The following is a 72,089-nucleotide window of genomic DNA, read 5'->3' on the forward strand; positions in this document are numbered from 1 at the left end:
GCTATTGGCTTGTCTTTAATTTGAGGCGATTTATACAGCCGATGAAATCAAATTTGAAAGTAGTCTGTAATTGGATTTTTATGGGAGTGTCGACTTGTAGGTACTTTTGGCTAGTCTTCAACATAAGTTGCTCTTAGAGTGGATACAATAGTCTACAATTGAAGATGCTTTTAAAATTGGGGTAGGGGAAGTATTAATAGAAGGTAGTGGGTTAAATAGAGGGAGACCTGCATTGAATATTTGAAATGGACTGTAGTCTTCAAAAAGAAGTTGCTCTTAGATTGGATACATCACTAGTCTACAATTGATGGTGATTTTTGAATTATAATGCAGTATTAAATAGAAGATGGATGGTTAATTAGAGAGAGAACTGCATTGACAATTTGAAAATGACTTATAATTAATTAAAAAATCACCAACCTTGGAATCCAGATGTTCTGCAATATCCGTTGTAAAATCTTCAATTAGATTAAACTGAACATTAAATTTCTCCAAAACTTTTACTGTTGATCTGCGATTGATATGTGGAAAACACCCTCAATGACAGAAAACTCTGTTGAGTTGATACCTTCTAGCGTGGATGAGTTGGAATAAACAATGCTGAATTCAAAGAAGTAACCACTTCCCGACAGATTGGCCCAGCCATGGATTATATCTACAGTGTTGTTGTTGACGAGCTCTGCATCAGATACTCCTGGGCATTTCCATGGATGTGAAGAATGTCCCAGATTTTGCACAATTTCAGCCTGAAAAAATCAAAAAATCATTGAATAATTCCTTTTTTTCGTAGAATATTTGTATCAAACCTATGGTGTATTACCAAAGCTTGATAGCCTACAGTATATTGGAGTTTAGAAAGAATTGTGTTAAAACCTACACTGGTATCCAATATAGAGATGCAAGGCTGAACCTCAAATGGATGGTTCTCCATAGCATCAGCCTTAAACGTATACTCATTGTGCTTTGGAATTGATAGATGATTTCTACTCCTTGGTCACTAGATGCCTCTTCTTCAGCTTGCTTCTCAGAATACCTGTGAACCAATTAGTTATGTTGGTTTGTAATGATATAGGCATTATGGTTATGTTTGTTGCACGCCACACATGAGAATACAATTTAAGACTTTGGACAAGACGATACAAGCCAGTTCTATACTACAGTAACTCTACAGAAAACTCTACTTCAACTCATTACTTCTTAAAATGTGACTTACGTTTCATTGCCTGTACTTGGACCTCCTGTTGTATTTGTTGCTCTCACACCCCTTGTTGGGTCTTCAGCTGGGGGAGAAGGATCGGTCATTGCTAATAACCTCAACTTCAAGACTCTCGTACAAAGTACCGGTTTGTGCTGCATTAACAATTTCTGCTTGAAGGTTAACTAACTCATCATGTTCAAGGGTTGAATTGCCTGTAAAGAAAAAATATTAATTATTGTTTACATATTAAAAGAATAGGTAATTAAATAAAATTCAACTCATTTCTAAACATATGAAACTGAAAAAAGAAGAAATCTGGATAGATTATGTGATACTTTAATATGGTTAAAGAAAGCTATTTACTTATTATATATACCAAACTGGCAAGATTGTTAACAAGATCTTCTTCATAGAAAACATCAACAGGAGCCACACCAAAGTCAACCATTATAACCGGTGTAGTGATGATGTCAATTGGGTCACTACCACGTATAAGTATCCAAAGAGTCTGCCAATCGCGATCAAAATAGTTCTCGCCATAAATGCTGGAGTCAGGAGTTGGCATGAACTGATCGTTTGGATCTTCTGGAACCCATATTTCTCTTTCTATTAATGGCAATGATGTCGAAAGAGTTGACAATTTTAAATATCTTGGACTTACATTTGATTCACTTATGTCATGGAAACAGCATGTTGAACAAGTAGCTTCTAGAGTATCACAACGTATCGGTATTATTCGTAGATTAAGATATTATATTCCAAATTTTGCTTTAAGACTACTTGCTAATGCATAGTATTACCTTGTTTTGATTACTGTAGTAATGTTTGGTCAAATTGTAACTTAGAACTTGTTAATCGTCTTCAAGTACTTCAAAATAGAGTAGCTAGAATCATTCTTTATGCTGATATGTACACCCCTATAACAGAATTGATGTCCTCACTAAAATGGAAGAGTGTCCATGACAGATGGGAAAATGATTTATTAATTATGCTATTTAAATGCCTACAGGGTTTAGCACCATCTTATTTAACAAATCTATTCAAATTTATGGACACTTTTCACACAAAAAATACAAGAAGTCAATCAACAAAAACTCTAAATGTTCCAGCATGGAACAATATTTATGGAAAGAGAATGTTTAACTATAGAGCATCAACCTTATGGAATAATCTTCCTGTACATATCCGTAAAAATTTTCGGTGAATGGACTGGTCTTGTTTCAAGAGTGCAACTTTAATAGGAGGAAAGATTTAGGGAAGAATCACAGTTTACAAAAGCTAAAATTCAACATTAAAGCAGACAACCAACCTTTATGTGGACATTTTTCATCATAAGGAATTTTAAGTCCACGTCTCGGATCTCTATCCCACTCGTATGGAGAATCAGGAATAACATAACCAGGCCGTGATCCTCCTAGAATTCCACCATCTTCATCTCTGATCATTGCTTTCTTAAATGCATCACAATCCATCTCCACGCAATCAGAAAGATTAACTTTACTGTTAAGATTAAATGAAAAGTGTAATGTATTGAACTTGATTAATATTACTTGCTACCAATTATTTAAACTTCCTTCACCTGTTACCATATATATTATGTTAACCCACTTCTATATAACCCTGGCTACTTAATGGTCACTAATGGCTAAAGTAGACCCTCTGCTTAGACCACTAAACATTCCACCTTGACAGATTAATTACCCATTACCGATATTGTTATTATAATATATAGTAAATGTAGAATAAAGAATAAACACTTCAGTGCTAGCTTTCAACTATAACAGAACTTGTCTCTCTCTCACTTATTTGTATTGTAAATCGGTACATTACACTACAGTGGCGACGAGAATGGCCCTTATTGGCAAAATTGAAGAATTTATTGAAGGAAGGGAAGATTGGTCACAGTTTGTTGAGCGTTTAGACTTTAGACTAGAGTCTGAGGAAGAAGAAGAACAACAGACAGAAGAAGAAGACTATATAAGGAAGTGCTTCCAGCATCTTTTATAGAAGACAATAACTACTATGTCCAGTAGTCATTAAGTTGATTAAGTTATGTCTTGATGTTTGATTTTAATTTTAAATGTAAATAGGTTGGGTAATCATCAGGAATAGTCCTGAACAGGGAGATGAGCGCCCCTGCCCACCGATGAGTTTCGGGATCCCTTTGACCCGGAGGGAGAGTACCCGTCAGGGTTACAGGTCCCAGGTTTTTAGTTGTTTTTAAAATTAATTAGTGTTCCATGACCTTCTCATCAAAATTAACGTCTCTCATAAAATTAAGAAAAGTTGTGCTATGTCAACATAATGTCAATGACGGCGAAATGTCCCCAATATTGGGGATAGCTATGAAAACAAATAAGTAAGTAAGTAACTTGTATTTCAAGGCAAAAGAAATTACTACAGAGGAGAAGAAACAAGCAACACTGTTAACAGTTATTGGCCCATCATCTTATAAGCTTTTACGAAATTTGGTTACACCAGACAAACCCAAGGATAAAACATTCGATGAGCTGGTAACAGCTATGAATGGGCATCACAGTCCATGTGCCTAGTGAAATTGTACAGCGATACAAATTCAACTCACGCTTTCGACGTGATAATGAAACAGTGCCTGAATTTATGGCATCGCTTCGATCGATGGCAGAATTCTGTAACTTTGGAGCCTCGCTCAATACAATGTTACGAGATCATCTAGTTTTTGGCGTCCGTAATCACGGAATTTGGTCTTTTGGCAGAAAAAGCACTGACACTGGAAAAAGCTGTTGAAATTGCAACTAGCATCGAAACTGCAACAAGAAATGTAAGAGATCTGGCGCAGCCAACCTCTGCAGCTGCAGTTGAAAATGTAAACAAAATTGCTTACAAAAAGAAGTCAAAATTTACGGAATTGTTCAAAAAATGTCCAAAATTTCCACTTTTTAAACTTCAAGAATTATGCTATAATATTGCCATTTATGCACATATATTATGGTAACATCATCTTATAAAGCCATAGTAACTAGTTGTGTAAAAAAATAAAAAGGTCTAAATTTTGACATTTTTCGAAAAATTCACTGCGGGGACCAAAGGAATTTTTTAGAAAAATTGCCAAATTTTCTTCTTTTTAAAATTCAATAAGTATGCTATAATATTGCAATTTATGCACATATATTGTGTTAACATCATCTTATGGAGACATAAAAACTAGTTAAGTCAAAAAATAAAAGGGTAAGTATTTGGCCATTTTTCGAAAATTTCACTGCTGGGGACCGAAAGAATTTTTCGAAAATTTGCAAATGTTCACTTTTTAATATCCAATAATTATGCTATTATATTGTCATTTATGTATATATATTGTGTTAACATCATCTTATAGAGCCATAGTAACTAGTTATGTAAACAAATAAAAGGGTCGAAATTTTGCCATTTTTCGAAAATTTCAATGCGGGGGAAAAAAGGAATTATTTCGAAAAATGGCAAAAAAATTCGATAATTATGCTATAATATTGCAATTTATGCACATATATTGTGTTAACATAATCTTATGAAGCCATAAAAACTAGTTATGTCAAATACAAATAAGAAGTCGAAACCATGTTTTCGCTGTGGAAAGAATAACCATTTGCCAGACAAATGTTATTTTAAGCAACCTTCGTCAGTTAAGCTACGTACGTACACTGGACAAATAATGGATGTTTTGGGTAAAATTAATGCTGAAGTTACATACCAGAGTACTACTACAATATTACCGTTAACGATTGGGCGAACAGATGGACCTACCCTAATTGGTCGAGACTGGCTTCAGTTTATAAAGTTGGACTGGCAACAAATCAAGGTAATAAACCAATTAGATTTAAGTTCACTGCTTGGTAAATACCAAGAAATATTTAAAGATGAACTAGGTACCCTTAAGGGTACTGAAGCAAAAATGTATGTTGATAAAGAGACAATGCCAAAATTTTGCAAAGCCAGAAATGTTCCGTATGCTTTGCGACAGAAAGTAGATGACTAACTTGATCGCTTACAACGAGAAGGCATTATTGAACCTATACAGTTTTCAGACTGGGCTGCACCAATAGTTCCGGTACTTAAGGCAGATAAATCTACCATTAGGATCTGTGGTGACTACAAAATTACTGTAAATAAAGCAGCCAAAGTTGATCAGTATCCTTTGCCCCGAAGAAAAATTTACTAAATTGGACATATGTCACAAGCGTACCAACAATTACTCTTGGATAAAGATTCTCGAAAATATGTTGTAATCAACACTCAAAAGGGACTTTACAATATACACGGTTGCCGTTTGGAGTCTCTTCAGCACCAGCGATTTTCCAGCATGTCATGGAAGGACTATTACAAGGAGTTAAAGGTGTTACAGTATACCTGGACGATATATTAATTACAGGAAAGAATGACTTTGAGCATTTCGAAACTCTTGAAACCGTCCTAAAGCGACTGGCAGATGCTGGACTTCGTCTAAAAAAGAGTAAGTGTGTTTTTATGGTTAAATCTGTTGGTTATTTGGGACACCTGATCGACAAAGAGGGATTGCATCCCACAAACGCCAAAGTGAGAGCAATTAAAGATGCTCCAGCGCGTCTCAAAACTTGACAGAACTGAGAGCTTATTTGGGATTATTATCTTATTATGAAGTTTTTACCAAACTTATCCAACACACTTAATTGCTCTGTTATATGCCTTACTTCGTAAGGATAAAGCTTTGAACTGGACAAATTTAGAACAATCTACTTTTGATAAATCAAAGGAATTGCTACTTTCCTGCAGAGTACTTGCACATTATGATCCAAAAAAGGAAATAATATTATCGTGTGATGCATCTCAATATGGAATTGGGGCTGTGTTAGCACATCGACAAAGTGACGGTACAGGAAGACCAATCGCATTTGCATCTAGAACACTTGCAGAAGCGGAAAAAAAGTATTCGCAAATTGAGAAAGAAGGTTTGGCATGCGTTTTCGGGGTAACGCGATTTCAGTCTTACATTTATGGTAGACATTTCACATTGGTAACAGACCATAAGCCATTGCTGGGTCTTATTAATGAGGACAGACTTGTGCCCAGCCAAGCATCAGCTAGAATCCAACGTTGGGCACTGAAATTAGGTACATACAAATATACATTAAGATTCAAACTGACAAAGTCCCATGCCAATGCGGATGCCTTAAGCAGATTACCATTGCCAGGAAAACCAGAATCAATTCCACAACCTGCCGAAACTGTTCTATTGATGGAGCCAATGAACCAATCTCCAGTTTCCACAGCAGATATTAAAGGTTGGACGGTTAAAGATCCAACACTTTCTCGAGTTCTTTACTACATTGAAAAGGGTTGGCCCAATACTAATCCAAAAATTGAAAACTTGCAACCATATTGGATGGATCTGACAAAGAGAACTCTCTACACAAGATGGATGTATTTTGTGGGAAAATAGAATTGTTGTTCCACAGCCTGGTAGAAAACAGTTGCTACAAGCACTACATGACGGTCATACTGGAATTGTCAGAATGAAAAGTTTTGCTCGGGATTCGTTATGGTGGCCTAATATGGACAAAGACATATCAAAGCAGTGCGATACATGCCAATCCAATCAAACTTTACCACCTAAAGCACCATTGCACCCATGGAATTGGCCAAATAGACCATGGTCACGATTAAATATCGACTGTGCTGGACCATTTATTGGAAAAATGTTTTTAATACGATGCATACTCAAAATGGCTTGAGGTAATTCCGGTAAATTCCTCAACGACAAATACCACAGTGGATAAGCTCAGGCTTATATTTGCATCGCATGGATTGCCAGATAAAATAGTATCCGACAATGGAACATGTTTCACCAGTGATGAATTTCATACATTCGTAAAGCGAAATGGAATAAGACATTCTTTAACAGCCCCATATCACCCATCATCGAATGGTCTTGCGGAACGTGCTGTACGCACATTTAAAGAAACAATGAAACGTACGAAAGATGGATATATCGAAACAAAAGTCGCAAGATTCTTATGTTGTAATTTGTATGTTCTTGTTATCAGTTTCTTGTTTTTAGGACCCAAGTGGAAATAAGTTTTTAACTTTTCTTGGCATTCCTTGTAATCAAGGCCTGTTTTTTCCGTGCAATTGTTTTTCTATTTTCTATGTATTATATTTTATTGTTTTTTAACCTTGATTACCAAATAAAGTTTAAAAAAAAAACAATTCAAGATTCCTATTTAAATATAGAAATACACCTCATAGCACAACTGGCAAAACACCAGCAGAATTACTGAATGGCCGAAAATTGAAAACGCATTTTGATCTTTTACACCCTTATCAAGCAGATCGTGTTATCACTCAACTTGAAAAACAGAAATTAGCCCATGATCGTCATGCAAAGAACGCACTTTTGCAGAAGGAGAGTAGGTGTATATAAAGAACTTTAGAGGACAAAATCTGAAATGGTTACCCGGAACAATAATATTAAAATCCGGTCGCATCTCATTCAAGACAAAACTAGAAGATGGACGAGTTTGTCGTCGTCATGCCGACCATATCAGGAAGCGTTATAGGCCTGTTCAAACTCAGGATAAACAGCTTACAAACAAAGATGATCCTCCACAATTACCTCCAATGCTCATTAATCCAAATCTGAACAGTGGAAACATCACAATCGACTGTCGAAGCACAGTCTATTACTGCTCAGCGAAGAGTATACCTTACTCGCGATAGAAAACCGCCGGAAAGATATGGACATTTTTAATAACTGAAATATAGAAACTTTTATGGACATTATTACTGGACAATTTAAAATGTTGATCTTATGTTTTACTTTATACAGTGCATTATACCATATACATTTAAAGTGTTATTAAACCATAACTTAGTACAGTGCTGCTTTGATTCAATTATAAATAAATAGCTTAGAATTGTTTATAATAGAAGGGAGGGAATGTAATGTATTGAACTTGATTAATATTACTTGCTACCAATTATTTATACTTCCTTCACCTGTTACCATATATATTATGTTAACCCACTTCTATATAACCCTGGCTACTTAATGGTCACTAATGGCTAAAGTAGACCCCCCTGCTGAGACCACTAAACATTCCACCTTGACAGATTAATTACCCATTACCGATATTGTTATTATATATAGTAGATGTAGAATAAAGAATAAACACTTCAGTGCTAGCTTTCAACTATAACAGAACTTGTCTCTCTCTCACTTATTTGTATTGTAAATCGGTACATTACAAAAAGTATTGTAGGTAAGTGTACTAGGTTGATGAAAATAATGCAACTAGCAAGTAAGGATACACAATGATTTACATTTACGTAACTTGGATAAATGCAAGTGGTCCGTAGATATATAGGATAAATACTATTAGTACTTACCCTAAATTAGGTATATGTATGTAAACCCTGTTCTTGTCTCTGACTGTTACCTTCTTTGTACAGTACCTACAGCGGACATTGGGTGGATACCATCATCATTTGATGGATTGGTCATAGTAGCGTAATGATCTTTCTTACACGCAGTATCAAAATGAGCGAATGTGACATCTATTGATAAGAAAGAGCAAAATACCTTTATTTGTAAATAAATAAGTATGTTGAAATATATTCATTTGGTAAGTTTCACCAAAAATGTATTCCGATATTAAAGACATATTTTATGATAAAACAGTACTAAGGGACAACCTCAACATTACAGTGGTGATAACTTGGATACAATGGCAATTTTATGTTATCCAAATAAGCATTCAGCTTCATGTGTAAACAGTATGAGTATGCGTTTCCTGCAATAGAACTCAACTGGTTTGTCCAAGTAAGGACTAGGTTTGTCCAAGTAAGGACCAGATTATGTCATGCTTTTACATACCTTGCAATCTTGTGTTTCCAGCAATAGCTGGGTAATTATGTATACCATGAAATGGAAAAAATGGAGCACCATTATCACCAGACATGAAATTTGCCCTCACGTATCCAGCATTTCCATTGTCTGGACCACAAGGTGCACACTGTTTTGCACTTTGACCTGCATTCTCCGGTTGATTCTGAAATATTTACATGAAAATGTTAATGGGAAAATGTAATATTTTAATCAGAATTTATAAATTACGTGACTGATTACACAATGGAATGGCATTATCAGTACACGTTAAGAAAAAGAAGGTAGAAGAGTAAGAAAGTCCTTTGACAAATTTCCTTATGAAAGTCAAGTATGCATATATAATATCTATACATTGATTTTATTTGACAGAATGCAAAATATAGTTCCCCAAACTGACAAAATAATAACATTTGAAAAACAGAAATAAAATCTTTTAAAATGAATAATAAAAATGTTCATATTTATTGAAAATGTTTATATCTTTTTTTTGTGTCTTTTTTGGGTTTCCCACTTTTATTTCATCGTCATTAACATTGTTCCATTCATCATGATTTTTACATTTATACATTATCTAATCTAATTCATCATAATTGCTTAATTACAGTATTCAGTTTGTAACATGCTACAAATGTTTATATTCTTACTGAACCTACCTGTAACTCATCGCAATCAAAGAACAGGCTTGTACCAATTATAAACGATGACTACATTCTCACACATACTTATCAACAGCTTCATGACTAAGAGAAGATGGCCCAATGACAAATGGCATCACCCCAATGTTGTTGTCTAAAATCTAAAATGTAAGTTACTATATAAGGAAAAGAGAAGTATTTTGGTATTGCTTACCTGCTCCAACTGTGTGGTGAATTACATTATCCTGAATTGCATCCCGATAGCAGGACTGAAGCCATTATGAAATGTATATTCACGTACAAACGATGGACTTTCTACAGTAACTTCTCCAATATCCAAGAAAGCAACTGAATAATGTGGCTCATAATAATCTGAAACAAATAAATAAGTGTCACTATCGAATGAATAAGTGCCAGACAAAAACCTCAGGGAAAAAAAAGTTACAATTACAGAACTAACACTTTCCAATGTAAGAATGTTCCTTTATAGAAGTATTTTAACACAACCTGTGTTATTATAATGTATTATTCTGGTCCTCAAGCTTTACTGGAAACTGAGGAAATTCGGATTAGGCCCTCCACGGACCCTCGACAGCCAGCAGTGCAGCGCCTACCAGATCAGCACACCGGGAGACAATCCCCTACTTTTTTCAAACAGTGTACCACGTTCTTTAATGTGCACTGTTAAGTACACAGGACCAACGGCTTTACATCTCATCCGAAGAATAAGGCAATGAGAGTAAAGCATCCTGCCTAAGGAACCATGGTGGTCTATTTATAATTATTTTCTCTCAATCTAATAACAATCATTGCCATGATTCAATAAATTGTTTATTAATTAAAAATATAAAAATCATCACCATTAATGACCAGAAATAATGAGTGATAGAGCTGATAATGTTAGTTTTCCCAACGATTATATAATCTTAAGTTTCCAAAGAAGGAAAGAAGGCAAATAAAGAGAATGCTAGAAGTTTGGACTGGCAAACATTTTAACTTAAGGTACCTTCTCTGTGGGTGCTCACATGAAAACTGTCAATGGATGTCAAAGGTTGAAAAAGCAATGCGTTGCTCAATTTCTAAACAATGACCCTGTTGTACACACATTTGACTGGATATTTGTTTAATTAATGTACAGTATGTATATGCATGTATGAACATGCTCGCCTGCATCTTAAATTGAGAGGATCTGTGTGTGTAGCATCCAATAAGAATTTAGTGAAGTTCGAGAAGCTGGGAAGAGCAACCCTGTGTTGATCTGGGCCTCCGTGGATAAATTGAACTTATTATACCTATTCATGGTAACAGTAACGTTTGTTGCTCTTAGAGTGGATACGGTAGTCTACAATTGAAGATGCTTTTAAAATTGGGGTAGGGGGAAGTATTAATAGAAGGTAGTGGGTTAAATAGAGGGAGACCTGCATTGAAAATTTGAAATGGACTGTAGTCTTCAAAAAGAAGTTGCTCTTAGATTGGATACACTAGTCTAGATCTGCGATTGATATGTGGAAAACACCCTCAATGACAGAAAACTCTGTTGAGTTGATACCTTCTAGCGTGGATGAGTTGGAATAAACAATGCTGAATTTAAAGAAGTAACCACTTCCTGACAGATTAATGGCAAGATCAGTGAAGTTGGCCCAGCCATGGATTATATCTACAGTGTTGTTGCTGACGAGCTCTGCATCAGATACTCCTGGGCATTTTCCATGGATGTAAAAATCATTGAATAATTCCTTTTTTTTCGTAGAATATTTGTATCAAACCTATGGTGTATTACCACAGCTTGATAGCCTATATTGGAGTTTAGAAAGAATTGTGTTAAATCTACACTGGTATCCAATATAGAGATGCAAGGTTGAATCTCAAATAGCATCAGCCGTTGTAAACGTATACTCATTGTGCTTGAGAATTGATAGATGATTTCTACTCCTGGGTCACTAGATGCCTCTTCTTCAGCTTGCTTCTCAGAATACCTGTGAACCAATTAGTTATGTTGTTTTGTAATGATATAGGCATTATGGTTATGTTCGTTACAAGCCACACATGAGAATACAATTTAAGACTTTGGACAAGACGATACAAGCCAGTTCTTTACAACAGTAACTCTACAGAAAACTCTACTTCAACTCATTACTTCTTAAATGTGACTTACGTTTTATTGCCTGTACTTGGACCTCCTGTTGTATTTGTTGCTCTCACACCCCTTGTTGGGTCTTCGGCTGGGGGAGAAGGATCGGTCATTGCTAATAACCTCAACTTCAAGACTCTCGTACAAAGTACCGGTTTGTGCTGCATTAACAATTTCTGCTTGAAGGTTAACTAACTCATCATGTTCTAGGGTTGAATTGCCTGTAAGGAAGAAATGTTAATTATTGTTTAGATATTAAAAGAATAGGCAATGAAATAAAATTCAACTCATTTCTAAACATATAAAACTGAAAAAAGAAGAAATCTGGATAGATTATGTGATACTTTAATATGGTTAAAGAAAGCTATTTACTTACTGTATTATATATACCAAACTGGCAAGATTGTTAACAAGATCTTCTTCATAGAAGTCATCAACATCAACAGAAGCCACACCAACGTCAACCATTATAACCGGTGTAGTGATGATGTCAATTGGGTCACTACCACGTATAAGTATCCAAAGAGTCTGCCAATCGCGATCAAAATAGTTCTCGCCATAAATGCTGGAGTCATGAACTGATCGTCTGGTCTATTTGGATCTTCTGGAACCCATATGAACATATCTCCATCCAGCTGCCTGTTATTTGGCATGACATAGTGACCTTGATGGTACACATCTAAGCGTTGAGGATTGGCATACCAGATGCCGACAACTATTTTCTGATCTGGAGCTGTGTTCAGGAAATGAAGTCATAACGTTTGAGGATTCGTTGAACTCTCATAAACATCTCATAAGTCTCTCCAATTGCAACGATAGACATAAATGTGCTGATGCGCTCTTGACATGTGTACCCATGACACCAGCCGTGATCTTGTGGTCCATTGATCAAATCAACATAACCGTTAGACACAATGACGATTGGTGAAGACGTCGTAATTCTTGTGTCAGGATCAAGACTTTCAATAATCAACATAGCGTAATCGTAGTCATAGCATTCAAAAGCCTGCCAAGATTCATGCCATATGCAGTCTTCTGTACCAATGATACCTTAATGAAAAGAGCAGATTAGATAAAAGATTTTACTACCATTGATGTCTGTAACCATCATGTTTGAAATTCTATAATCCTATAATTCTAAGTCCACGTCTCGGATCTCTGTCCCACTCGTATGCAGAATCAGGAATAACATAACCAGGCCGTGATCCTACTAGAATTCCACCATCTTCGTCTCTGATCATTGCATTCTTAAATGCATCACAATCCATCTCCATGCACTCAGAAGGATTAAAGACCCCTTCCCTTCAATTTGTGACGTTTTGTAAAAATAATACATATATATTACTTTAAAAACATTAAACAAGGTCATTCCTTGTCTTAAATGTACGTTTTATGGTAAATTATGATAAAAAGTGAGAAACAATGCACTACCTATGTAGCTCGCGGCGAATGACCTCTCGTGGGCAGTCTTTAGGTCTAGCCTAGCTAGGCTGAGTTTTGTAGGCCTAGCCGGTAAACATCGGTAACGTACGAATATCGTATGCTAGTTATATACCTAGCCTGACGTTGTATAGTTGCTGCATTAATTGTCTTTCTATATTTGCCAGACTCCGTTGATACAAAATGGGGAAAACCTGGTACTTTCGGTGAAAATTTATGAGTCTTCCATTTGTTTTGGCCTCACGATCAATCAAAAAGTGGGTGAATTACAGAAGAAAAACAAAAATATCAATCCGCACGCAATGCATTTTGGGATTTATAGCGGGCCGCTAAAATTACTAGAATCAACTTATTTTTCACATTTTTAACCATTTAAAGACAAAAAAGTTACCATATAATATTTATTTTTACATTAATTGTAGTTTGTGACCTTAAATTAGATCTAAAAAACGTAGGGAAGGGGGTCTTTTTAACTTTACTGTAGTGTTAAGATTAAATTAAAAGTATTGTAGGTACAGAAAGTGTACTAGGTTGATGAAAATAATGCAATTAGCAAGTAAAGATACACAATGATTTACAATAACGTAACTTGGATAAATGCAAGCGGTCCGTAGATATATAGGATAAATACTATTAGTACTTACCCTAAATTAGGTATATGTATGTAAACCCTGTTCTTGTCTCTGACTGCTACCTTCTTTGTACCTATAAGCATTCAGCTTCATGTGTAAACAGTATGAGTATGCGTTTCCTGCAATAGAACTCAAACAATGGCAGTTGTTGGTTTGTCGAAGTAAGGACTAGGTTTGTCCAAGTAAGGACCAGATTATGTCATGCTTTTACATACCTTGCAATCTTGTGCTTCCAGCAATAGCTGGGTAATTATGTATACCATGAAATTGAAAAAATTGAGCACCATTACATGAAAATTTGCCCACACGAATCCAGCATTTCCATTCTCTGGACGAGGTGCACGCTGTTTTGCACTTTGACCTGCATTCTCCGGTTGATTCTGAAATATTTACATGAAAATGTTAATGGAAAAATGTAATATTTTAATCAGAATTTATAAATTACGTAACTGATTACACAATGGAATGGCATTATCAGTACACGTTAAGAAAAAGGAGGTAGAAGAGTAAGAAAGTCCTTTGACAAATTTCCTTTCGAGTGAAAGTCAAGTATGCATATACTGTATAATAAATATACATTGATTTTATTTGACAGAATGCAAAATAGAGTTCCCCAAAATGAAAATATAATAAAAATTGAAATACAGAAAAAAAAAAAACATCTTTTAAAATGAATAATAAAAATGTTCATATTTATTGAAACTGTTTATATCTTTTTTTTTTTTTTTTTTGGTTTCCCACTTTTATTTCATCGTCATTAACATTGTTTCATTCATTATGATTTTTACATATATACAGTATTCGGTTTGTAACATGCTATTTAATGTTAAATCTTACTGAACCTACCTGTAACTCATCGCAATCAAAGAACAGGCTTGTACCAATTATAAACGTCCATTCTCACACATACTTATCAACAGCTTCATGACTAAGAGAAGATGGCTCAATGACAAATGGCATCACCCCGATGTTGTTGTCAGCAAGAACAAGATCAGTCATTTGGAAAAAGACTCCATAATCCCAATTCTTCCAGATGAAGAAATTGGCAATCTGTGTGCAGTCTCTCTGACCATCCCTCGTCATGAACACCGTGCAAAGAAGTATGGCCTTCGTTGTTGCTCCATTGACTTTCAACGTCACAATCTCCCCACTGACATGGTACAGCACCATCTCAGAGCCTACCACAGTGTTGTCTTGTAGGATGACATCTCTGGAGCTCTCAATTTCAATACCTGCTGGCCACGATATATCCTCAGCATTGTAGCGGTCTTGATATGTACCAGGAAAGACAGAACAGCAGATTAATCTAAAATGTAAGTTACTATATAAGGGAAAGAGAAGTATTTTGGCATTGCTTACCTGCTCCAACTGTGTGGTGAATTACATTATCCTGAATTGTTAGTCCTGAAGTACCAAACATCCCGATAGCAGGACTGAAGCCATTATGAAATGTATACAACCGCTGGACCTTCTACAGTAACTTCTCCAATATCCAAGAAAGCAACCTAAGGGAACATTATACTTACCTGTTGATTAAGTTAATTAACAATTGGGATGAAATATTTTACAGTACTTTGTACTTAATTTATTATTAACATTAAAACATATTTTAGTGTAAATTAAAAACAATTTTATTTTATAGTTGTTTATTTATAATTTAATTTAGCATTTACTTAAACTATAGGCTTAATATAATTAAGTTAAGTTATCTTGCCCAGTGGGCTAGTCACAATAAAAACAAAAATCAAGCCCTGCTGAAATGGAAGCCTTATAATTCTTTTTTGCACTTTTTTTTATAAAAAGAAGAATTATCTGCAATTGCGCCATTGGCTGCAACAGTATTTTTAATTAATGATTTATGATTTTTTTCAAATAACTACTGCATATATCACAATATATCACTTTTTAACAATTAGCCAGTAAATCATGGTCTGGTGTTAACATTCTGAATTTTCCACTGATGCAGTGATGCCTGAATTTCACTACACTGCATAAAATATTAGTAAGCCTATTATAAGATTACCTTTTCCTTCAAATAGAATACAGTAAATGTCCATCTGGGTCTTGTCTTCTAATATGTGATGCTTCAAAACACAGTCGTCTTCTGTTGGTCATTTTGAGATTTTTTTCTTCTGAAGAAACAATAACAATTCTACTAATTTTTTAATTAATTATTAATTATTAGGTCGTACAGACAGTGACCAACAACTTTATGTCTTGTCTGAAGAATCACCCAAGAACACAGACAAGTCAGCACAGATCTCGAATTATAAAATATTGCTTATTGAATCGATCAAAAGATGTGTACGGCGTAACAGTTAGCGTTATTTAAATATTCCTTGTTTTTAACTATATAAATATTGACTTTTTGGAACTGAAGTTGATTTATAAAAAGCATATAGGCTTATTTACATCGTATTTGTTACATATAACCCTGAATAGTCTTTGGTTTGGTGTTTAATATAGGACATGCGAATAGATTGTACTGTATTTATTAGGTATTGGTGTTATGCGCGATTTGAACGATTTTCAAAAAAAAAAAATATTTTCCCGTAGAAGTAATTATTAGTTTATTACTAATTCTTATGTTAAGGTAGTATAAGTATAGGATTTGGTAAATCATTTAATACAAATAAATATAAGTAGAACCACCAGAACTATTTCCGCTATACAGCCCTATTTAAAAATGGCCTGGTCTAAATTAACATTCTACCTACTAGGGAACGTAGGTTGGCCGAGGCACTCTGCTTGACTTTCTAGGCCCCCCACACTACAAGTCCTAGGCCTACCCGTTAGGCCAATTTCTCTCGCGTTGTGGTAATAAGGATACGCAGCTAAAGTGAATTTCCTCCGCTACACTGAACCACGAGCTAAGCCTACATATTTACCGATACTCGTCAATTTATTTTTTTATGGCATCAATGCTACACATTTTGCCCATTGATAATACATTTTCTCGTACTAAAAGGTACTTATTAATTTAATTCATTATGTCTATACTTTATTTATTTAGATATTTAGTTTCCGTTTCTTGTTGAATAAACTGCAAATAAATAAAGCTATTGTATTTCTAAAGGTTCCTTTAGCAAAATGGAATCATCTTTCCTATAGTATATAAGAATACAAAAATATTTAGGATCTCGCTATTTATCTGGGCGATGTAGTCTGTGGGGTTAAAGAATACTCGAGCGGAAGAATACAACACATAATAACCATATCTATTACCAGTAAAACAGCGTCCTCTCTTATTATTTCGCGTAGGTTTCAAATAATAACGGGGAAAAAAAGTTAAGTAATATTTAATAGCATAAGTGTGTTCCACTCATAAAAGAGTATTTAATTCCAAAATTGTAATACAGTATATCGAAAAGTTAGATTTTTATTAGTGATAGAAATTTAGTATTATTTGGATAAAATAAAACTGTAAAAACATCATTCAAAAACCATCGTGGAAAAATACTTAACCAACTTCAATTTTGTTCAAATTTGGTACAATAATTCTATATGTATTTATTTATCTTTAGTATAAAAATTGGGTAATTTACTAGAATTTTAGATGATTTGGACATTTTTTATTTTTCAAAATATGATGCCTATGGTTCTACTATACATTTACAACATTTGTTTTTACTAAAAGTGCGCCTAAGTTATTTTAAAAAAAAAACTTGATACTAGTATTTTTCTTTTACATTATAACATTTGTGTAGTAAATTTTTCTTCTCATAAGCTATTATAGTGTAGGCCTACATTTATATTATAGTAGAACCGTTTAATTGGGGACAGCTCTTTTTACTATTTCGCCTTAACGTCTGTTTTTTTAACATTCGCCATTTACATTGCAAATTATAAATGGTATTATTATTTTTTAGTGGATTTAGAATAGCTAGAACATGTGTGATAGTAGTTTTGACTACACTATATCAGGGAAGAGTGAGATTAAAGCAGTCGTGAATTAAAATTTCAATAAAATTTGTCAACAAATATAATTTTACTGTTTCGCCTTAACGTCTGTTTTTTTAACATTCGCCATTTAGGCCTAGGCCTACATCGCATTATAAATGGTATTATAATTTATACTGGATTTGGAATAGCTAGAACAGTGTGTAGTTTAAACTATACTATATCAGGGGAATGAACGTGAATTAAAATGTCCATAACATTTGTCAACAAATATAATTTTGCGATTTCGCCTTAACGTCTGTTTTTTTTTACATTCGCCATTTGCATTATAAATGGTATTATTTTTATAATGGATTTGGAATAGCTAGAACATGTGTGTAGATCTTTTCCAGATGGATTTCTTTCAAACTAAATGAGGGGATCTGCTAGGTTCCCGCCCGGAGAAATAGTTTTTCTTACAAGATTTGAATAATCAACAATATCAACATTCAACAGTGTGGCGTGTTGACCGCAATGAATAACAATACCATCTTCCCCACTACACCTGCACCAACTCATTTGCATAATAACGCACGGCATACCAACTGATCAATATTTGTATAGGAGTAGCAATCAATGGGTTGGTTGGATGGCTGCTGTTGTTCATCATGTAATTCATTGTATCAGTTGTTTTGATTTCTCATGATCAATTATTCACTTAATTCATTTCATTTATTCATGATCAAACACAGTAAAATGTAGTACATGGTTTGGAATAATGTTCGTTTGTTCAAAGTTAATAATTCACACAGAAATTGTGAAATTATTTATTACAATAATGCATATGTATTTAAATAAATAGAGAGAATACACTAGCCAGGCTAGGCATCGGCATCTTTACACATTTCTATTTATTTGTTCCTAATTTTCTGACATAACTTAGGTGTTCTTAAAATTGAGGGCGCCAAACATAAAATTTATTAGATCGGAAAGAGGCGGGAAGCCAAAAAAAATGATGGTGTGCTCCCTTGCCTCTAGCACGGTAAGGCTCTCTCACAGCCTTGGGGGTACCACACATCAGATGCTTTGATGTTATTGCCTCATAATGTGTGGTGGAAAGGGGGACGTTTAAGTCTGTGAACCCCAAACACAGAAGCTCGCATAGCTTTAACTCTTTTCCACCGACCGGCATGGGGTTTGAACCCACGATAATCGTGTTCCACGACGCTCTACCAACTGAGCTATCCGGCCCTCTGGTTAATAGCAAGGTTAAAACTAGATTCGTTTCCTCAAAAGTACGTCATGAATATGCAAATTTATGACGTAACGATTAGAATGACGTAATATGAAGCGCGTATAAGACTATACTATTGTCACCTTTTATTACTCGTGTACATTGTGGCATAACGGGTAGTGCTCTAGTAACTATCGTTTGGATTGTATTCTCTCAGCTCTACTGGCTGGGGTTCGAATCTCTACGGATTTCTTTTTTTTTTAAAATAAATATAAAATGCTTTTCTTTTATTTTGAAAGAGAGATATTTAGAGAGTCAGGTTAATTTAGAATAATATAATGTAAAAGATTAACAACATCAAAATTCAACAGTGTGGCGCGTTGACCGCCGCGAATGACTAACAATTGAATGTCAGAAAAAAAGGAATTATAGTTCTCTTCGTTACGTGTTTAGAAAAGAATTTATATCTCATCGTTGGTGGTATGTCGGCGTTGTTATGCAAATGGATTTGTACAGGTGTAGTGGGAAAGATGGTATTCCAACCGTTTAAAACCAAAATATCGGCTAAATATATTCTTTTTTGCGTTTCAACATAATTATATGTTAATGATTCCAATTACGATACAAACTTTTTTTTTATTTTGTAGGTAAATTGGCAGATATAACCCTTTTTGTCTTTCCCCTTAACGTTTTCATACCACAATCGCTGTGCTAAGGGGAATTTATTATTACCCTTAAGGCCATTTTACACTAAACAGAGGGAAGTAAAATCAACCGATTGACCCCTATCTAAGTTTATTTTCTGTCAATCCTTAAGGCTACAATTTATATAAAACAAAATAATTAAATGGTTAAATTCTGTTTCACCAAATTTATAAATAATTCTAGGTCCTAGAGGCATGTCTTTTAATTTGTTGTCGGTGTCTTCTATTCTAGGCCTAGAAGGCCTAGCCTAGGTCTAAGTGATGCGGCCTTTGCCGCCTGGCTGGGCGTGAGGTGAGTTGGTACCAATTTTAAAAACTAGTTGCATAGGCCTAGTCAGCTAAGCTAAAAGGTTAGGCCTAGCCTATTATAGTCGCCGCATATAGTACTGTATATCGCTATTAATTAGGGCCAAAATTAAATAACTAGCCTAGGGGCCTAGCTAGGCCTATTTAGCTTATCTTTCTTAGGCTAGGCCCTAGCCTAAGCCTAGCTAGGTAGGCCTAGAATAGGCCTAGGCCTAGTAGATATTCGCCCAGGATTCGCGTATGGGTGTTAAACGGATGATCGGGCCCACTTTTGTATGCGCACCAAACAAAAGGAGGCCTCCAAATAGCCATAAATAAACACAGAACTAAATGGCCATTAAACTAGTTTAGTATCTAGTCAAGTATCAGCCGCGCAATGTTTTTATGAATATAGTAAATATTAATTAATTATTAAACAGCCGATAAATACTAATCAATGTGTCTTAATACAAAACAAATTTTACTAATCTAACATCTAGTTTTAATGATTAATTATAATAATTAATCGTATATTTCTTTTCTTATTTCTGCATATCATTATTATACATGATACCCCAAACAACAAGGCTCATCTCATAAACACAATATTTCTTGTTTTTTTAATTGTACTTCTTCATTTCTTATGCACTTGGAGTTTATAACTTGATACAGAAACCATAATCCTGTTATCGATAAAATGAATATTAATTATTAATATTGGTAATGGTAACTAATAATAAATAAACTAATTTCCAACATTTAAAAAACCACAATTTGCAGAATAAAACCAAAACGGAAACAAAACAACTTTATTTATAAAAATCACACATACTTATTGGCACATGTAAAATAAATTTAAAAAAAAAATGTACTGGCATAACTGACGGCCGCAATAACTGGTGGCTGAAATGATCCCAAAAGAGTTATGTTGTCTGGTACTCGTTGTGTTAACATTAATAATGTCTTTTTCCTTTTCATATAGGCCTAGTGTCTGATGTGTTGATGGAGTAAATGTTCTTGGGCAGCTGGTTGCAGTTTTTCTCATTTTCTATTTTTATATTGTTCTTAGTTGATGTCATATTCTAAATATGTAATTTGTATTGTCATGACGTTGAAAATATTTAAATAACAATTGTCCATGTGGTTTTTAACATCTTTAGATTCATCAGAGATTCATCTGATGTTTAAATCCAGTAAAAGTATTGGATTATTTTATTGATGATTTGTTCTACTGTACAATCATGTAAGAATTAGAAATCTGGCTACTCGCTCAAAGCTGCTACAGTAATGTACTGTGTTAGGAATACTATTAATTGAATCTAACATACACTGGATAGTTCCTAATTTCAGTCTGTTACAGTATTAAATTTAAGAATTTTATTAGGGAACATACTACACTAATTGTGCTTCATATTTTCATATTCATACCGGTAATTTTTTAAAAAACATTTGACGTTTTTAACATGTATGAAATCTATCTCCAGCAGGATCAATTACAGGACAATTGTTCTTGTCTTATATGTGATGATTTTTATATATAAATAAATGATCATAATGTAAAGAAAAATAAATTAGAAACATTGACATTCTAGCTGAAATACTTTGAAATATTTAATCACTGAATAACTTAATAAATTACACTTTAATATTGTAAACATTTCCAAATTGATCAGCTTGTATTATACCATGTACCGTCAATTCTAATAGTAACCCACACTCTAATAGTAACCCCCCTTCTAGTAGTAACCCAACTTATAAGTCAATCTATAGTAATAACCCACTACTACTACTAGTAACCCATGGGGGAGGTTATTATTAGAGTCACAAAAACTATTGAAAAAATGACATTAAGACTGGTCGTTTATTATGCAGCAATATTTTGAAAATAAGGAGATAATGCATGTTGATCTCGGGAGGACTGAGTGTTTTTGAGTTTATAAAATAAAGTTCAAAGAAATTTATTTATTCGTACTGTTTTATTATTTTTCTATGATTTGCTGACCGGAAAAGTTGGGGTGGGTTACTATTTTCAGGTGCCTTACTATTTACAGGTGCCTAATTTAAGATTAGTAATAATAACCCACTACTCCAATAGTAATCCCCCTTCCCCCCACTTCTAATAGTAACCCACCCTAAAAAAGAATCAAAAAATAATAACCCAGGGTTACAATTAGAAGATTTACGGAATCAATTAGTTTAAACTAATTAATACATGCTATAGACTATTGTAGCCCAAATATCAAATTACACTTTTAATATTGCAAACATTTCCAAATTGATCAACTTGTAGTATATAACCATGTATCAATTAGTTTAAACTAATTAATCCATGCTATAATCTATAGACTATTGTAGCCCAAATATCGAATTACACTATTATTTATAATAATAACAGCGACCGGGAATCCACAAAATGTTAGGATTCAGCCAAGTAGCCTTTTTTGCAATTAAAATCTCATTACACGGAATCTCTTCGATGTTATAGAACACACTTCTCGTAGGCGTGTTGAATATGCGTGTAATAGCGTGTTGTATAAACGCGCCCTTAGGTGCAACAGCCTGACAAATTGATATGGTAACACTATTAAAAACAAGTATATCAATCAGAACGTTAACATACGTTATGTTATATCTATTTTCAAACCTTTTAAAATAAAAAACTCATCAGCATCATTTTTTCATTCTTAACTTTCATCCTTATAATTATCCAATTTTGAATTGAGAATCCAGGATTTGATGTCAACAATTTCGCTACCTCTTTCTTGCCTGCAAAATGAGAAAAACAAAAATGCAATTATTCTATCATCTCTTACAGATGTATTTGTCCTAAATTTGTCCTATTTTGATGTCACATAACAGCTATCCACTTGGAATCGAGAAATTGAATATTTGCGACCAACAACCGGCCCATATTTTATAATGTAAAATAAATTTAAAAAAAAAATGTACTGGCATAACTGACGGCCGCAATAACTGGTGGCTGAAATGATCCCAAAAGAGTTATGTTGTCTGGTACTCGTTGTGTTGACATTAATAATGTCTTTTTCCTTTTCATATAGGCCTAGTGTCTGATGTGTTGATGGAGTAAATGTTCTTGGGCAGCTGGTTGCAGTTTTTCTCATTTTCTATGGCTATATTGTTCTTAGTTGATGTCATATTCTAAATATGTAATTTGTATTGTCATGACGTTGAAAATATTTAAATAACAATTGTCCATGTGGTTTTTAACATCTTTAGATTCATCAGAGATTCATCTGATGTTCAAATCCAGTAAAAGTATTGGATTATTTTATTGATGATTTGTTCTACTGTACAATCATGTAAGAATTAGAAATCTGGCTACTCGCTCAAAGCTGCTACAGTAATGTACTGTGTTAGGAATACTATTAATTGAATCTAACATACACTGGATAGTTCCTAATTTCAGTCTGTTACAGTATTAAATTTAAGAATTTTATTAGGGAACATACTACACTAATTGTGCTTCATATTTTCATATTCATACCGGTAATTTTTTAAAAAACATTTGACGTTTTTTACATGTATGAAATCTATCTCCAGCAGGATCAATTACAGGACAATTGTTCTTGTCTTATATGTGATGATTTTTATGTATAAATAAATGATCATAATGTAAAGAAAAATAAATTAGAAACATTGACATTCTAGCTGAAATACTTTGAAATATTTAATCACTGAATAACTTAATAAATTACACTTTAATATTGTAAACATTTCCAAATTGATCAGCTTGTATTATACCATGTACCGTCAATTCTAATAGTAACCCACACTCTAATAGTAACCCCCCTTCTAGTAGTAACCCAACTTATAAGTCAATCTATAATAATAACCCACTACTACTACTAGTAACCCATGGGGGAGGTTATTATTAGAGTCACAAAAACTATTGAAAAAATGACATTAAGACTGGTCGTTTATTATGCAGCAATATTTTGAAAATAAGGAGATAATGCATGTTGATCTCGGGAGGACTGAGTGTTTTTGAGTTTATAAAATAAAGTTCAAAGAAATTTATTTATTCGTACTGTTTTATTATTTTTCTATGATTTGCTGACCGGAAAAGTTGGGGTGGGTTACTATTTTCAGGTGCCTTACTATTTACAGGTGCCTAATTTAAGATTAGTAATAATAACCCACTACTCCAATAGGAATCCCCCTTTCCCCCCCCCCCACTTCTAATAGTAACCCACCCTAAAAAACAATCAAAAAATAATAACCCAGGGTTACAATTAGAAGATTTACGGAATCAATTAGTTTAAACTAATTAATACATGCTATAGACTATTGTAGCCCAAATATCAAATTACACTTTTAATATTGCAAACATTTCCAAATTGATCAACTTGTAGTATATAACCATGTATCAATTAGTTTAAACTAATTAATCCATGCTATAATCTATAGACTACTGTAGCCCAAATATCAAATTACACTATTATTTATAATAATAACAGCAACCGGGAATCCACAAAATGTTAGGATTCAGCCAAGTAGCCTTTTTTGCAATTAAAATCTCATTACACGGAATCTCTTCGATGTTATAGAACACACTTCTCGTAGGCGTGTTGAATATGCGTGTAATAGCGTGTTGTATAAACGCGCCCTTAGGTGCAACAGCCTGACAAATTGATATGGTAACACTATTAAAAACAAGTATATCAATCAGAACGTTAACATACGTTATGTTATATCTATTTTCAAACCTTTTAAAATCAAAAACTCATCAGCATCATTTTTTCATTCTTAACTTTCATCCTTATAATTATCCAATTTTGAATTGAGAATCCAGGATTTGATGTCAACAATTTCGCTACCTCTTTCTTGCCTGCAAAATGAGAAAAACAAAAATGCAATTATTCTATCATCTCTTACAGATGTATTTGTCCTAAATTTGTCCTATTTTGATGTCACATAACAGCTATCCACTTGGAATCGAGAAATTGAATATTTGCGACCAACAACCGGCCCATATTTTATAACTACTGTAGTACTGTACTTGTTCAAAAATAACACTATATTGATCTCTTTCCCTTTAATGTTCAACAATATTCCAATTAAAATGCTTAAATACAGAAGTATAGGCCTACAGGTACATATGACAACCTCAGACATCCATCCTATATTAGACTGTGTTCCAGCCCGTAAATTTTGGCACATATGGCGTTTTATACGTATAATATAATACTCAGATTTACGCACTGGGGAAATATGTGAAGAAATCGATTTGCATGCCCGCAAATATCCGATAAGAATGACGTAGGTTATCATACCATATGTGCCAAATTATTTATCTTTACTATTTACGGGCTGGAACCCAGTCTAATCATATATATGCACTGCTCTTTAACCAATTGAATGCTCTTTGGCATGTGAATAACGAACCTTTTTAAATATAAACTTACCTGTGAGATCGTCATGGTTGTATAGGTCATCTCCTATAGTAGTAAACAAAAACAATTTATAACATTAATATTTTATACATTTTCGTTCTTGATACATTGTACATTTGTGTTTTCAAATGTTTTGCTGCTAATATTGTAGTAGACTTACCTGATGTTGTGGCAATTTCTAGTTGTCCATAACTATCAGCATCATCTGCTGATAAACAACAATAAAATGTTAAGAATGTAATGTTTACGAAAATCTAATTTGTGTCTGATAAGTGCCATTTCCGGCATCTACAGTTGCACAACTCTTAAACATTTCTTATGACACAGGGACAGATTGGAATGGAAAATGGGACATGGATTAATTAATTTTAACACTAAAAAAGAACTTCATAGAAAGAGTCAATCTTAATTTCACCTCACCTCAGCACCAGCTGGTATAGATTTTTATTAGTAATGTTTTATAAGCTTACCTGTGATGTTTTCTTCTTCTTTAAAAGTTTCATCTGCTGATCAATAATAAAAGAAAAGTTAACAATTTAATATATTCCTAATATCTATCTGTACATTAAGTACTTTGATTGCACTGATTGCATTGAAGAACTTAAGATCTACCATAAAATTTTTTTCCATGTTTAAAACAACAAATATATGGTCTTGATTTTATGGCACTCTGGAATTGTCTCTTCTATTAGCAAAAGAAGTATTCTCATTTTACATACTTTGTTTATAAACTATATTAAAGCTTACCTGTAAAAGTATTCATTTCTACTTCTAGGCTTCTGGGTTATCTCCTATAGAAAAACACAATAAAATAAGTTTTTCTTATTCTTCTTACCTGTACAAGTGTTGCCACTTGTTAATTTGACAAAATTTGCTGATTTTTCAATTACCTACTGGCAGAACAGGTAAGTAAAAGATATGTACTGTGTGGGTAATAAGCTGTACGGACTATATAAAGGGCAGGAAATATTTTGAGATAATCTAGGTTTTGGCGAGATTCTGGTTTTTAAGGTGTTTATGCTTTGTGAGAGTGAAGTTTGCATTGTACCAGCAACAATGCCTATTTTTTTTTTTAAAAGATGTGCCGTGTTTAAATCGTTTTCACCCGCAACTACAGCAATTGCATTATAATTCTTCAAGGTTGATATGTCCTTGGCTATTGGCTTGTCTTTAATTTGAGGCGATTTATACAGCCGATGAAATCAAATTTGAAAGTAGTCTGTAATTGGATTTTTATGGGAGTGTCGACTTGTAGGTACTTTTGGCTATAGTCTTCAACATAAGTTGCTCTTAGAGTGGATACAATAGTCTACAATTGAAGATGCTTTTAAAATTGGGGTAGGGGAAGTATTAATAGAAGGTAGTGGGTTAAATAGAGGGAGACCTGCATTGAATATTTGAAATGGACTGTAGTCTTCAAAAAGAAGTTGCTCTTAGATTGGATACATCACTAGTCTACAATTGATGGTGATTTTTGAATTATAATGCAGTATTAAATAGAAGATGGATGGTTAATTAGAGAGAGAACTGCATTGACAATTTGAAAATGACTTATAATTAATTAAAAAATCACCAACCTTGGAATCCAGATGTTCTGCAATATCCGTTGTAAAATCTTCAATTAGATTAAACTGAACATTAAATTTCTCCAAAACTTTTACTGTTGATCTGCGATTGATATGTGGAAAACACCCTCAATGACAGAAAACTCTGTTGAGTTGATACCTTCTAGCGTGGATGAGTTGGAATAAACAATGCTGAATTCAAAGAAGTAACCACTTCCCGACAGATTGGCCCAGCCATGGATTATATCTACAGTGTTGTTGTTGACGAGCTCTGCATCAGATACTCCTGGGCATTTTCCATGGATGTGAAGAATGTCCCAGATTTTGCACAATTTCAGCCTGAAAAAATCAAAAAATCATTGAATAATTCCTTTTTTTCGTAGAATATTTGTATCAAACCTATGGTGTATTACCAAAGCTTGATAGCCTACAGTATATTGGAGTTTAGAAAGAATTGTGTTAAAACCTACACTGGTATCCAATATAGAGATGCAAGGCTGAACCTCAAATGGATGGTTCTCCATAGCATCAGCCTTAAACGTATACTCATTGTGCTTTGGAATTGATAGATGATTTCTACTCCTTGGTCACTAGATGCCTCTTCTTCAGCTTGCTTCTCAGAATACCTGTGAACCAATTAGTTATGTTGGTTTGTAATGATATAGGCATTATGGTTATGTTTGTTGCACGCCACACATGAGAATACAATTTAAGACTTTGGACAAGACGATACAAGCCAGTTCTATACTACAGTAACTCTACAGAAAACTCTACTTCAACTCATTACTTCTTAAAATGTGACTTACGTTTCATTGCCTGTACTTGGACCTCCTGTTGTATTTGTTGCTCTCACACCCCTTGTTGGGTCTTCAGCTGGGGGAGAAGGATCGGTCATTGCTAATAACCTCAACTTCAAGACTCTCGTACAAAGTACCGGTTTGTGCTGCATTAACAATTTCTGCTTGAAGGTTAACTAACTCATCATGTTCAAGGGTTGAATTGCCTGTAAGGAAAAAATATTAATTATTGTTTACATATTAAAAGAATAGGTAATTAAATAAAATTCAACTCATTTCTAAACATATGAAACTGAAAAAAGAAGAAATCTGGATAGATTATGTGATACTTTAATATGGTTAAAGAAAGCTATTTACTTATTATATATACCAAACTGGCAAGATTGTTAACAAGATCTTCTTCATAGAAAACATCAACAGGAGCCACACCAAAGTCAACCATTATAACCGGTGTAGTGATGATGTCAATTGGGTCACTACCACGTATAAGTATCCAAAGAGTCTGCCAATCGCGATCAAAATAGTTCTCGCCATAAATGCTGGAGTCAGGAGTTGGCATGAACTGATCGTTTGGATCTTCTGGAACCCATATTTCTCTTTCTATTAATGGCAATGATGTCGAAAGAGTTGACAATTTTAAATATCTTGGACTTACATTTGATTCACTTATGTCATGGAAACAGCATGTTGAACAAGTAGCTTCTAGAGTATCACAACGTATCGGTATTATTCGTAGATTAAGATATTATATTCCAAATTTTGCTTTAAGACTACTTGCTAATGCAATAGTATTACCTTGTTTTGATTACTGTAGTAATGTTTGGTCAAATTGTAACTTAGAACTTGTTAATCGTCTTCAAGTACTTCAAAATAGAGTAGCTAGAATCATTCTTTATGCTGATATGTACACCCCTATAACAGAATTGATGTCCTCACTAAAATGGAAGAGTGTCCATGACAGATGGGAAAATGATTTATTAATTATGCTATTTAAATGCCTACAGGGTTTAGCACCATCTTATTTAACAAATCTATTCAAATTTATGGACACTTTTCACACAAAAAATACAAGAAGTCAATCAACAAAAACTCTAAATGTTCCAGCATGGAACAATATTTATGGAAAGAGAATGTTTAACTATAGAGCATCAACCTTATGGAATAATCTTCCTGTACATATCCGTAAAAATTTTCGGTGAATGGACTGGTCTTGTTTCAAGAGTGCAACTTTAATAGGAGGAAAGATTTAGGGAAGAATCACAGTTTACAAAAGCTAAAATTCAACATTAAAGCAGACAACCAACCTTTATGTGGACATTTTTCATCATAAGGAATTTTAAGTCCACGTCTCGGATCTCTATCCCACTCGTATGGAGAATCAGGAATAACATAACCAGGCCGTGATCCTCCTAGAATTCCACCATCTTCATCTCTGATCATTGCTTTCTTAAATGCATCACAATCCATCTCCACGCAATCAGAAAGATTAACTTTACTGTTGAAAAGTGTAATGTATTGAACTTGATTAATATTACTTGCTACCAATTATTTAAACTTCCTTCACCTGTTACCATATATATTATGTTAACCCACTTCTATATAACCCTGGCTACTTAATGGTCACTAATGGCTAAAGTAGACCCTCTGCTTAGACCACTAAACATTCCACCTTGACAGATTAATTACCCATTACCGATATTGTTATTATAATATATAGTAAATGTAGAATAAAGAATAAACACTTCAGTGCTAGCTTTCAACTATAACAGAACTTGTCTCTCTCTCACTTATTTGTATTGTAAATCGGTACATTACACTACAGTGGCGACGAGAATGGCCCTTATTGGCAAAATTGAAGAATTTATTGAAGGAAGGGAAGATTGGTCACAGTTTGTTGAGCGTTTAGACTTTAGACTAGAGTCTGAGGAAGAAGAAGAACAACAGACAGAAGAAGAAGACTATATAAGGAAGTGCTTCCAGCATCTTTTATAGAAGACAATAACTACTATGTCCAGTAGTCATTAAGTTGATTAAGTTATGTCTTGATGTTTGATTTTAATTTTAAATGTAAATAGGTTGGGTAATCATCAGGAATAGTCCTGAACAGGGAGATGAGCGCCCCTGCCCACCGATGAGTTTCGGGATCCCTTTGACCCGGAGGGAGAGTACCCGTCAGGGTTACAGGTCCCAGGTTTTTAGTTGTTTTTAAAATTAATTAGTGTTCCATGACCTTCTCATCAAAATTAACGTCTCTCATAAAATTAAGAAAAGTTGTGCTATGTCAACATAATGTCAATGACGGCGAAATGTCCCCAATATTGGGGATAGCTATGAAAACAAATAAGTAAGTAAGTAACTTGTATTTCAAGGCAAAAGAAATTACTACAGAGGAGAAGAAACAAGCAACACTGTTAACAGTTATTGGCCCATCATCTTATAAGCTTTTACGAAATTTGGTTACACCAGAAAAACCCAAGGATAAAACATTCGATGAGCTGGTAACAGCTATGAATGGGCATCACAGTCCATGTGCCTAGTGAAATTGTACAGCGATACAAATTCAACTCACGCTTTCGACGTGATAATGAAACAGTGCCTGAATTTATGGCATCGCTTCGATCGATGGCAGAATTCTGTAACTTTGGAGCCTCGCTCAATACAATGTTACGAGATCATCTAGTTTTTGGCGTCCGTAATCACGGAATTTGGTCTTTTGGCAGAAAAAGCACTGACACTGGAAAAAGCTGTTGAAATTGCAACTAGCATCGAAACTGCAACAAGAAATGTAAGAGATCTGGCGCAGCCAACCTCTGCAGCTGCAGTTGAAAATGTAAACAAAATTGCTTACAAAAAGAAGTCAAAATTTACGGAATTGTTCAAAAAATGTCCAAAATTTCCACTTTTTAAACTTCAAGAATTATGCTATAATATTGCCATTTATGCACATATATTATGGTAACATCATCTTATAAAGCCATAGTAACTAGTTGTGTAAAAAAATAAAAAGGTCTAAATTTTGACATTTTTCGAAAAATTCACTGCGGGGGACCAAAGGAATTTTTTAGAAAAATTCCCAAATTTTCTTCTTTTTAAAATTCAATAAGTATGCTATAATATTGCAATTTATGCACATATATTGTGTTAACATCATCTTATGGAGACATAAAAACTAGTTAAGTCAAAAAATAAAAGGGTAAGTATTTGGCCATTTTTCGAAAATTTCACTGCTGGGGAGCGAAAGAATTTTTCGAAAATTTGCAAATGTTCACTTTTTAATATCCAATAATTATGCTATTATATTGTCATTTATGTATATATATTGTGTTAACATCATCTTATAGAGCCATAGTAACTAGTTATGTAAACAAATAAAAGGGTCGAAATTTTGCCATTTTTCGAAAATTTCAATGCGGGGGAAAAAAGGAATTATTTCGAAAAATGGCAAAAAAATTCGATAATTATGCTATAATATTGCAATTTATGCACATATATTGTGTTAACATAATCTTATGAAGCCATAAAAACTAGTTATGTCAAATACAAATAAGAAGTCGAAACCATGTTTTCGCTGTGGAAAGAATAACCATTTGCCAAACAAATGTTATTTTAAGCAACCTTCGTCAGTTAAGCTACGTACGTACACTGGACAAATAATGGATGTTTTGGGTAAAATTAATGCTGAAGTTACATACCAGAGTACTACTACAATATTACCGTTAACGATTGTGCGAACAGATGGACCTACCCTAATTGGTCGAGACTGGCTTCAGTTTATAAAGTTGGACTGGCAACAAATCAAGGTAATAAACCAATTAGATTTAAGTTCACTGCTTGGTAAATACCAAGAAATATTTAAAGATGAACTAGGTACCCTTAAGGGTACTGAAGCAAAAATGTATGTTGATAAAGAGACAATGCCAAAATTTTGCAAAGCCAGAAATGTTCCGTATGCTTTGCGACAGAAAGTAGATGACTAACTTGATCGCTTACAACGAGAAGGCATTATTGAACCTATACAGTTTTCAGACTGGGCTGCACCAATAGTTCCGGTACTTAAGGCAGATAAATCTACCATTAGGATCTGTGGTGACTACAAAATTACTGTAAATAAAGCAGCCAAAGTTGATCAGTATCCTTTGCCCCGAAGAAAAATTTACTAAATTGGACATATGTCACAAGCGTACCAACAATTACTCTTGGATAAAGATTCTCGAAAATATGTTGTAATCAACACTCAAAAGGGACTTTACAATATACACGGTTGCCGTTTGGAGTCTCTTCAGCACCAGCGATTTTCCAGCATGTCATGGAAGGACTATTACAAGGAGTTAAAGGTGTTACAGTATACCTGGACGATATATTAATTACAGGAAAGAATGACTTTGAGCATTTCGAAACTCTTGAAACCGTCCTAAAGCGACTGGCAGATGCTGGACTTCGTCTAAAAAAGAGTAAGTGTGTTTTTATGGTTAAATCTGTTGGTTATTTGGGACACCTGATCGACAAAGAGGGATTGCATCCCACAAACGCCAAAGTGAGAGCAATTAAAGATGCTCCAGCGTCTCAAAACTTGACAGAACTGAGAGCTTATTTGGGATTATTATCTTATTATGAAGTTTTTACCAAACTTATCCAACACACTTAATTGCTCTGTTATATGCCTTACTTCGTAAGGATAAAGCTTTGAACTGGACAAATTTAGAACAATCTACTTTTGATAAATCAAAGGAATTGCTACTTTCCTGCAGAGTACTTGCACATTATGATCCAAAAAAGGAAATAATATTATCGTGTGATGCATCTCAATATGGAATTGGGGCTGTGTTAGCACATCGACAAAGTGACGGTACAGGAAGACCAATCGCATTTGCATCTAGAACACTTGCAGAAGCGGAAAAAAAGTATTCGCAAATTGAGAAAGAAGGTTTGGCATGCGTTTTCGGGGTAACGCGATTTCAGTCTTACATTTATGGTAGACATTTCACATTGGTAACAGACCATAAGCCATGGGTCTTATTAATGAGGACAGACTTGTGCCCAGCCAAGCATCAGCTAGAATCCAACGTTGGGCACTGAAATTAGGTACATACAAATATACATTAAGATTCAAACTGACAAAGTCCCATGCCAATGCGGATGCCTTAAGCAGATTACCATTGCCAGGAAAACCAGAATCAATTCCACAACCTGCCGAAACTGTTCTATTGATGGAGCCAATGAACCAATCTCCAGTTTCCACAGCAGATATTAAAGGTTGGACGGTTAAAGATCCAACACTTTCTCGAGTTCTTTACTACATTGAAAAGGGTTGGCCCAATACTAATCCAAAAATTGAAAACTTGCAACCATATTGGATGGATCTGACAAAGAGAACTCTCTACACAAGATGGATGTATTTTGTGGGAAAATAGAATTGTTGTTCCACAGCCTGGTAGAAAACAGTTGCTACAAGCACTACATGACGGTCATACTGGAATTGTCAGAATGAAAAGTTTTGCTCGGGATTCGTTATGGTGGCCTAATATGGACAAAGACATATCAAAGCAGTGCGATACATGCCAATCCAATCAAACTTTACCACCTAAAGCACCATTGCACCCATGGAATTGGCCAAATAGACCATGGTCACGATTAAATATCGACTGTGCTGGACCATTTATTGGAAAAATGTTTTTAATACGATGCATACTCAAAATGGCTTGAGGTAATTCCGGTAAATTCCTCAACGACAAATACCACAGTGGATAAGCTCAGGCTTATATTTGCATCGCATGGATTGCCAGATAAAATAGTATCCGACAATGGAACATGTTTCACCAGTGATGAATTTCATACATTCGTAAAGCGAAATGGAATAAGACATTCTTTAACAGCCCCATATCACCCATCATCGAATGGTCTTGCGGAACGTGCTGTACGCACATTTAAAGAAACAATGAAACGTACGAAAGATGGATATATCGAAACAAAAGTCGCAAGATTCTTATGTTGTAATTTGTATGTTCTTGTTTATCAGTTTCTTGTTTTTAGGACCCAAGTGGAAATAAGTTTTTAACTTTTCTTGGCATTCCTTGTAATCAAGGCCTGTTTTTTCCGTGCAATTGTTTTTCTATTTTCTATGTATTATATTTTATTGTTTTTTAACCTTGATTACCAAATAAAGTTAAAAAAAAAAACAATTCAAGATTCCTATTTAAATATAGAAATACACCTCATAGCACAACTGGCAAAACACCAGCAGAATTACTGAATGGCCGAAAATTGAAAACGCATTTTGATCTTTTACACCCTTATCAAGCAGATCGTGTTATCACTCAACTTGAAAAACAGAAATTAGCCCATGATCGTCATGCAAAGAACGCACTTTTGCAGAAGGAGAGTAGGTGTATATAAAGAACTTTAGAGGACAAAATCTGAAATGGTTACCCGGAACAATAATATTAAAATCCGGTCGCATCTCATTCAAGACAAAACTAGAAGATGGACGAGTTTGTCGTCGTCATGCCGACCATATCAGGAAGCGTTATAGGCCTGTTCAAACTCAGGATAAACAGCTTACAAACAAAGATGATCCTCCACAATTACCTCCAATGCTCATTAATCCAAATCTGAACAGTGGAAACATCACAATCGACTGTCGAAGCACAGTCTATTACTGCTCAGCGAAGAGTATACCTTACTCGCGATAGAAAACCGCCGGAAAGATATGGACATTTTTAATAACTGAAATATAGAAACTTTTATGGACATTATTACTGGACAATTTAAAATGTTGATTTTATGTTTTACTTTATACAGTGCATTATACCATATACATTTAAAGTGTTATTAAACCATAACTTAGTACAGTGCTGCTTTGATTCAATTATAAATAAATAGCTTAGAATTGTTTATAATAGAAGGGAGGGAATGTAATGTATTGAACTTGATTAATATTACTTGCTACCAATTATTTATACTTCCTTCACCTGTTACCATATATATTATGTTAACCCACTTCTATATAACCCTGGCTACTTAATGGTCACTAATGGCTAAAGTAGACCCCTCTGCTGAGACCACTAAACATTCCACCTTGACAGATTAATTACCCATTACCGATATTGTTATTATATATAGTAGATGTAGAATAAAGAATAAACACTTCAGTGCTAGCTTTCAACTATAACAGAACTTGTCTCTCTCTCACTTATTTGTATTGTAAATCGGTACATTACAAAAAGTATTGTAGGTAAGTGTACTAGGTTGATGAAAATAATGCAACTAGCAAGTAAGGATACACAATGATTTACATTTACGTAACTTGGATAAATGCAAGTGGTCCGTAGATATATAGGATAAATACTATTAGTACTTACCCTAAATTAGGTATATGTATGTAAACCCTGTTCTTGTCTCTGACTGTTACCTTCTTTGTACAGTACCTACAGCGGACATTGGGTGGATACCATCATCATTTGATGGATTGGTCATAGTAGCGTAATGATCTTTCTTACACGCAGTATCAAAATGAGCGAATGTGACATCTATTGATAAGAAAGAGCAAAATACCTTTATTTGTAAATAAATAAGTATGTTGAAATATATTCATTTGGTAAGTTTCACCAAAAATGTATTCCGATATTAAAGACATATTTTATGATAAAACAGTACTAAGGGACAACCTCAACATTACAGTGGTGATAACTTGGATACAATGGCAATTTTATGTTATCCAAATAAGCATTCAGCTTCATGTGTAAACAGTATGAGTATGCGTTTCCTGCAATAGAACTCAACTGGTTTGTCCAAGTAAGGACTAGGTTTGTCCAAGTAAGGACCAGATTATGTCATGCTTTTACATACCTTGCAATCTTGTGTTTCCAGCAATAGCTGGGTAATTATGTATACCATGAAATGGAAAAAATGGAGCACCATTATCACCAGACATGAAATTTGCCCTCACGTATCCAGCATTTCCATTGTCTGGACCACAAGGTGCACACTGTTTTGCACTTTGACCTGCATTCTCCGGTTGATTCTGAAATATTTACATGAAAATGTTAATGGGAAAATGTAATATTTTAATCAGAATTTATAAATTACGTGACTCATGATTACACAATGGAATGGCATTATCAGTACACGTTAAGAAAAAGAAGGTAGAAGAGTAAGAAAGTCCTTTGACAAATTTCCTTATGAAAGTCAAGTATGCATATATAATATCTATACATTGATTTTATTTGACAGAATGCAAAATATAGTTCCCCAAACTGACAAAATAATAACATTTGAAAAACAGAAATAAAATCTTTTAAAATGAATAATAAAAATGTTCATATTTATTGAAAATGTTTATATCTTTTTTTTGTGTCTTTTTTGGGTTTCCCACTTTTATTTCATCGTCATTAACATTGTTCCATTCATTATGATTTTTACATTTATACATTATCTAATCTAATTCATCATAATTGCTTAATTACAGTATTCAGTTTGTAACATGCTACAAATGTTTATATTCTTACTGAACCTACCTGTAACTCATCGTAATCAAAGAACAGGCTTGTACCAATTATAAACGATGACTACATTCTCACACATACTTATCAACAGCTTCATGACTAAGAGAAGATGGCCCAATGACAAATGGCATCACCCCAATGTTGTTGTCTAAAATCTAAAATGTAAGTTACTATATAAGGAAAAGAGAAGTATTTTGGTATTGCTTACCTGCTCCAACTGTGTGGTGAATTACATTATCCTCAATTGCATCCAGATAGCAGGACTGAAGCCATTATGAAATGTATATTCACGTACAAACGATGGACTTTCTACAGTAACTTCTCCAATATCCAAGAAAGCAACTGAATAATGTGGCTCATAATAATCTGAAACAAATAAATAAGTGTCACTATCGAATGAATAAGTGCCAGACAAAAACCTCAGGGAAAAAAAAGTTACAATTACAGAACTAACACTTTCCAATGTAAGAATGTTCCTTTATAGAAGTATTTTAACACAACCTGTGTTATTATAATGTATTATTCTGGTCCTCAAGCTTTACTGGAAACTGAGGAAATTCGGATTAGGCCCTCCACGGACCCTCGACAGCCAGCAGTGCAGCGCCTACCAGATCAGCACACCGGGAGACAATCCCCTACTTTTTTCAAACAGTGTACCACGTTCTTTAATGTGCACTGTTAAGTACACAGGACCAACGGCTTTACATCTCATCCGAAGAATAAGGCAATGAGAGTATTCCTGCCTAAGGAACCATGGTGGTCTATTTATAATTATTTTCTCTCAATCTAATAACAATCATTGCCATGATTCAATAAATTGTTTATTAATTAAAAATATAAAAATCATCACCATTAATGACCAGAAATAATGAGTGATAGAGCTGATAATGTTAGTTTTCCCAACGATTATATAATCTTAAGTTTCCAAAGAAGGAAAGAAGGCAAATAAAGAGAATGCTAGAAGTTTGGACTGGCAAACAGTTTAGTGTACACATAAACAGTAGTTACTGGCACTGTATACTTCAACACAAAGAATAATTATTCTAAATATTTATTTCTTAGGCTTAATACTTACAATAGTTGATTAGATCCACTGCTAGCACTCTTCTTCCTTAGATTCATTCGCATAGTCTGACATTTTAACTTAAGGTACCTTCTCTGTGGGTGCTCAAATGAAAACTGTCAATGGATGTCAAAGGTTGAAAAAGCAATGCGTTGCTCAATTTCTAAACAATGACCCTGTTGTACACACATTTGACTGGATATTTGTTTAATTAATGTACAGTATGTATATGCATGTATGAACATGCTCGCCTGCATCTTAAATTGAGAGGATCTGTGTGTGTAGCATCCAATAAGAATTTAGTGAAGTTCGAGAAGCTGGGAAGAGCAACCCTGTGTTGATCTGGGCCTCCGTGGATAAATTGAACTTATTATACCTATTCATGGTAACAGTAACGTTTGTTGCTCTTAGAGTGGATACGGTAGTCTACAATTGAAGATGCTTTTAAAATTGGGGTAGGGGGAAGTATTAATAGAAGGTAGTGGGTTAAATAGAGGGAGACCTGCATTGAAAATTTGAAATGGACTGTAGTCTTCAAAAAGAAGTTGCTCTTAGATTGGATACACTAGTCTACAATTGATGGTGATTTTAGAATTATAATGCAGTATTAAATAGAAGATGGATGGTTAATTAGAGAGAAAAACTGCATTGACAATTTGAAAATGACTTATAATTAATTAAAAAATCACCAACCTTGGAATCCAGATGTTCTGCAATATCCATTGTAAAATCTTCAATTAGATTAAACTGAACATCAAATTTCTCAACAACTTTTAGTGTTGATCTGCGATTGATATGTGGAAAACACCCTCAATGACAGAAAACTCTGTTGAGTTGATACCTTCTAGCGTGGATGAGTTGGAATAAACAATGCTGAATTTAAAGAAGTAACCACTTCCTGACAGATTAATGGCAAGATCAGTGAAGTTGGCCCAGCCATGGATTATATCTACAGTGTTGTTGCTGACGAGCTCTGCATCAGATACTCCTGGGCATTTTCCATGGATGTAAAAATCATTGAATAATTCCTTTTTTTTCGTAGAATATTTGTATCAAACCTATGGTGTATTACCACAGCTTGATAGCCTATATTGGAGTTTAGAAAGAATTGTGTTAAATCTACACTGGTATCCAATATAGAGATGCAAGGTTGAATCTCAAATAGCATCAGCCGTTGTAAACGTATACTCATTGTGCTTGAGAATTGATAGATGATTTCTACTCCTGGGTCACTAGATGCCTCTTCTTCAGCTTGCTTCTCAGAATACCTGTGAACCAATTAGTTATGTTGTTTTGTAATGATATAGGCATTATGGTTATGTTCGTTACAAGCCACACATGAGAATACAATTTAAGACTTTGGACAAGACGATACAAGCCAGTTCTTTACAACAGTAACTCTACAGAAAACTCTACTTCAACTCATTACTTCTTAAATGTGACTTACGTTTTATTGCCTGTACTTGGACCTCCTGTTGTATTTGTTGCTCTCACACCCCTTGTTGGGTCTTCGGCTGGGGGAGAAGGATCGGTCATTGCTAATAACCTCAACTTCAAGACTCTCGTACAAAGTACCGGTTTGTGCTGCATTAACAATTTCTGCTTGAAGGTTAACTAACTCATCATGTTCTAGGGTTGAATTGCCTATAAGGAAGAAATGTTAATTATTGTTTAGATATTAAAAGAATAGGCAATGAAATAAAATTCAACTCATTTCTAAACATATAAAACTGATTCATGCCATATGCAGTCTTCTGTACCAATGATACCTTAATGAAAAGAGCAGATTAGATAAAAGATTTTACTACCATTGATGTCTGTAACCATCATGTTTGAAATTCTATAATCCTATAATTCTAAGTCCACGTCTCGGATCTCTGTCCCACTCGTATGCAGAATCAGGAATAACATAACCAGGCCGTGATCCTACTAGAATTCCACCATCTTCGTCTCTGATCATTGCATTCTTAAATGCATCACAATCCATCTCCACGCACTCAGAAGGATTAAAGACCCCTTCCCTTCAATTTGTGACGTTTTGTAAAAATAATACATATATATTACTTTAAAAACATTAAACAAGGTCATTCCTTGTCTTAAATGTACGTTTTATGGTAAATTATGATAAAAAGTGAGAAACAATGCACTACCTATGTAGCTCGCGGCGAATGACCTCTCGTGGGCAGTCTTTAGGTCTAGCCTAGCTAGGCTGAGTTTTGTAGGCCTAGCCGGTAAACATCGGTAACGTACGAATATCGTATGCTAGTTATATACCTAGCCTGACGTTGTATAGTTGCTGCATTAATTGTCTTTCTATATTTGCCAGACTCCGTTGATACAAAATGGGGAAAACCTGGTACTTTCGGTGAAAATTTATGAGTCTTCCATTTGTTTTGGCCTCACGATCAATCAAAAAGTGGGTGAATTACAGAAGAAAAACAAAAATATCAATCCGCACGCAATGCATTTTGGGATTTATAGCGGGCCGCTAAAATTACTAGAATCAACTTATTTTTCACATTTTTAACCATTTAAAGACAAAAAAGTTACCATATAATATTTATTTTTACATTAATTGTAGTTTGTGACCTTAAATTAGATCTAAAAAACGTAGGGAAGGGGGTCTTTTTAACTTTACTGTAGTGTTAAGATTAAATGAAAAGTATTGTAGGTACAGAAAGTGTACTAGGTTGATGAAAATAATGCAATTAGCAAGTAAAGATACACAATGATTTACAATAACGTAACTTGGATAAATGCAAGCGGTCCGTAGATATATAGGATAAATACTATTAGTACTTACCCTAAATTAGGTATATGTATGTAAACCCTGTTCTTGTCTCTGACTGCTACCTTCTTTGTACCTATAAGCATTCAGCTTCATGTGTAAACAGTATGAGTATGCGTTTCCTGCAATAGAACTCAAACAATGGTAGTTGTTGGTTTGTCGAAGTAAGGACTAGGTTTGTCCAAGTAAGGACCAGATTATGTCATGCTTTTACATACCTTGCAATCTTGTGCTTCCAGCAATAGCTGGGTAATTATGTATACCATGAAATTGAAAAAATTGAGCACCATTACATGAAATTTGCCCACACGAATCCAGCATTTCCATTCTCTGGACGAGGTGCACGCTGTTTTGCACTTTGACCTGCATTCTCCGGTTGATTCTGAAATATTTACATGAAAATGTTAATGGAAAAATGTAATATTTTAATCAGAATTTATAAATTACGTAACTGATTACACAATGGAATGGCATTATCAGTACACGTTAAGAAAAAGGAGGTAGAAGAGTAAGAAAGTCCTTTGACAAATTTCCTTTCGAGTGAAAGTCAAGTATGCATATACTGTATAATAAATATACATTGATTTTATTTGACAGAATGCAAAATAGAGTTCCCCAAAATGAAAATATAATAAAAATTGAAATACAGAAAAAAAAAAAACATCTTTTAAAATGAATAATAAAAATGTTCATATTTATTGAAACTGTTTATATCTTTTTTTTTTTTTTTTTGGTTTCCCACTTTTATTTCATCGTCATTAACATTGTTTCATTCATTATGATTTTTACATATATACAGTATTCGGTTTGTAACATGCTATTTAATGTTAAATCTTACTGAACCTACCTGTAACTCATCGCAATCAAAGAACAGGCTTGTACCAATTATAAACGTCCATTCTCACACATACTTATCAACAGCTTCATGACTAAGAGAAGATGGCTCAATGACAAATGGCATCACCCCGATGTTGTTGTCAGCAAGAACAAGATCAGTCATTTGGAAAAAGACTCCATAATCCCAATTCTTCCAGATGAAGAAATTGGCAATCTGTGTGCAGTCTCTCTGACCATCCCTCGTCATGAACACCGTGCAAAGAAGTATGGCCTTCGTTGTTGCTCCATTGACTTTCAACGTCACAATCTCCCCACTGACATGGTACAGCACCATCTCAGAGCCTACCACAGTGTTGTCTTGTAGGATGACATCTCTGGAGCTCTCAATTTCAATACCTGCTGGCCACGATATATCCTCAGCATTGTAGCGGTCTTGATATGTACCAGGAAAGACAGAACAGCAGATTAATCTAAAATGTAAGTTACTATATAAGGGAAAGAGAAGTATTTTGGCATTGCTTACCTGCTCCAACTGTGTGGTGAATTACATTATCCTGAATTGTTAGTCCTGAAGTACCAAACATCCCGATAGCAGGACTGAAGCCATTATGAAATGTATACAACCGCTGGACCTTCTACAGTAACTTCTCCAATATCCAAGAAAGCAACCTAAGGGAACATTATACTTACCTGTTGATTAAGTTAATTAACAATTGGGATGAAATATTTTACAGTACTTTGTACTTAATTTATTATTAACATTAAAACATATTTTAGTGTAAATTAAAAATAATTTTATTTTATAGTTGTTTATTTATAATTTAATTTAGCATTTACTTAAACTATAGGCTTAATATAATTAAGTTAAGTTATCTTGCCCAGTGGGCTAGTCACAACAAAAACAAAAATCAAGCCCTGCTGAAATGGAAGCCTTATAATTCTTTTTTGCACTTTTTTTTATAAAAAGAAGAATTATCTGCAATTGCGCCATTGGCTGCAACAGTATTTTTAATTAATGATTTATGATTTTTTTCAAATAACTACTGCATATATCACAATATATCACTTTTTAACAATTAGCCAGTAAATCATGGTCTGGTGTTAACATTCTGAATTTTCCACTGATGCAGTGATGCCTGAATTTCACTACACTGCATAAAATATTAGTAAGCCTATTATAAGATTACCTTTTCCTTCAAATAGAATACAGTAAATGTCCATCTGGGTCTTGTCTTCTAATATGTGATGCTTCAAAACACATATCCAGTCGTCTTCTGTTGGTCATTTTGAGATTTTTTTCTTCTGAAGAAACAATAACAATTCTACTAATTTTTTAATTAATTATTAATTATTAGGTCGTACAGACAGTGACCAACAACTTTATGTCTTGTCTGAAGAATCACCCAAGAACACAGACAAGTCAGCACAGATCTCGAATTATAAAATATTGCTTATTGAATCGATCAAAAGATGTGTACGGCGTAACAGTTAGCGTTATTTAAATATTCCTTGTTTTTAACTATATAAATATTGACTTTTTGGAACTGAAGTTGATTTATAAAAAGCATATAGGCCTATTTACATCGTATTTGTTACATATAACCCTGAATAGTCTTTGGTTTGGTGTTTAATATAGGACATGCGAATAGATTGTACTGTATTTATTAGGTATTGGTATAAAATAGGCTAGGCCAATACTAGGATGATAGGTCCCAGCATGTAGGCTAGCCTGCTGGGCCTAAAAAAAATAAACCTTAAACCAAAATTACATTTCCTAGTTTTTAGAATGAAAGCTGTCAACAGAAAACCTAATTGAATATAGGGTCTTCGGCCTAGGCTAGCTTGATACTAGACTAACGATATAGCCTTTATAGTAATAATACTAGCCTAGCTAGGCCTATAGGCCTAGGCCTAACCCATTCCCATAAAAGAAAGAAGAAGAAAACAGATCTGTCATATAGGCCTAGCTAGCCTAACTAGGCCTAGAGCTATAATAGACTATAGGCCTAGTAGGCCTAGAGCTAATACTAGGCCTAGGCCTATTATTATGATAGGCCTAGGCCTAGGCCTATTCTATTGTTGCAACCACTTTACCTTAAAAAAAACAATTTGTATCCAAAGCTAATTTCATACGAAGACATCCTTCCACATGCCAATAAAAAAACTACTAGCTAGGGGCCTAGGCCTAGCTAAGTATAAAAAGTGTATTGCTATACAATACAATACAACGGATAGGCCAGCTAGGCCTAGGCCTAGGCTAGGCCGAAATCAAACTTCCCCGCAGGAGGTTCGTGCAGGCCCACACTTTTTGAGACTCGTCAACTTATTGTTTAAGAATGCAGATATTTTTTGCCCCGTCGATATAAAATATTTTCCCGTAGAAGTAATTATTAGTTTATTACTAATTCTTATGTTAAGGTAGTATAAGTATAGGATTTGGTAAATCATTTAATACAAATAAATATAAGTAGAACCACCAGAACTATTTCCGCTATACAGCCCTATTTAAAAATGGCCTGGTCTAAATTAACATTCTACCTACTAGGGAACGTAGGTTGGCCGAGGCACTCTGCTTGACTTTCTAGGCCCCCCACACTACAAGTCCTAGGCCTACCCGTTAGGCCAATTTCTCTCGCGTTGTGGTAATAAGGATACGCAGCTAAAGTGAATTTCCTCCGCTACACTGAACCACGAGCTAAGCCTACATATTTACCGATACTCGTCAATTTATTTTTTTATGGCATCAATGCTACACATTTTGCCCATTGATAATACATTTTCTCGTACTAAAAGTACTTATTAATTTAATTCATTATGTCTATACTTTATTTATTTAGATATTTAGTTTCCGTTTCTTGTTGAATAAACTGCAAATAAATAAAGCTATTGTATTTCTAAAGGTTCCTTTAGCAAAATGGAATCATCTTTCCTATAGTATATAAGAATACAAAAATATTTAGGATCTCGCTATTTATCTGGGCGATGTAGTCTGTGGGGTTAAAGAATACTCGAGCGGAAGAATACAACACATAATAACCATATCTATTACCAGTAAAACAGCGTCCTCTCTTATTATTTCGCGTAGGTTTCAAATAATAACGGGGAAAAAAAGTTAAGTAATATTTAATAGCATAAGTGTGTTCCACTCATAAAAGAGTATTTAATTCCAAAATTGTAATACAGTATATCGAAAAGTTAGATTTTTATTAGTGATAGAAATTTAGTATTATTTGGATAAAATAAAACTGTAAAAACATCATTCAAAAACCATCGTGGAAAAATACTTAACCAACTTCAATTTTGTTCAAATTTGGTACAATAATTCTATATGTATTTATTTATCTTTAGTATAAAAATTGGGTAATTTACTAGAATTTTAGATGATTTGGACATTTTTTATTTTTCAAAATATGATGCCTATGGTTCTACTATACATTTACAACATTTGTTTTTACTAAAAGTGCGCCTAAGTTATTTTTAAAAAAAAACTTGATACTAGTATTTTTCTTTTACATTATAACATTTGTGTAGTAAATTTTTCTTCTCATAAGCTATTATAGTGTAGGCCTACATTTATATTATAGTAGAACCGTTTAATTGGGGACAGCTCTTTTTACTATTTCGCCTTAACTGTTTTTTTAACATTCGCCATTTACATTGCAAATTATAAATGGTATTATTATTTTTTAGTGGATTTAGAATAGCTAGAACATGTGTGATAGTAGTTTTGACTACACTATATCAGGGAAGAGTGAGATTAAAGCAGTCGTGAATTAAAATTTCAATAAAATTTGTCAACAAATATAATTTTACTGTTTCGCCTTAACGTCTGTTTTTTTAACATTCGCCATTTAGGCCTAGGCCTACATCGCATTATAAATGGTATTATAATTTATACTGGATTTGGAATAGCTAGAACAGTGTGTAGTTTAAACTATACTATATCAGGGGAATGAACGTGAATTAAAATGTCCATAACATTTGTCAACAAATATAATTTTGCGATTTCGCCTTAACGTCTGTTTTTTTTTACATTCGCCATTTGCATTATAAATGGTATTATTTTTATAATGGATTTGGAATAGCTAGAACATGTGTGTAGATCTTTTCCAGATGGATTTCTTTCAAACTAAATGAGGGGATCTGCTAGGTTCCCGCCCGGAGAAATAGTTTTTCTTACAAGATTTGAATAATCAACAATATCAACATTCAACAGTGTGGCGTGTTGACCGCAATGAATAACAATACCATCTTCCCCACTACACCTGCACCAACTCATTTGCATAATAACGCACGGCATACCAACTGATCAATATTTGTATAGGAGTAGCAATCAATGGGTTGGTTGGATGGCTGCTGTTGTTCATCATGTAATTCATTGTATCAGTTGTTTTGATTTCTCATGATCAATTATTCACTTAATTCATTTCATTTATTCATGATCAAACACAGTAAAATGTAGTACATGGTTTGGAATAATGTTCGTTTGTTCAAAGTTAATAATTCACACAGAAATTGTGAAATTATTTATTACAATAATGCATATGTATTTAAATAAATAGAGAGAATACACTAGCCAGGCTAGGCATCGGCATCTTTACACATTTCTATTTATTTGTTCCTAATTTTCTGACATAACTTAGGTGTTCTTAAAATTGAGGGCGCCAAACATAAAATTTACGAGATCGGAAAGAGGCGGGAAGCCAAAAAAAATGATGGTGTGCTCCCTTGCCTCTAGCACGGTAAGGCTCTCTCACAGCCTTGGGGGTACCACACATCAGATGCTTTGATGTTATTGCCTCATAATGTGTGGTGGAAAGGGGGACGTTTAAGTCTGTGAACCCCAAACACAGAAGCTCGCATAGCTTTAACTCTTTTCCACCGACCGGCATGGGGTTTGAACCCACGATAATCGTGTTCCACGACGCTCTACCAACTGAGCTATCCGGCCCTCTGGTTAATAGCAAGGTTAAAACTAGATTCGTTTCCTCAAAAGTACGTCATGAATATGCAAATTTATGACGTAACGATTAGAATGACGTAATATGAAGCGCGTATAAGACTATACTATTGTCACCTTTTATTACTCGTGTACATTTGTGGCATAACGGGTAGTGCTCTAGTAACTATCGTTTGGATTGTATTCTCTCAGCTCTACTGGCTGGGGTTCGAATCTCTACGGATTTCTTTTTTTTTTAAAATAAATATAAAATGCTTTTCTTTTATTTTGAAAGAGAGATATTTAGAGAGTCAGGTTAATTTAGAATAATATAATGTAAAAGATTAACAACATCAAAATTCAACAGTGTGGCGCGTTGACCGCCGCGAATGACTAACAATTGAATGTCAGAAAAAAAGGAATTATAGTTCTCTTCGTTACGTGTTTAGAAAAGAATTTATATCTCATCGTTGGTGGTATGTCGGCGTTGTTATGCAAATGGATTTGTACAGGTGTAGTGGGAAAGATGGTATTCCAACCGTTTAAAACCAAAATATCGGCTAAATATATTCTTTTTTGCGTTTCAACATAAGGCCAAAAAAAAAAAATTATTGTGTTGGCCACGCCCGACCGACCCTAAACTGCCGAAAATGAAGGTCGGCTTTTTTTTTTTTTTTTTTTTTTTGTTGAGCCAAACGGCAATTTTGAAACCAAATGGTGAAAAAATATTGTCTTATTTGCCAAATTGGCGAACATATTTCACCTCCGCCGGACGTGTAAAAAAGAAGCGTGCAACCAACCGTGAATCAATCACGTGATAACCGGAATACGCGATTATTAATTTTTGGGGGATCCAGGTTTAAATTAAATAAACACTTAGATTACACAGTGGTTGAGACAGGTTTTTAATAGTTATCACATTTTTAAACACCCTCATAATTAATGGACTCTACCAATGTTGATCTGCAGCAAAAGAACAACAGATCGTACATCGCACGAGGTTGTTGATGCGGTGTTTTTTGGTTTTACTGTACAGTACTACGATCCCATTACGGACTTGTTAAATGATTTAAAAGGCATGGATTCGCCAAGCAAGTAGGCCTATATACGTTTAATAAAAATGTACCTAAGATTGTCGTAAGCTCTTTTGTTCAAACTTGTTATTTATATAGCGATAATCCATCCGTTCCGGCATGCACGCAAGGCTTCTAGCCGGACCTCTAGCCTCGATCGATCGATGTCGCTGGTGGGGAATTTCCCCGCGATAAGAAATCGGCGAAATATGGCTCATAAAACGGCCTAAATTTTAATGTTACATCTTTAATGCCAGTGTAATTACGTATGGATAAAACAATATAAAACTCAATATTTTTCATCTAGAATAATATGTTAACTTGCGTAATGTAGCATTAACACGGAAATAGTTTATTTCGATCTTGATTGTTTTTGTTGGCTTTAAAAATGGTAGCTAGGGCTAGCCTAGGCATTTTTGCCTCAAAAAGCTAGGCCTACGTTTATTTAATAAACCTTTTTTAAACTTTTGTTGAAAGAATTATAGCTAGCGTGAGTCTAGGGTGCTATGAAAAGTGTTTAAAAGTCTTTTTGTATCAATTGTGTAAATTGTTTATTATTTTGCCGGCAACACATTTTTGGTCTGGAAAAAAAAAAAAAAAAAAAAAAAAAAAAAACTTTTCCTACCGACCTACCCATTTTTAGGATTTACCCAAAACGTGGCCAACACAATAATTTTTTTTTTTTGGCCTAATTATATGTTAATGATTCCAATTACGATACAAACTTTTTTTTTATTTTGTAGGTAAATTGGCAGATATAACCCTTTTTGTCTTTCCCCTTAACGTTTTCATACCACAATCGCTGTGCTAAGGGGAATTTATTATTACCCTTAAGGCCATTTTACACTAAAAAGAGGGAAGTAAAATCAACCGATTGACCCCTATCTAAGTTTATTTTCTGTCAATCCTTAAGGCTACAATTTATATAAAACAAAATAATTAAATGGTTAAATTCTGTTTCACCAAATTTATAAATAATTCTAGGTCCTAGAGGCATGTCTTTTAATTTGTTGTCGGTGTCTTCTATTCTAGGCCTAGAAGGCCTAGCCTAGGTCTAAGTGATGCGGCCTTTGCCGCCTGGCTGGGCGTGAGGTGAGTTGGTACCAATTTTAAAAACTAGTTGCATAGGCCTAGTCAGCTAAGCTAAAAGGTTAGGCCTAGCCTATTATAGTCGCCGCATATAGTACTGTATATCGCTATTAATTAGGGCCAAAATTAAATAACTAGCCTAGGGGCCTAGCTAGGCCTATTTAGCTTATCTTTCTTAGGCTAGGCCCTAGCCTAAGCCTAGCTAGGTAGGCCTAGAATAGGCCTAGTAGATATTCGCCCAGGATTCGCGTATGGGTGTTAAACGGATGATCGGGCCCACTTTTGTATGCGCACCAAACAAAAGGAGGCCTCCAAATAGCCATAAATAAACACAGAACTAAATGGCCATTAAACTAGTTTAGTATCTAGTCAAGTATCAGCCGCGCAATGTTTTTATGAATATAGTAAATATTAATTAATTATTAAACAGCCGATAAATACTAATCAATGTGTCTTAATACAAAACAAATTTTACTAATCTAACATCTAGTTTTAATGATTAATTATAATAATTAATCGTATATTTCTTTTCTTATTTCTGCATATCATTATTATACATGATACCCCAAACAACAAGGCTCATCTCATAAACACAATATATCTTGTTTTTTTAATTGTACTTCTTCATTTCTTATGCACTTGGAGTTTATAACTTGATACAGAAACCATAATCCTGTTATCGATAAAATGAATATTAATTATTAATATTGGTAATGGTAACTAATAATAAATAAACTAATTTCCAACATTTAAAAAACCACAATTTGCAGAATAAAACCAAAACGGAAACAAAACAACTTTATTTATAAAAATCACACATACTTATTGGCACATGTAAAATAAATTAAAAAAAAAAATGTACTGGCATAACTGACGGCCGCAATAACTGGTGGCTGAAATGATCCCAAAAGAGTTATGTTGTCTGGTACTCGTTGTGTTAACATTAATAATGTCTTTTTCCTTTTCATATAGGCCTAGTGTCTGATGTGTTGATGGAGTAAATGTTCTTGGGCAGCTGGTTGCAGTTTTTCTCATTTTCTATTTTTATATTGTTCTTAGTTGATGTCATATTCTAAATATGTAATTTGTATTGTCATGACGTTGAAAATATTTAAATAACAATTGTCCATGTGGTTTTTAACATCTTTAGATTCATCAGAGATTCATCTGATGTTCAAATCCAGTAAAAGTATTGGATTATTTTATTGATGATTTGTTCTACTGTACAATCATGTAAGAATTAGAAATCTGGCTACTCGCTCAAAGCTGCTACAGTAATGTACTGTGTTAGGAATACTATTAATTGAATCTAACATACACTGGATAGTTCCTAATTTCAGTCTGTTACAGTATTAAATTTAAGAATTTTATTAGGGAACATACTACACTAATTGTGCTTCATATTTTCATATTCATACCGGTAATTTTTTAAAAAACATTTGACGTTTTTTACATGTATGAAATCTATCTCCAGCAGGATCAATTACAGGACAATTGTTCTTGTCTTATATGTGATGATTTTTATGTATAAATAAATGATCATAATGTAAAGAAAAATAAATTAGAAACATTGACATTCTAGCTGAAATACTTTGAAATATTTAATCACTGAATAACTTAATAAATTACACTTTAATATTGTAAACATTTCCAAATTGATCAGCTTGTATTATACCATGTACCGTCAATTCTAATAGTAACCCACACTCTAATAGTAACCCCCCTTCTAGTAGTAACCCAACTTATAAGTCAATCTATAATAATAACCCACTACTACTACTAGTAACCCATGGGGGAGGTTATTATTAGAGTCACAAAAACTATTGAAAAAATGACATTAAGACTGGTCGTTTATTATGCAGCAATATTTTGAAAATAAGGAGATAATGCATGTTGATCTCGGGAGGACTGAGTGTTTTTGAGTTTATAAAATAAAGTTCAAAGAAATTTATTTATTCGTACTGTTTTATTATTTTTCTATGATTTGCTGACCGGAAAAGTTGGGGTGGGTTACTATTTTCAGGTGCCTTACTATTTACAGGTGCCTAATTTAAGATTAGTAATAATAACCCACTACTCCAATAGGAATCCCCCTTCCCCCCCCCCCACTTCTAATAGTAACCCACCCTAAAAAACAATCAAAAAATAATAACCCAGGGTTACAATTAGAAGATTTACGGAATCAATTAGTTTAAACTAATTAATACATGCTATAGACTATTGTAGCCCAAATATCAAATTACACTTTTAATATTGCAAACATTTCCAAATTGATCAACTTGTAGTATATAACCATGTATCAATTAGTTTAAACTAATTAATCCATGCTATAATCTATAGACTACTGTAGCCCAAATATCAAATTACACTATTATTTATAATAATAACAGCAACCGGGAATCCACAAAATGTTAGGATTCAGCCAAGTAGCCTTTTTTGCAATTAAAATCTCATTACACGGAATCTCTTCGATGTTATAGAACACACTTCTCGTAGGCGTGTTGAATATGCGTGTAATAGCGTGTTGTATAAACGCGCCCTTAGGTGCAACAGCCTGACAAATTGATATGGTAACACTATTAAAAACAAGTATATCAATCAGAACGTTAACATACGTTATGTTATATCTATTTTCAAACCTTTTAAAATCAAAAACTCATCAGCATCATTTTTTCATTCTTAACTTTCATCCTTATAATTATCCAATTTTGAATTGAGAATCCAGGATTTGATGTCAACAATTTCGCTACCTCTTTCTTGCCTGCAAAATGAGAAAAACAAAAATGCAATTATTCTATCATCTCTTACAGATGTATTTGTCCTAAATTTGTCCTATTTTGATGTCACATAACAGCTATCCACTTGGAATCGAGAAATTGAATATTTGCGACCAACAACCGGCCCATATTTTATAACTACTGTAGTACTGTACTTGTTCAAAAATAACACTATATTGATCTCTTTCCCTTTAATGTTCAACAATATTCCAATTAAAATGCTTAAATACAGAAGTATAGGCCTACAGGTACATATGACAACCTCAGACATCCATCCTATATTAGACTGTGTTCCAGCCCGTAAATTTTGGCACATATGGCGTTTTATACGTATAATATAATACTCAGATTTACGCACTGGGGAAATATGTGAAGAAATCGATTTGCATGCCCGCAAATATCCGATAAGAATGACGTAGGTTATCATACCATATGTGCCAAATTATTTATCTTTACTATTTACGGGCTGGAACCCAGTCTAATCATATATATGCACTGCTCTTTAACCAATTGAATGCTCTTTGGCATGTGAATAACGAACCTTTTTAAATATAAACTTACCTGTGAGATCGTCATGGTTGTATAGGTCATCTCCTATAGTAGTAAACAAAAACAATTTATAACATTAATATTTTATACATTTTCGTTCTTGATACATTGTACATTTGTGTTTTCAAATGTTTTGCTGCTAATATTGTAGTAGACTTACCTGATGTTGTGGCAATTTCTAGTTGTCCATAACTATCAGCATCATCTGCTGATAAACAACAATAAAATGTTAAGAATGTAATGTTTACGAAAATCTAATTTGTGTCTGATAAGTGCCATTTCCGGCATCTACAGTTGCACAACTCTTAAACATTTCTTATGACACAGGGACAGATTGGAATGGAAAATGGGACATGGATTAATTAATTTTAACACTAAAAAAGAACTTCATAGAAAGAGTCAATCTTAATTTCACCTCACGTCAGCACCAGCTGGTATAGATTTTTATTAGTAATGTTTTATAAGCTTACCTGTGATGTTTTCTTCTTCTTTAAAAGTTTCATCTGCTGATCAATAATAAAAGAAAAGTTAACAATTTAATATATTCCTAATATCTATCTGTACATTAAGTACTTTGATTGCACTGATTGCATTGAAGAACTTAAGATCTACCATAAAATTTTTTTCCATGTTTAAAACAACAAATATATGGTCTTGATTTTATGGCACTCTGGAATTGTCTCTTCTATTAGCAAAAGAAGTATTCTCATTTTACATACTTTGTTTATAAACTATATTAAAGCTTACCTGTAAAAGTATTCATTTCTACTTCTAGGCTTCTGGGTTATCTCCTATAGAAAAACACAATAAAATAAGTTTTTCTTATTCTTCTTACCTGTACAAGTGTTGCCACTTGTTAATTTGACAAAATTTGCTGATTTTTCAATTACCTACTGGCAGAACAGGTAAGTAAAAGATATGTACTGTGTGGGTAATAAGCTGTACGGACTATATAAAGGGCAGGAAATATTTTGAGATAATCTAGGTTTTGGCGAGATTCTGGTTTTTAAGGTGTTTATGCTTTGTGAGAGTGAAGTTTGCATTGTACCAGCAACAATGCCTATTTTTTTTAAAAAAAGATGTGCCGTGTTTAAATCGTTTTCACCCGCAACTACAGCAATTGCATTATAATTCTTCAAGGTTGATATGTCCTTGGCTATTGGCTTGTCTTTAATTTGAGGCGATTTATACAGCCGATGAAATCAAATTTGAAAGTAGTCTGTAATTGGATTTTTATGGGAGTGTCGACTTGTAGGTACTTTTGGCTAGTCTTCAACATAAGTTGCTCTTAGAGTGGATACAATAGTCTACAATTGAAGATGCTTTTAAAATTGGGGTAGGGGAAGTATTAATAGAAGGTAGTGGGTTAAATAGAGGGAGACCTGCATTGAATATTTGAAATGGACTGTAGTCTTCAAAAAGAAGTTGCTCTTAGATTGGATACATCACTAGTCTACAATTGATGGTGATTTTTGAATTATAATGCAGTATTAAATAGAAGATGGATGGTTAATTAGAGAGAGAACTGCATTGACAATTTGAAAATGACTTATAATTAATTAAAAAATCACCAACCTTGGAATCCAGATGTTCTGCAATATCCGTTGTAAAATCTTCAATTAGATTAAACTGAACATTAAATTTCTCCAAAACTTTTACTGTTGATCTGCGATTGATATGTGGAAAACACCCTCAATGACAGAAAACTCTGTTGAGTTGATACCTTCTAGCGTGGATGAGTTGGAATAAACAATGCTGAATTCAAAGAAGTAACCACTTCCCGACAGATTGGCCCAGCCATGGATTATATCTACAGTGTTGTTGTTGACGAGCTCTGCATCAGATACTCCTGGGCATTTCCATGGATGTGAAGAATGTCCCAGATTTTGCACAATTTCAGCCTGAAAAAATCAAAAAATCATTGAATAATTCCTTTTTTTCGTAGAATATTTGTATCAAACCTATGGTGTATTACCAAAGCTTGATAGCCTACAGTATATTGGAGTTTAGAAAGAATTGTGTTAAAACCTACACTGGTATCCAATATAGAGATGCAAGGCTGAACCTCAAATGGATGGTTCTCCATAGCATCAGCCTTAAACGTATACTCATTGTGCTTTGGAATTGATAGATGATTTCTACTCCTTGGTCACTAGATGCCTCTTCTTCAGCTTGCTTCTCAGAATACCTGTGAACCAATTAGTTATGTTGGTTTGTAATGATATAGGCATTATGGTTATGTTTGTTGCACGCCACACATGAGAATACAATTTAAGACTTTGGACAAGACGATACAAGCCAGTTCTATACTACAGTAACTCTACAGAAAACTCTACTTCAACTCATTACTTCTTAAAATGTGACTTACGTTTCATTGCCTGTACTTGGACCTCCTGTTGTATTTGTTGCTCTCACACCCCTTGTTGGGTCTTCAGCTGGGGGAGAAGGATCGGTCATTGCTAATAACCTCAACTTCAAGACTCTCGTACAAAGTACCGGTTTGTGCTGCATTAACAATTTCTGCTTGAAGGTTAACTAACTCATCATGTTCAAGGGTTGAATTGCCTGTAAGGAAAAAATATTAATTATTGTTTACATATTAAAAGAATAGGTAATTAAATAAAATTCAACTCATTTCTAAACATATGAAACTGAAAAAAGAAGAAATCTGGATAGATTATGTGATACTTTAATATGGTTAAAGAAAGCTATTTACTTATTATATATACCAAACTGGCAAGATTGTTAACAAGATCTTCTTCATAGAAAACATCAACAGGAGCCACACCAAAGTCAACCATTATAACCGGTGTAGTGATGATGTCAATTGGGTCACTACCACGTATAAGTATCCAAAGAGTCTGCCAATCGCGATCAAAATAGTTCTCGCCATAAATGCTGGAGTCAGGAGTTGGCATGAACTGATCGTTTGGATCTTCTGGAACCCATATTTCTCTTTCTATTAATGGCAATGATGTCGAAAGAGTTGACAATTTTAAATATCTTGGACTTACATTTGATTCACTTATGTCATGGAAACAGCATGTTGAACAAGTAGCTTCTAGAGTATCACAACGTATCGGTATTATTCGTAGATTAAGATATTATATTCCAAATTTTGCTTTAAGACTACTTGCTAATGCATAGTATTACCTTGTTTTGATTACTGTAGTAATGTTTGGTCAAATTGTAACTTAGAACTTGTTAATCGTCTTCAAGTACTTCAAAATAGAGTAGCTAGAATCATTCTTTATGCTGATATGTACACCCCTATAACAGAATTGATGTCCTCACTAAAATGGAAGAGTGTCCATGACAGATGGGAAAATGATTTATTAATTATGCTATTTAAATGCCTACAGGGTTTAGCACCATCTTATTTAACAAATCTATTCAAATTTATGGACACTTTTCACACAAAAAATACAAGAAGTCAATCAACAAAAACTCTAAATGTTCCAGCATGGAACAATATTTATGGAAAGAGAATGTTTAACTATAGAGCATCAACCTTATGGAATAATCTTCCTGTACATATCCGTAAAAATTTTCGGTGAATGGACTGGTCTTGTTTCAAGAGTGCAACTTTAATAGGAGGAAAGATTTAGGGAAGAATCACAGTTTACAAAAGCTAAAATTCAACATTAAAGCAGACAACCAACCTTTATGTGGACATTTTTCATCATAAGGAATTTTAAGTCCACGTCTCGGATCTCTATCCCACTCGTATGGAGAATCAGGAATAACATAACCAGGCCGTGATCCTCCTAGAATTCCACCATCTTCATCTCTGATCATTGCTTTCTTAAATGCATCACAATCCATCTCCACGCAATCAGAAAGATTAACTTTACTGTTAAGATTAAATGAAAAGTGTAATGTATTGAACTTGATTAATATTACTTGCTACCAATTATTTAAACTTCCTTCACCTGTTACCATATATATTATGTTAACCCACTTCTATATAACCCTGGCTACTTAATGGTCACTAATGGCTAAAGTAGACCCTCTGCTTAGACCACTAAACATTCCACCTTGACAGATTAATTACCCATTACCGATATTGTTATTATAATATATAGTAAATGTAGAATAAAGAATAAACACTTCAGTGCTAGCTTTCAACTATAACAGAACTTGTCTCTCTCTCACTTATTTGTATTGTAAATCGGTACATTACACTACAGTGGCGACGAGAATGGCCCTTATTGGCAAAATTGAAGAATTTATTGAAGGAAGGGAAGATTGGTCACAGTTTGTTGAGCGTTTAGACTTTAGACTAGAGTCTGAGGAAGAAGAAGAAGAACAGACAGAAGAAGAAGACTATATAAGGAAGTGCTTCCAGCATCTTTTATAGAAGACAATAACTACTATGTCCAGTAGTCATTAAGTTGATTAAGTTATGTCTTGATGTTTGATTTTAATTTTAAATGTAAATAGGTTGGGTAATCATCAGGAATAGTCCTGAACAGGGAGATGAGCGCCCCTGCCCACCGATGAGTTTCGGGATCCCTTTGACCCGGAGGGAGAGTACCCGTCAGGGTTACAGGTCCCAGGTTTTTAGTTGTTTTTAAAATTAATTAGTGTTCCATGACCTTCTCATCAAAATTAACGTCTCTCATAAAATTAAGAAAAGTTGTGCTATGTCAACATAATGTCAATGACGGCGAAATGTCCCCAATATTGGGGATAGCTATGAAAACAAATAAGTAAGTAAGTAACTTGTATTTCAAGGCAAAAGAAATTACTACAGAGGAGAAGAAACAAGCAACACTGTTAACAGTTATTGGCCCATCATCTTATAAGCTTTTACGAAATTTGGTTACACCAGACAAACCCAAGGATAAAACATTCGATGAGCTGGTAACAGCTATGAATGGGCATCACAGTCCATGTGCCTAGTGAAATTGTACAGCGATACAAATTCAACTCACGCTTTCGACGTGATAATGAAACAGTGCCTGAATTTATGGCATCGCTTCGATCGATGGCAGAATTCTGTAACTTTGGAGCCTCGCTCAATACAATGTTACGAGATCATCTAGTTTTTGGCGTCCGTAATCACGGAATTTGGTCTTTTGGCAGAAAAAGCACTGACACTGGAAAAAGCTGTTGAAATTGCAACTAGCATCGAAACTGCAACAAGAAATGTAAGAGATCTGGCGCAGCCAACCTCTGCAGCTGCAGTTGAAAATGTAAACAAAATTGCTTACAAAAAGAAGTCAAAATTTACGGAATTGTTCAAAAAATGTCCAAAATTTCCACTTTTTAAACTTCAAGAATTATGCTATAATATTGCCATTTATGCACATATATTATGGTAACATCATCTTATAAAGCCATAGTAACTAGTTGTGTAAAAAAATAAAAAGGTCTAAATTTTGACATTTTTCGAAAAATTCACTGCGGGGACCAAAGGAATTTTTTAGAAAAATTGCCAAATTTTCTTCTTTTTAAAATTCAATAAGTATGCTATAATATTGCAATTTATGCACATATATTGTGTTAACATCATCTTATGGAGACATAAAAACTAGTTAAGTCAAAAAATAAAAGGGTAAGTATTTGGCCATTTTTCGAAAATTTCACTGCTGGGGACCGAAAGAATTTTTCGAAAATTTGCAAATGTTCACTTTTTAATATCCAATAATTATGCTATTATATTGTCATTTATGTATATATATTGTGTTAACATCATCTTATAGAGCCATAGTAACTAGTTATGTAAACAAATAAAAGGGTCGAAATTTTGCCATTTTTCGAAAATTTCAATGCGGGGGAAAAAAGGAATTATTTCGAAAAATGGCAAAAAAATTCGATAATTATGCTATAATATTGCAATTTATGCACATATATTGTGTTAACATAATCTTATGAAGCCATAAAAACTAGTTATGTCAAATACAAATAAGAAGTCGAAACCATGTTTTCGCTGTGGAAAGAATAACCATTTGCCAGACAAATGTTATTTTAAGCAACCTTCGTCAGTTAAGCTACGTACGTACACTGGACAAATAATGGATGTTTTGGGTAAAATTAATGCTGAAGTTACATACCAGAGTACTACTACAATATTACCGTTAACGATTGTGCGAACAGATGGACCTACCCTAATTGGTCGAGACTGGCTTCAGTTTATAAAGTTGGACTGGCAACAAATCAAGGTAATAAACCAATTAGATTTAAGTTCACTGCTTGGTAAATACCAAGAAATATTTAAAGATGAACTAGGTACCCTTAAGGGTACTGAAGCAAAAATGTATGTTGATAAAGAGACAATGCCAAAATTTTGCAAAGCCAGAAATGTTCCGTATGCTTTGCGACAGAAAGTAGATGACTAACTTGATCGCTTACAACGAGAAGGCATTATTGAACCTATACAGTTTTCAGACTGGGCTGCACCAATAGTTCCGGTACTTAAGGCAGATAAATCTACCATTAGGATCTGTGGTGACTACAAAATTACTGTAAATAAAGCAGCCAAAGTTGATCAGTATCCTTTGCCCCGAAGAAAAATTTACTAAATTGGACATATGTCACAAGCGTACCAACAATTACTCTTGGATAAAGATTCTCGAAAATATGTTGTAATCAACACTCAAAAGGGACTTTACAATATACACGGTTGCCGTTTGGAGTCTCTTCAGCACCAGCGATTTTCCAGCATGTCATGGAAGGACTATTACAAGGAGTTAAAGGTGTTACAGTATACCTGGACGATATATTAATTACAGGAAAGAATGACTTTGAGCATTTCGAAACTCTTGAAACCGTCCTAAAGCGACTGGCAGATGCTGGACTTCGTCTAAAAAAGAGTAAGTGTGTTTTTATGGTTAAATCTGTTGGTTATTTGGGACACCTGATCGACAAAGAGGGATTGCATCCCACAAACGCCAAAGTGAGAGCAATTAAAGATGCTCCAGCGCGTCTCAAAACTTGACAGAACTGAGAGCTTATTTGGGATTATTATCTTATTATGAAGTTTTTACCAAACTTATCCAACACACTTAATTGCTCTGTTATATGCCTTACTTCGTAAGGATAAAGCTTTGAACTGGACAAATTTAGAACAATCTACTTTTGATAAATCAAAGGAATTGCTACTTTCCTGCAGAGTACTTGCACATTATGATCCAAAAAAGGAAATAATATTATCGTGTGATGCATCTCAATATGGAATTGGGGCTGTGTTAGCACATCGACAAAGTGACGGTACAGGAAGACCAATCGCATTTGCATCTAGAACACTTGCAGAAGCGGAAAAAAAGTATTCGCAAATTGAGAAAGAAGGTTTGGCATGCGTTTTCGGGGTAACGCGATTTCAGTCTTACATTTATGGTAGACATTTCACATTGGTAACAGACCATAAGCCATTGCTGGGTCTTATTAATGAGGACAGACTTGTGCCCAGCCAAGCATCAGCTAGAATCCAACGTTGGGCACTGAAATTAGGTACATACAAATATACATTAAGATTCAAACTGACAAAGTCCCATGCCAATGCGGATGCCTTAAGCAGATTACCATTGCCAGGAAAACCAGAATCAATTCCACAACCTGCCGAAACTGTTCTATTGATGGAGCCAATGAACCAATCTCCAGTTTCCACAGCAGATATTAAAGGTTGGACGGTTAAAGATCCAACACTTTCTCGAGTTCTTTACTACATTGAAAAGGGTTGGCCCAATACTAATCCAAAAATTGAAAACTTGCAACCATATTGGATGGATCTGACAAAGAGAACTCTCTACACAAGATGGATGTATTTTGTGGGAAAATAGAATTGTTGTTCCACAGCCTGGTAGAAAACAGTTGCTACAAGCACTACATGACGGTCATACTGGAATTGTCAGAATGAAAAGTTTTGCTCGGGATTCGTTATGGTGGCCTAATATGGACAAAGACATATCAAAGCAGTGCGATACATGCCAATCCAATCAAACTTTACCACCTAAAGCACCATTGCACCCATGGAATTGGCCAAATAGACCATGGTCACGATTAAATATCGACTGTGCTGGACCATTTATTGGAAAAATGTTTTTAATACGATGCATACTCAAAATGGCTTGAGGTAATTCCGGTAAATTCCTCAACGACAAATACCACAGTGGATAAGCTCAGGCTTATATTTGCATCGCATGGATTGCCAGATAAAATAGTATCCGACAATGGAACATGTTTCACCAGTGATGAATTTCATACATTCGTAAAGCGAAATGGAATAAGACATTCTTTAACAGCCCCATATCACCCATCATCGAATGGTCTTGCGGAACGTGCTGTACGCACATTTAAAGAAACAATGAAACGTACGAAAGATGGATATATCGAAACAAAAGTCGCAAGATTCTTATGTTGTAATTTGTATGTTCTTGTTATCAGTTTCTTGTTTTTAGGACCCAAGTGGAAATAAGTTTTTAACTTTTCTTGGCATTCCTTGTAATCAAGGCCTGTTTTTTCCGTGCAATTGTTTTTCTATTTTCTATGTATTATATTTTATTGTTTTTTAACCTTGATTACCAAATAAAGTTTTAAAAAAAAACAATTCAAGATTCCTATTTAAATATAGAAATACACCTCATAGCACAACTGGCAAAACACCAGCAGAATTACTGAATGGCCGAAAATTGAAAACGCATTTTGATCTTTTACACCCTTATCAAGCAGATCGTGTTATCACTCAACTTGAAAAACAGAAATTAGCCCATGATCGTCATGCAAAGAACGCACTTTTGCAGAAGGAGAGTAGGTGTATATAAAGAACTTTAGAGGACAAAATCTGAAATGGTTACCCGGAACAATAATATTAAAATCCGGTCGCATCTCATTCAAGACAAAACTAGAAGATGGACGAGTTTGTCGTCGTCATGCCGACCATATCAGGAAGCGTTATAGGCCTGTTCAAACTCAGGATAAACAGCTTACAAACAAAGATGATCCTCCACAATTACCTCCAATGCTCATTAATCCAAATCTGAACAGTGGAAACATCACAATCGACTGTCGAAGCACAGTCTATTACTGCTCAGCGAAGAGTATACCTTACTCGCGATAGAAAACCGCCGGAAAGATATGGACATTTTTAATAACTGAAATATAGAAACTTTTATGGACATTATTACTGGACAATTTAAAATGTTGATCTTATGTTTTACTTTATACAGTGCATTATACCATATACATTTAAAGTGTTATTAAACCATAACTTAGTACAGTGCTGCTTTGATTCAATTATAAATAAATAGCTTAGAATTGTTTATAATAGAAGGGAGGGAATGTAATGTATTGAACTTGATTAATATTACTTGCTACCAATTATTTATACTTCCTTCACCTGTTACCATATATATTATGTTAACCCACTTCTATATAACCCTGGCTACTTAATGGTCACTAATGGCTAAAGTAGACCCCTCTGCTGAGACCACTAAACATTCCACCTTGACAGATTAATTACCCATTACCGATATTGTTATTATATATAGTAGATGTAGAATAAAGAATAAACACTTCAGTGCTAGCTTTCAACTATAACAGAACTTGTCTCTCTCTCACTTATTTGTATTGTAAATCGGTACATTACAAAAAGTATTGTAGGTAAGTGTACTAGGTTGATGAAAATAATGCAACTAGCAAGTAAGGATACACAATGATTTACATTTACGTAACTTGGATAAATGCAAGTGGTCCGTAGATATATAGGATAAATACTATTAGTACTTACCCTAAATTAGGTATATGTATGTAAACCCTGTTCTTGTCTCTGACTGTTACCTTCTTTGTACAGTACCTACAGCGGACATTGGGTGGATACCATCATCATTTGATGGATTGGTCATAGTAGCGTAATGATCTTTCTTACACGCAGTATCAAAATGAGCGAATGTGACATCTATTGATAAGAAAGAGCAAAATACCTTTATTTGTAAATAAATAAGTATGTTGAAATATATTCATTTGGTAAGTTTCACCAAAAATGTATTCCGATATTAAAGACATATTTTATGATAAAACAGTACTAAGGGACAACCTCAACATTACAGTGGTGATAACTTGGATACAATGGCAATTTTATGTTATCCAAATAAGCATTCAGCTTCATGTGTAAACAGTATGAGTATGCGTTTCCTGCAATAGAACTCAACTGGTTTGTCCAAGTAAGGACTAGGTTTGTCCAAGTAAGGACCAGATTATGTCATGCTTTTACATACCTTGCAATCTTGTGTTTCCAGCAATAGCTGGGTAATTATGTATACCATGAAATTGAAAAAATTGAGCACCATTACATGAAAATTTGCCCACACGAATCTAGCATTTCCATTCTCTGGACGAGGTGCACGCTGTTTTGCACTTTGACCTGCATTCTCCGGTTGATTCTGAAATATTTACATGAAAATGTTAATGGAAAAATGTAATATTTTAATCAGAATTTATAAATTACGTAACTGATTACACAATGGAATGGCATTATCAGTACACGTTAAGAAAAAGGAGGTAGAAGAGTAAGAAAGTCCTTTGACAAATTTCCTTTCGAGTGAAAGTCAAGTATGCATATACTGTATAATAAATATACATTGATTTTATTTGACAGAATGCAAAATAGAGTTCCCCAAAATGAAAATATAATAAAAATTGAAATACAGAAAAAAAAAAAACATCTTTTAAAATGAATAATAAAAATGTTCATATTTATTGAAACTGTTTATATCTTTTTTTTTTTTTTTTTTGGTTTCCCACTTTTATTTCATCGTCATTAACATTGTTTCATTCATTATGATTTTTACATATATACAGTATTCGGTTTGTAACATGCTATTTAATGTTAAATCTTACTGAACCTACCTGTAACTCATCGCAATCAAAGAACAGGCTTGTACCAATTATAAACGTCCATTCTCACACATACTTATCAACAGCTTCATGACTAAGAGAAGATGGCTCAATGACAAATGGCATCACCCCGATGTTGTTGTCAGCAAGAACAAGATCAGTCATTTGGAAAAAGACTCCATAATCCCAATTCTTCCAGATGAAGAAATTGGCAATCTGTGTGCAGTCTCTCTGACCATCCCTCGTCATGAACACCGTGCAAAGAAGTATGGCCTTCGTTGTTGCTCCATTGACTTTCAACGTCACAATCTCCCCACTGACATGGTACAGCACCATCTCAGAGCCTACCACAGTGTTGTCTTGTAGGATGACATCTCTGGAGCTCTCAATTTCAATACCTGCTGGCCACGATATATCCTCAGCATTGTAGCGGTCTTGATATGTACCAGGAAAGACAGAACAGCAGATTAATCTAAAATGTAAGTTACTATATAAGGGAAAGAGAAGTATTTTGGCATTGCTTACCTGCTCCAACTGTGTGGTGAATTACATTATCCTGAATTGTTAGTCCTGAAGTACCAAACATCCCGATAGCAGGACTGAAGCCATTATGAAATGTATACAACCGCTGGACCTTCTACAGTAACTTCTCCAATATCCAAGAAAGCAACCTAAGGGAACATTATACTTACCTGTTGATTAAGTTAATTAACAATTGGGATGAAATATTTTACAGTACTTTGTACTTAATTTATTATTAACATTAAAACATATTTTAGTGTAAATTAAAAACAATTTTATTTTATAGTTGTTTATTTATAATTTAATTTAGCATTTACTTAAACTATAGGCTTAATATAATTAAGTTAAGTTATCTTGCCCAGTGGGCTAGTCTCAATAAAAACAAAAATCAAGCCTTGCTGAAATGGAAGCCTTATAATTCTTTTTTGCACTTTTTTTTATAAAAAGAAGAATTATCTGCAATTGCGCCATTGGCTGCAACAGTATTTTTAATTAATGATTTATGATTTTTTTCAAATAACTACTGCATATATCACAATATATCACTTTTTAACAATTAGCCAGTAAATCATGGTCTGGTGTTAACATTCTGAATTTTCCACTGATGCAGTGATGCCTGAATTTCACTACACTGCATAAAATATTAGTAAGCCTATTATAAGATTACCTTTTCCTTCAAATAGAATACAGTAAATGTCCATCTGGGTCTTGTCTTCTAATATGTGATGCTTCAAAACACAGTCGTCTTCTGTTGGTCATTTTGAGATTTTTTTCTTCTGAAGAAACAATAACAATTCTACTAATTTTTTAATTAATTATTAATTATTAGGTTGTACAGACAGTGACCAACAACTTTATGTCTTGTCTGAAGAATCACCCAAGAACACAGACAAGTCAGCACAGATCTCGAATTATAAAATATTGCTTATTGAATCGATCAAAAGATGTGTACGGCGTAACAGTTAGCGTTATTTAAATATTCCTTGTTTTTAACTATATAAATATTGACTTTTTGGAACTGAAGTTGATTTATAAAAAGCATATAGGCTTATTTACATCGTATTTGTTACATATAACCCTGAATAGTCTTTGGTTTGGTGTTTAATATAGGACATGCGAATAGATTGTACTGTATTTATTAGGTATTGGTATAAAATAGGCTAGGCCAATACTAGGATGATAGGTCCCAGCATGTAGGCTAGCCTGCTGGGCCTAAAAAAAATAAACCTTAAACCAAAATTACATTTCCTAGTTTTTAGAATGAAAGCTGTCAACAGAAAACCTAATTGAATATAGGGTCTTCGGCCTAGGCTAGCTTGATACTAGACTAACGATATAGCCTTTATAGTAATAATACTAGCCTAGCTAGGCCTATAGGCCTAGGCCTAACCCATTCCCATAAAAGAAAGAAGAAGAAAACAGATCTGTCATATAGGCCTAGCTAGCCTAACTAGGCCTAGAGCTATAATAGACTATAGGCCTAGTAGGCCTAGAGCTAATACTAGGCCTAGGCCTATTATTATGATAGGCCTAGGCCTATTCTATTGTTGCAACCACTTTACCTTAAAAAAAACAATTTGTATCCAAAGCTAATTTGATACGAAGACATCCTTCCACATGCCAATAAAAAAACTACTAGCTAGGGGCCTAGGCCTAGCTAAGTATAAAAAGTGTATTGCTATACAATACAATACAACGGATAGGCCAGCTAGGCCTAGGCCTAGGCTAGGCCGAAATCAAACTTCCCCGCAGGAGGTTCGTGCAGGCCCACACTTTTTGAGACTCGTCAACTTATTGTTTAAGAATGCAGATATTTTTTGCCCCGTCGATATAAAATATTTTCCCGTAGAAGTAATTATTAGTTTATTACTAATTCTTATGTTAAGGTAGTATAAGTATAGGATTTGGTAAATCATTTAATACAAATAAATATAAGTAGAACCACCAGAACTATTTCCGCTATACAGCCCTATTTAAAAATGGCCTGGTCTAAATTAACATTCTACCTACTAGGGAACGTAGGTTGGCCGAGGCACTCTGCTTGACTTTCTAGGCCCCCCACACTACAAGTCCTAGGCCTACCCGTTAGGCCAATTTCTCTCGCGTTGTGGTAATAAGGATACGCAGCTAAAGTGAATTTCCTCCGCTACACTGAACCACGAGCTAAGCCTACATATTTACCGATACTCGTCAATTTATTTTTTTATGGCATCAATGCTACACATTTTGCCCATTGATAATACATTTTCTCGTACTAAAAAGTACTTATTAATTTAATTCATTATGTCTATACTTTATTTATTTAGATATTTAGTTTCCGTTTCTTGTTGAATAAACTGCAAATAAATAAAGCTATTGTATTTCTAAAGGTTCCTTTAGCAAAATGGAATCATCTTTCCTATAGTATATAAGAATACAAAAATATTTAGGATCTCGCTATTTATCTGGGCGATGTAGTCTGTGGGGTTAAAGAATACTCGAGCGGAAGAATACAACACATAATAACCATATCTATTACCAGTAAAACAGCGTCCTCTCTTATTATTTCGCGTAGGTTTCAAATAATAACGGGGAAAAAAAGTTAAGTAATATTTAATAGCATAAGTGTGTTCCACTCATAAAAGAGTATTTAATTCCAAAATTGTAATACAGTATATCGAAAAGTTAGATTTTTATTAGTGATAGAAATTTAGTATTATTTGGATAAAATAAAACTGTAAAAACATCATTCAAAAACCATCGTGGAAAAATACTTAACCAACTTCAATTTTGTTCAAATTTGGTACAATAATTCTATATGTATTTATTTATCTTTAGTATAAAAATTGGGTAATTTACTAGAATTTTAGATGATTTGGACATTTTTTATTTTTCAAAATATGATGCCTATGGTTCTACTATACATTTACAACATTTGTTTTTACTAAAAGTGCGCCTAAGTTATTTTTAAAAAAAAACTTGATACTAGTATTTTTCTTTTACATTATAACATTTGTGTAGTAAATTTTTCTTCTCATAAGCTATTATAGTGTAGGCCTACATTTATATTATAGTAGAACCGTTTAATTGGGGACAGCTCTTTTTACTATTTCGCCTTAACGTCTGTTTTTTTAACATTCGCCATTTACATTGCAAATTATAAATGGTATTATTATTTTTTAGTGGATTTAGAATAGCTAGAACATGTGTGATAGTAGTTTTGACTACACTATATCAGGGAAGAGTGAGATTAAAGCAGTCGTGAATTAAAATTTCAATAAAATTTGTCAACAAATATAATTTTACTGTTTCGCCTTAACGTCTGTTTTTTTAACATTCGCCATTTAGGCCTAGGCCTACATCGCATTATAAATGGTATTATAATTTATACTGGATTTGGAATAGCTAGAACAGTGTGTAGTTTAAACTATACTATATCAGGGGAATGAACGTGAATTAAAATGTCCATAACATTTGTCAACAAATATAATTTTGCGATTTCGCCTTAACGTCTGTTTTTTTTTACATTCGCCATTTGCATTATAAATGGTATTATTTTTATAATGGATTTGGAATAGCTAGAACATGTGTGTAGATCTTTTCCAGATGGATTTCTTTCAAACTAAATGAGGGGATCTGCTAGGTTCCCGCCCGGAGAAATAGTTTTTCTTACAAGATTTGAATAATCAACAATATCAACATTCAACAGTGTGGCGTGTTGACCGCAATGAATAACAATACCATCTTCCCCACTACACCTGCACCAACTCATTTGCATAATAACGCACGGCATACCAACTGATCAATATTTGTATAGGAGTAGCAATCAATGGGTTGGTTGGATGGCTGCTGTTGTTCATCATGTAATTCATTGTATCAGTTGTTTTGATTTCTCATGATCAATTATTCACTTAATTCATTTCATTTATTCATGATCAAACACAGTAAAATGTAGTACATGGTTTGGAATAATGTTCGTTTGTTCAAAGTTAATAATTCACACAGAAATTGTGAAATTATTTATTACAATAATGCATATGTATTTAAATAAATAGAGAGAATACACTAGCCAGGCTAGGCATCGGCATCTTTACACATTTCTATTTATTTGTTCCTAATTTTCTGACATAACTTAGGTGTTCTTAAAATTGAGGGCGCCAAACATAAAATTTACGAGATCGGAAAGAGGCGGGAAGCCAAAAAAAATGATGGTGTGCTCCCTTGCCTCTAGCACGGTAAGGCTCTCTCACAGCCTTGGGGGTACCACACATCAGATGCTTTGATGTTATTGCCTCATAATGTGTGGTGGAAAGGGGGACGTTTAAGTCTGTGAACCCCAAACACAGAAGCTCGCATAGCTTTAACTCTTTTCCACCGACCGGCATGGGGTTTGAACCCACGATAATCGTGTTCCACGACGCTCTACCAACTGAGCTATCCGGCCCTCTGGTTAATAGCAAGGTTAAAACTAGATTCGTTTCCTCAAAAGTACGTCATGAATATGCAAATTTATGACGTAACGATTAGAATGACGTAATATGAAGCGCGTATAAGACTATACTATTGTCACCTTTTATTACTCGTGTACATTGTGGCATAACGGGTAGTGCTCTAGTAACTATCGTTTGGATTGTATTCTCTCAGCTCTACTGGCTGGGGTTCGAATCTCTACGGATTTCTTTTTTTTTTAAAATAAATATAAAATGCTTTTCTTTTATTTTGAAAGAGAGATATTTAGAGAGTCAGGTTAATTTAGAATAATATAATGTAAAAGATTAACAACATCAAAATTCAACAGTGTGGCGCGTTGACCGCCGCGAATGACTAACAATTGAATGTCAGAAAAAAAGGAATTATAGTTCTCTTCGTTACGTGTTTAGAAAAGAATTTATATCTCATCGTTGGTGGTATGTCGGCGTTGTTATGCAAATGGATTTGTACAGGTGTAGTGGGAAAGATGGTATTCCAACCGTTTAAAACCAAAATATCGGCTAAATATATTCTTTTTTGCGTTTCAACATAATTATATGTTAATGATTCCAATTACGATACAAACTTTTTTTTTATTTTGTAGGTAAATTGGCAGATATAACCCTTTTTGTCTTTCCCCTTAACGTTTTCATACCACAATCGCTGTGCTAAGGGGAATTTATTATTACCCTTAAGGCCATTTTACACTAAAAAGAGGGAAGTAAAATCAACCGATTGACCCCTATCTAAGTTTATTTTCTGTCAATCCTTAACGCTACAATTTATATAAAACAAAATAATTAAATGGTTAAATTCTGTTTCACCAAATTTATAAATAATTCTAGGTCCTAGAGGCATGTCTTTTAATTTGTTGTCGGTGTCTTCTATTCTAGGCCTAGAAGGCCTAGCCTAGGTCTAAGTGATGCGGCCTTTGCCGCCTGGCTGGGCGTGAGGTGAGTTGGTACCAATTTTAAAAACTAGTTGCATAGGCCTAGTCAGCTAAGCTAAAAGGTTAGGCCTAGCCTATTATAGTCGCCGCATATAGTACTGTATATCGCTATTAATTAGGGCCAAAATTAAATAACTAGCCTAGGGGCCTAGCTAGGCCTATTTAGCTTATCTTTCTTAGGCTAGGCCCTAGCCTAAGCCTAGCTAGGTAGGCCTAGAATAGGCCTAGTAGATATTCGCCCAGGATTCGCGTATGGGTGTTAAACGGATGATCGGGCCCACTTTTGTATGCGCACCAAACAAAAGGAGGCCTCCAAATAGCCATAAATAAACACAGAACTAAATGGCCATTAAACTAGTTTAGTATCTAGTCAAGTATCAGCCGCGCAATGTTTTTATGAATATAGTAAATATTAATTAATTATTAAACAGCCGATAAATACTAATCAATGTGTCTTAATACAAAACAAATTTTACTAATCTAACATCTAGTTTTAATGATTAATTATAATAATTAATCGTATATTTCTTTTCTTATTTCTGCATATCATTATTATACATGATACCCCAAACAACAAGGCTCATCTCATAAACACAATATTTCTTGTTTTTTTAATTGTACTTCTTCATTTCTTATGCACTTGGAGTTTATAACTTGATACAGAAACCATAATCCTGTTATCGATAAAATGAATATTAATTATTAATATTGGTAATGGTAACTAATAATAAATAAACTAATTTCCAACATTTAAAAAACCACAATTTGCAGAATAAAACCAAAACGGAAACAAAACAACTTTATTTATAAAAATCACACATACTTATTGGCACATCTAAAATAAATTAAAAAAAAAAATGTACTGGCATAACTGACGGCCGCAATAACTGGTGGCTGAAATGATCCCAAAAGAGTTATGTTGTCTGGTACTCGTTGTGTTAACATTAATAATGTCTTTTTCCTTTTCATATAGGCCTAGTGTCTGATGTGTTGATGGAGTAAATGTTCTTGGGCAGCTGGTTGCAGTTTTTCTCATTTTCTATTTTTATATTGTTCTTAGTTGATGTCATATTCTAAATATGTAATTTGTATTGTCATGACGTTGAAAATATTTAAATAACAATTGTCCATGTGGTTTTTAACATCTTTAGATTCATCAGAGATTCATCTGATGTTCAAATCCAGTAAAAGTATTGGATTATTTTATTGATGATTTGTTCTACTGTACAATCATGTAAGAATTAGAAATCTGGCTACTCGCTCAAAGCTGCTACAGTAATGTACTGTGTTAGGAATACTATTAATTGAATCTAACATACACTGGATAGTTCCTAATTTCAGTCTGTTACAGTATTAAATTTAAGAATTTTATTAGGGAACATACTACACTAATTGTGCTTCATATTTTCATATTCATACCGGTAATTTTTTAAAAAACATTTGACGTTTTTAACATGTATGAAATCTATCTCCAGCAGGATCAATTACAGGACAATTGTTCTTGTCTTATATGTGATGATTTTTATATATAAATAAATGATCATAATGTAAAGAAAAATAAATTAGAAACATTGACATTCTAGCTGAAATACTTTGAAATATTTAATCACTGAATAACTTAATAAATTACACTTTAATATTGTAAACATTTCCAAATTGATCAGCTTGTATTATACCATGTACCGTCAATTCTAATAGTAACCCACACTCTAATAGTAACCCCCCTTCTAGTAGTAACCCAACTTATAAGTCAATCTATAGTAATAACCCACTACTACTACTAGTAACCCATGGGGGAGGTTATTATTAGAGTCACAAAAACTATTGAAAAAATGACATTAAGACTGGTCGTTTATTATGCAGCAATATTTTGAAAATAAGGAGATAATGCATGTTGATCTCGGGAGGACTGAGTGTTTTTGAGTTTATAAAATAAAGTTCAAACAAATTTATTTATTCGTACTGTTTTATTATTTTTCTATGATTTGCTGACCGGAAAAGTTGGGGTGGGTTACTATTTTCAGGTGCCTTACTATTTACAGGTGCCTAATTTAAGATTAGTAATAATAACCCACTACTCCAATAGTAATCCCCCTTCCCCCCCCCCCCCACTTCTAATAGTAACCCACCCTAAAAAACAATCAAAAAATAATAACCCAGGGTTACAATTAGAAGATTTACGGAATCAATTAGTTTAAACTAATTAATACATGCTATAGACTATTGTAGCCTAAATATCAAATTACACTTTTAATATTGCAAACATTTCCAAATTGATCAACTTGTAGTATATAACCATGTATCAATTAGTTTAAACTAATTAATCCATGCTATAATCTATAGACTATTGTAGCCCAAATATCGAATTACACTATTATTTATAATAATAACAGCAACCGGGAATCCACAAAATGTTAGGATTCAGCCAAGTAGCCTTTTTTGCAATTAAAATCTCATTACACGGAATCTCTTCGATGTTATAGAACACACTTCTCGTAGGCGTGTTGAATATGCGTGTAATAGCGTGTTGTATAAACGCGCCCTTAGGTGCAACAGCCTGACAAATTGATATGGTAACACTATTAAAAACAAGTATATCAATCAGAACGTTAACATACGTTATGTTATATCTATTTTCAAACCTTTTAAAATCAAAAACTCATCAGCATCATTTTTTCATTCTTAACTTTCATCCTTATAATTATCCAATTTTGAATTGAGAATCCAGGATTTGATGTCAACAATTTCGCTACCTCTTTCTTGCCTGCAAAATGAGAAAAACAAAAATGCAATTATTCTATCATCTCTTACAGATGTATTTGTCCTAAATTTGTCCTATTTTGATGTCACATAACAGCTATCCACTTGGAATCGAGAAATTGAATATTTGCGACCAACAACCGGCCCATATTTTATAATGTAAAATAAATTTTAAAAAAAAATGTACTGGCATAACTGACGGCCGCAATAACTGGTGGCTGAAATGATCCCAAAAGAGTTATGTTGTCTGGTACTCGTTGTGTTGACATTAATAATGTCTTTTTCCTTTTCATATAGGCCTAGTGTCTGATGTGTTGATGGAGTAAATGTTCTTGGGCAGCTGGTTGCAGTTTTTCTCATTTTCTATGGCTATATTGTTCTTAGTTGATGTCATATTCTAAATATGTAATTTGTATTGTCATGACGTTGAAAATATTTAAATAACAATTGTCCATGTGGTTTTTAACATCTTTAGATTCATCAGAGATTCATCTGATGTTCAAATCCAGTAAAAGTATTGGATTATTTTATTGATGATTTGTTCTACTGTACAATCATGTAAGAATTAGAAATCTGGCTACTCGCTCAAAGCTGCTACAGTAATGTACTGTGTTAGGAATACTATTAATTGAATCTAACATACACTGGATAGTTCCTAATTTCAGTCTGTTACAGTATTAAATTTAAGAATTTTATTAGGGAACATACTACACTATAAATTGTGCTTCATATTTTCATATTCATACCGGTAATTTTTTAAAAAACATTTGACGTTTTTTACATGTATGAAATCTATCTCCAGCAGGATCAATTACAGGACAATTGTTCTTGTCTTATATGTGATGATTTTTATGTATAAATAAATGATCATAATGTAAAGAAAAATAAATTAGAAACATTGACATTCTAGCTGAAATACTTTGAAATATTTAATCACTGAATAACTTAATAAATTACACTTTAATATTTTAAACATTTCCAAATTGATCAGCTTGTATTATACCATGTACCGTCAATTCTAATAGTAACCCACACTCTAATAGTAACCCCCCTTCTAGTAGTAACCCAACTTATAAGTCAATCTATAATAATAACCCACTACTACTACTAGTAACCCATGGGGGAGGTTATTATTAGAGTCACAAAAACTATTGAAAAAATGACATT

The 72,089-nt window shown here is 34.0% G+C and overlaps 2 protein-coding genes across 3 annotated transcripts; both read right to left on the reverse strand.

Annotated features, from left to right (window-relative positions):
• Positions 1-27,085: 27,085 nt before the first annotated feature.
• LOC144852385 (uncharacterized) lies at positions 27,086-27,921 on the reverse strand. The gene is made up of 3 exons (XM_078710171.1): positions 27,800-27,921; positions 27,464-27,619; positions 27,086-27,332 (listed from the first exon to the last, which is right to left on the reverse strand). The coding sequence occupies exons 1-3, from the start codon at positions 27,886-27,888 to the stop codon at positions 27,086-27,088; spliced, it is 492 nt and encodes a 163-aa protein (XP_078566297.1). The 5' UTR covers positions 27,889-27,921.
• A 659-nt stretch (positions 27,922-28,580) lies between these two features.
• On the reverse strand, positions 28,581-37,572 carry LOC144852799 (fibrocystin-L-like). 2 transcript variants are annotated; one of them, XM_078710779.1, is made up of 6 exons: positions 37,367-37,572; positions 36,500-36,657; positions 35,636-35,810; positions 35,149-35,316; positions 29,095-29,285; positions 28,581-28,702 (listed from the first exon to the last, which is right to left on the reverse strand). In XM_078710779.1, exons 5-6 carry the CDS (start codon positions 29,255-29,257, stop codon positions 28,683-28,685), a joined length of 183 nt encoding a protein of 60 aa, XP_078566905.1. In that variant the 5' UTR covers positions 29,258-29,285; positions 35,149-35,316; positions 35,636-35,810; positions 36,500-36,657; positions 37,367-37,572; the 3' UTR covers positions 28,581-28,682. Both variants share the same exon structure in this region; 1 of them encodes a protein (XP_078566905.1).
• Positions 37,573-72,089: the final 34,517 nt, after the last annotated feature.

Source organism: Antedon bifida, chromosome 9, assembly GCF_963402885.1.
Source record: "Antedon bifida chromosome 9, ecAntBifi1.1, whole genome shotgun sequence".
In the NCBI taxonomy this organism is placed as follows: Eukaryota; Metazoa; Echinodermata; class Crinoidea; order Comatulida; family Antedonidae; genus Antedon; species Antedon bifida.

Coding starts and splice junctions, on each gene's coding strand:
- LOC144852385 (XM_078710171.1), bottom strand. CDS start 27,888: ATGACCGATCCTTCTCCCCCAGCTGAAGACCCAACAAGGGGTGTGAGA. Junction 27,620..27,799: donor CCAAGTACAGGCAATGAAAC/GTAAGTCACATT, acceptor ATTGGTTCACAG/GTATTCTGAGAAGCAAGCTG. Junction 27,333..27,463: donor TCTCTATATTGGATACCAGT/GTAGGTTTTAAC, acceptor TGATTTTTTCAG/GCTGAAATTGTGCAAAATCT.
- LOC144852799 (XM_078710779.1), bottom strand. CDS start 29,257: ATGGATTGTGATGCATTTAAGAAAGCAATGATCAGAGATGAAGATGGT. Junction 28,703..29,094: donor TGAAAAATGTCCACATAAAG/GTTGGTTGTCTG, acceptor ATTCTGTTATAG/GGGTGTACATATCAGCATAA.